Genomic DNA, 62,572 nt, shown 5'->3' with positions numbered 1-62,572 from the left:
AATCCTTGTATTGATTGTTTGGCTAGTAAACAACACAGAGTTTCATTTGCTAATCCTACTTTATCTAGAAAAATACATGTCTTAGACCGTGTTTATACAGATGTATGTGGTCTTTTGAGGACAAAATCTCCTGTTGGATCTGTTAATGTTCATAATATCAATAGTGTACTTTATTTTTTCACTTTTATAGATGTTTTTTCTAGAAAAGTTTGGGCCTATGGTATGAAGACCAAAGATAAGGTAATTAATATTTTCAAAGAATTTCATGTTAGAGTTGAAAGAGAGACAGAAACATAATTGAAATGCATAAGATCAGATAATGATGGTGAGTATACAAGATTATTTAATGATTATTACAGGTCACATAACATCCCACATAAAATGACAGTTCTTGGTACACCTCAACATAATGCTATTGCAGAGAGGATGAACTGCACCATCATGGAAAATATCATATGTACGCTTTCACAAGCCAAGCTACCCAAAAAATTTTGAGATGAGGCTTTGAGGACTGCAGTTGATGTGATCAACTTGTCACTATGTACAACCCTAGATGGTGATGTTGTAGAGCATGTATGGTCAACGAAAGATATTTACTATAAGCATTTGAGAGTATTTGGTTATTATGCATTTGCACATATTTCAAAAAATAAGAGGTCCAAGCTGGATGATAAGACAAAAGAATGTATTTTTCTTGGCTACTCACATGATCAGTTTGGTTATATGCTTTGGGATCCAGAAAAACGGAAGGTGTTAGAAGCAGAGATATGGTCTTCTTTGAAGATCAAACCTTTGAGGATTTGAAAAAGAAGGCACCAGCCAAGACTTTTATAGAAGGATTAGCAGATTGTAACCTAGTTAGTCCTCCAGTGTATTAGGGTGATAGGGGAGATGTGCAGGAAGATGGTGTAGAGTCCGATGTTGATATACTTGTAGGACATGTTGAGCAAGAAGAAGCTGGAGAGCAACTTCTCGTAGAACCTCAATTGAGAAGATCTTCTAGACAACGTAAACCTTCCAGAAGATACTCTACATATGAGTATATGATGCTTACTAATTGAGATGAACTAGAAAGTTACCATGAAGTAATCGAAAGTGAGTAGAAAAAAAAGTGATTAGTTGCTATGTAGGAAGAGATGGATGCTCTACAGAAGAATCACAAATATAATTTGGTACAACTACTAAAGAGAATGAAAGCCTCGAAGAACAAGTATATTTTCAGATTTATATTTTCAGATTGAAGACTCAAGAATATTGTTTTCAACCAAAGTACAAAGCTAGATTGGTTGTGAAGGCTTTGGTTAAAAGAAAGGTATTGACTTTGAAAAGATTTTTTCTCCTATTATTAAAATATCTTCTATTCGTGTTACTCTTGGTATTACTGCTAGCCAAGACTTGGAGGTAGAGTAGTTAGATATGAAGACAATTTTCCTTCATGACAATTTGGAGGAGGAAATTTATATGAAACAACTAGAAGGCTTCAAAGTCAAAGGTAAAGAGAACTTTGTCTACAAGTTGAGGAAGAGCTTGTATGGGCTGAAGCAAGCTCCAAAATAGTGGTACAGAAAGTTTGATTCATTTATGACTGAAAATGGATATAAAAGAATGGCTTCAGATCATTGTGTGTACATCAAATAGTTTGGTGAGGATTTTATTATTCTCTTACTTTATGTTGATAATATGCTTATTCTTGGGAAAGATATGTTTACAATTGATAAGTTGAAGAAGAAACTGAGTGAGTCTTTTGTAACGAAGGACATGGGGCCAGCAAAGCAAATATTAGGCATATAGATTTTCGGTGACAAAAAAACCAAGAAGATTTGGTTATCACAGGAGAAATACATTGAGAAGGTATCGGAAAGGTTTAGTACGAGCAATACAAAGTCAGTTTGTTCTCCTCTTGTAGGTCATTTCAAGTTGTTCTCAGAATAGACTCCGTTAAGTAATGAGTAGAAGGAGAAAATGTAAAAGATTCCTTATTTTTCAGTAATTGAAAGTTTAATGTATGCAATGGTATATACAAGGCCGGACATCACATATGCAGTGGGTGTTACTAACAAATTTCTTACAAATCCAGGTAAAGAGTACTAGGTAGCAGCGAAGTGGATCTTTAGATATCTCAGATGGAGCTTTAAGGTTTGTTTAAGCTTTAGAGGTGAACTACCTTGTTGATAGGTTACACAAATGTAGATATGATAAGAGATATTGATACAAGAAAGTCTACATCAGGTTTTGTACTTACTTTATATATTTATTATTTTTATATACAAGAAAGTCTACATTATATATTTATTATTTTTATAGTAGATTATCTCTAGTTTGTCATGTAGTTTTTACCCTTTACGTTGGAAGGATTTTCCATGTAAATCTTATTATTTTATTTTATTATAATTTTTATTTAATTTTACTATGTTATGACCTACTAATATTTATTCGTATACAAAAATTTATTATTATTTTTTAATATCATAAGATAAAAAAGACTTGTATTTTTCGATGAGTAAACCCATCTGAAACTATGCTTCGTTCTTTTTTTTTGTTCTACTCTAAACTGGGAGCCAACAAATACTCTAAACTGGGAGCCAACAAATAAGGAGGGGAGCAGTAGGTGGGAAGATAGTAGGGAATTGTATGCATACATTGGGTCTTGGAATCATTCCGGAAGCGGTCGCCACTGTTTGAAATGGAAATTGTAGTATTCGCCCTCGATCTTATGGGGTCAACAGCCCTCGTGAGACATAAGAAGAGATGCCTATGAAGATAAGGCTTGTGTCATTAGATTCATTAGAACAAACATGTGGCGAAGATTAGAGATTAAGATTCAAATATGAAGGTGACAACAAATCGAGTCTTTTCTTACACTATTACCAACTTTACTCGCTTAACCCAAATAAAAATAGATGTCTGAAATGAATACTCCATCGAATGTCTTATCATATAAGAATAAAATTTATGGATAAAATCTATTGTTATCTTTGGAACCCTTAACCTATCATATGTGAGCGAGATATATCATTACCAGACAAATAGTTTATTATGTGATCATGACATAATTCGGAATCAGCAAGGAGATCCTGATTCCCGTTCCTATCGTACATACTTACCATGAATACGTTAATCGTCCAACCTACCTGCTTTGTTATTGGAGTTAGAAAAGGGCCCCATCACAAGGTCTTGGGTCTTCCTTTCGTTCGTATCTGCTTTGGGCCAGTCGCAGGATGTCCTCCTCGCGTCACACGGAATCATTGAATCAGAAAGAGGACCCGCGTGGGTCCCTTTTTCCCAGCCATACGAAGGCCACGTGGGAATATACACGTCCCCTTGACGTGGCAGTTTTGACGGGCGAACGCCCGTAGCCGGGAAACGTGGACCGCGATACCGCCGACTCGGCCCGTACCTTATCATCGTCACCGTCGACTCGACCGGGCCCCAGCTGACAAGGAAATGACGGAGCACTACCGCTGACCAACCCCCCCACCCTCGTGTACGGTGATAACGTGGGTGTGATACGCAAGGGCCCTTTCCGGATCGTCCCTTGGACTAGCGAGGCTTTCCTGTTTCGAACCAGGCAAGAACCAGGTTCTCCTTTGCCTCCCACATGCTCGTACTGACGTCATGGAGCTAACACGACGTCATCAACCATTCAATATTGCTGGGGAAAATCGTGTCCTCTGCCTCGATCATGATAGCAGATCTGCAAAGCTTCTTCCAGTTGACGAACTATAATAGATTCGTTCGTTAATGATAGTTTTAGTTGACGAACTGCTAAATAAAGTGCTAATGTGGCCTAATTTCGTGCCGTGTGGTCAAATCTGGTGACCAAACACTTCAATCTTCCTCTTTTCTCCCTCAAATCGGCTACAAAGTCTAAACGCCGGTCTTATTTTGCTCGTGTTGAATTAGCTTGACGTGATATCGAATCTGAAAGGGGCAGATGAGATGTCTTCTGGCCGGCGTAAATGGCCAATTCTCACTTGTCTACGCTCGATAATGTAGCACGTAGCAAGAAACACTGTAAATTACTACTAAGAAACTTTCACTACAAGTAGCACATAGAATTGCATTTAGGTGCAATGCTTATTTGTTCCACGTAAACTGTGGTTGTAATAACGATAGCACACAGTTAACAGGTGGCCGTATGATGGATGTTGAAATCGTTGTCGTGATGAATGAAAAAACGCAGGAGCAGCGTGGTTCATAGATCGCTTGTCCTTGTCTCAACTCGACGGTGTTTTGCACAGGAGGATCTTTGGATCTGAACCCTTTCGGCGCTAATGGCGCCGAAATTGATACGTGATGCAGGTGTTGTTTGTTGCGATGCAGCATAACGTGTTTGGTGTTTAAGCCTTCGCTGGACTGCTGCTTTTTCCCGGCAGCTACAACCTTCCTGAGATGATGTAATCTGATCGTAAGCAGATAATTTAGTTTAACTCTTTTGACCAATACTTAAGACCAGCAGAGTACAATTGGAATCCAGGTGTGGCATGCTTGCGTAGATGGCGAAGGACATCCTCGAGCAAAGCGGATACGTCCTGATCGTGTAAGTCGGAGGACGACAAAGCTGGGTCGACGTAAAGCTCTCATTAAAATGGTAGAGAAGCAGAGCGAGCATGATGTTCTTTCGAGGACGGCATCGGTTGCGATGCGTTATTTTTTTGGATTTCTTTTTAGACGATTAATTTTTGGGTTTATGAGAGGGAAGGAAAAAGAATGTGGAAAAAAATGTCACATTTACATTTTAGTGGCAATGAAAAAAATGTAACTTTCAGCTAAAGTTTTTTGTTGAAAGTAGAAAGCTTGGAAGAAAGTATATATTGACCTTCTCTGCTTCTTCTCATCCCACACTTCTTCGCCGTAACGAGAGAGAGAGAGAGAGAGAGAGAGAGAGAGAGAGAGGAAATTGTTCTGCTTGCTAATTTTCGCTTTTCAATTCGAGTGAGCTTCTTTACTAGTCGTTTTCTTCATTGTGGGTGTGTGTATGTGAGAGAGATGAAGTACGTGTTGGTGACGGGGGGAGTGGTCAGTGGACTGGGGAAAGGGGTGACGGCGAGCAGCATTGGAGTCCTCCTCAAGGCATGCGGGCTCCGAGTGACGGCGATAAAGATTGGTACTTTTCTCCTCTCTTTGATGCCTGTGTTCCAAGTGATCGAGCTTTCCAGTATCTTGTTCACATACGAGAAGTTTCTTGTCTCGGGAATGAGGCTTGTTTGGGGCGTCAGCTTTCCCTTTTACCGATTAAAATTGCCGTTTGTTTTGTCTCTTTTCTTGCGGATGTTTCGCTCAGAGATGGTCGGTCTGGTCTCTCGTTGGAGAAGGAACAATCTTTTCATCACTGGTTTCCAGGGAGAGTAATCTGTTCTCACTTTGGCAAACCATCATCTCTAGCTTTTCATTTACAAGAGGAACAATCATGCCAACATGGTATCATTTTTAGCATGGTAATTGCGTTTTCTATCTTTAGGGCCGCTGGTTCACAATATGACTTGTGAAATAGAGCAGCTTGTTTATTTTTGTTTCGGCAACAGTTGTTCTTCAGTTCTTTGTCAACCTGGATTTTATTTTCCTTGCCGTTTGCTTTGGGATCTTTAAGTTTTTATCAACTCTGCTGTAGTTCTGTAGCCTTTTAATTTGGGAGATATCATGCAGATTTTCAGTCATTAAGATGAGAATAACAACAACCTTGAAACTTCAGGATATGATATATAGCATTTATCTCCAGTAACTAAAACTGGGAACACTTAATTCATATTGAAACAAGCATTTATTCATTTATTTCTAATTCTTGTTTAAGCAATCTAGAAGGCTGAGGATTCAGTCAAAACAGATTCATATGTGATGGCAAAAGGGAACAATTAGCAAAACAATCACCCTTCCCCTTCAATTTTTCTTTCACAGACAAATAAAATTGAATGGTGCTCTGAAGTTATTGTGTTTGAAGTCTGTGTTAATAGTAGAGTCTCAGTTGTGTGGTTCACAATGTCACTTTGTTGCTTTTGTTTTGCCAAGGATGACTTACCTTCCACTCGTGGTATTCTTTGCAGATCCTTATCTAAATACTGACGCTGGGACAATGTCCCCGTTTGAGCATGGCGAAGTGTTTGTCTTAGATGATGGCGGTGAGGTAACGAATAGTTCTTGCTACATTTTTGTGCCTGCTATCTTTGTCCCACATGCCTTCTATTTCAACTGTTATATCTTATTGATTTTTATTCTAGAAATAATTCTTTTTCTTCTTTGTTTCGCTTTGGCTGAAGATTTATTTTTGCAGGTGGACTTGGTTCTTGGAAACTATGAAAGGTTTCTTGATGTCAAGTTAACTTGTGACAATAGCATCACAACTGGAAAGATCTATCAGGTACCAAATATATCCATGCCTTCCCTACTAACAGGTCTAACTATACAGCATTTATGAACTACTTTGACATGTATGCTACAACTATAATTTGTACTTTTACATTCATCTTTGAATTTTCTTTTGCAAACATTGTCTATCTTTACTCTATGAACTTACCATTATTTTCTTATTGTTTTGTGATAGTTTGTCATTGACAAGGAGAGAAGGGGAGACTATCTGGGGAAGACAGTCCAGGTATGAGTCCTGCCTGCAGCTTTTCTCTTAAAAAATCATCTGATCTGTTTGGATCATAATTTGGTTATTATCCTAGTAGTCCTGAACCTCTCTCAATGTTTGTTGTACCAAGGTCATGCCGCACATGACAGATGCCATACAAGAGTGGATAGAACGTGCAGCTATGATACCCGTGGATGGGGAAGAAGGGCCTCCTGATGTTTGTGTAATAGAATTGGGTGGAACCATAGGTATATCATCTTGTTTGATTTTCCTCATACAAAGATGAGATATTATATATATATATATATATATATATATATATATATATATATATATATATATATATATATATATATATATATATATATATATATATATAATATTTATATATATCAGCCAGAAACTTGGCAATTTATTTATGGATAATTATGATTTTCATGATGTTACCCATAGTGGTGTAAGTATGCGGTGCAGGGACCACGATCTTTTCACGGCATAACGACAGTGGAATTCTTGATGCAGGAGATATAGAATCTATGCCATTTATAGAAGCTTTGGGTCAGTTCTCTTACCGTGTAGGTGAGGAGACCTGCGTAGAGTCAACTATCTCTTACAATCAACTTATCATCTCAGTCATTTTTACACGAGTGTTTCTCCAAATCAATCTTCTTACAGGTCCTGATAACTTTTGTGTGGTCCATGTCAGTCTTGTTCCTGTTCTAAATGAAGTCGGTGAGCAGGTTAGGGGTGTAGCATAGTATACATACTCCATACACAAAATTGTGCAACAGTTCATCTTGCAGTCTATATGTTCAGTGTGGTCTTTCAATTTGATAATAATTTGGTTTAAAAAACTTTGTAGAAAACTAAGCCAACACAACATAGTGTTTGGGGCCTAAGAGGACTTGGGTTGGCACCTGACATTCTAGCCTGCCAGAGCACTAAGGTTTCCACTCAATTTTTTTTCTCCATCCACCATCTCCTTTTAAGTTTCTTTAGTTATCATTTTACTTTAGCCTATGATAGTTCCGATTCTTATGCTTTTGTTAGGCACTGGATGAAAACATAAAAGAGAAACTTTCAAGATTTTGCCATGTCCCGGTATTCTTCTTAAGTTCTAATTATTTCTCCTTAACCTTTTTGCAATAAATGAATATATGTTTACCCCGAATGCTACTTGATCAATAAATTGTTTTTGCAGGTGGCAGATATCATTACTCTCAATGATGTTACAAATATTTGGCACATTCCTTTATTGTTGGGGGTAGAGTCTATTGTTTCTAATAAGATTGTGGATGTTATTATATTTTTGAAATATGTACTCCTGTACATTTAAACATTACTTTTGTCCCTGTAGGAGCAAAAGGCACATGAGACTATTATAAAGCTATTGAATCTTCAAGGGTTGGTCTGATTAACTTGTCCTTCTATTGCAATAATTTTGATAGTTCATCATCTTGATCTCTGCTTAATGATATCTAAATATAGATAGGCATGATATAAATATTCACTTTTTATTTGCATAGGATTGCTAAGGAACTTGCATTGGAAGAATGGACAAGTAGAGCCAGAAGTTATGACACCTTGCATGATCCTGTGAGCTCTCTCTCTCTCTCTCTCTCTCTCTTTCTCTCTCTCTCTCTCCCCTTTCTCTTTTACTCCTAAGTTAGGTCCCTTGGTTATTTTCTGGTTGCAGTTTGACCCATTTTGTTATTTTCAGGTTAGGATTGTGATGGTTGGAAAGTATACTGGCCAGTCTGATTCTTATCTCTCAGTATTGGAGGTGAATATATGTTTATTCAATGATATATATCCATGTTCCTAAATTCTGAACTCTGGTATTTGCTGGAAAGTTTTGCATTGATTATTTAATTTGAATTATTTAGTTGTTGCCATTAGCTGGACATGATAAATAGATAGTTCTTAATTTATCTCCACTTCTATGGTCCATCTATTGCAACTATTGGTTGCAATAATTGATTCAACAAAGAGATGATCATGCGATTAGTATATTTATGTACTTTAGATGCCTGGTGACAGTAAACTTTTCTAAATGTTGACATAACTCTTCATGGATTCTACATGTACATAGTTTCACATTAAAGCACATTGAGTTCAGATAAAATGCATATACCACTATCTCTAAAATATGTCTGTTGTCTTCGTCCTGTATTCAGAAACATTTCTACTTCGCAGTCTATCATAATGATAAGACCACAAACTTTTTTCTAGGACGAAATATCGGTTGAGGAATGCAAGTATGTTATTCGGGGAAACTGTAGCTAAGAAAGTACTTGACTAGGAAGTATTTGTTGCTTTTATTATGCATTATATGATGTAGCAAAAGAACAATTGATATTGGATTCACAAAACACATGGAAATAATATCTGGAAATTAATCAATCCCTGGCTGGTATTCAGCTTCGTCCATGTTGCCTGGAGATGATAGGATACTCATGTTGTATTAGGACCTATAATCAATCACAATCTAAGTCTAATGGATTTCCCCAATTTTGCATTGTATCACAAAATGAGGAAGAATATGGTAATTGTATAGCTTGACCTGGCATACAATGTATTTTCCACCTGATTGGGCTCCTTCTTGGCCTTTATCACACCATTAGGAAACATAAAATAAAAGGTTCTTTGTTAATACTTCAAATGGTTTAAAAGCATGACAGTTGTGTCTACTACTTTTCTTAGTGCTTAGAAGATCTAACACGGATTTGATTAATTATTAGTGATAATAAATTACAGTTGGGTCTCTGTAATTCATCTAGCAGGAAAGAGTCAAACATTATATACATGCTCTAAGACCTATCACATTTAGGTGGATGAAGGATTAATGGACTTGTAATGAGGATCCAAGTGAGATTAAAAGTCTCTGCACATTGATCCAGGGCAAGAGCAAAGGACAAATGGTGGAAAAGAGGGTGCCGGTCAATCAATGACATGCTCTTATACTGTGATAATAATGGTTGGGTTAACATTATTCCCAAAAGCTTTGGCATGTAGGAAGAGGCTCGGCATTAAGCATAAAATCTAACTATTAGCACAAACATGCTCAGGCTATTTAGTTCTTTTAGAGGATTTATCCATATTTCTGATGTGCAATCTATGATTTAATCAGACAAAAGTTCAGTCATTGTGAGTGCTTTAAACTCTTTTTACAAAATATGGTTTCATAAAGATGCAAAATTTGGTTGATATTTTGTCCCATGTTTTTCTTTGGAATTTAAAAAGGAAGATTCGATAAGTTCCTCCCATTAGTTGATCTCATTAAATATGTGCTTCTCCAACTTATAAATTGTACCTGATTGTATCATCAATATATTTGCAGGCTCTTCTGCATGCTTCTATTGCTTGTTATAAGAAACTTGTGGTGGATTGGGTTCGATCTTCTGACCTTGAAGACAGTGCAGCAATAGAAGTCTGTTTATTTTTCAAAATCCTTCAGTCTTTGTTGCTGGTTCACATTTGAAACTGATGACTATATGATTAATCTCATTTACAGACACCTGATCTTTTTAGAGGAGCATGGAAACGGTTGAAGGTGAGTGTAATTCTCATTTATATAGTTGGTCTTAGATTCTTGAGACAATCTGCATTTTCAAGGTTTTAGCTGTAGTTTTAACAACAGTAGTAGGTTATACATTTTTGCCTGTAGCTATCTAATTATCTTCAGCTCAGGGTGCAGATGGCATACTAGTCCCAGGAGGTTTTGGAGATAGAGGGGTGGAAGGAAAAATTCTAGCTGCCAAATATGCCCGTGAAAACAATGTTCCATTTCTTGGAATTTGTCTTGGCATGCAAGTTGCTGTCATTGAATTTGCCCGTTCTATTCTGAACTTGCAAGATGCAAATAGCACAGAGTTTGATCCTGACACAACAAATCCATGTATTGTTTTTATGCCAGAGGTAACTAGTTTGGCCATCATTTTTGTTATTTCTATCAGGAATCTTCTGCAGCTTTACATATCTTATTATGACAAATAAAGGGTTCTAAGACTCGTAAGGGAGCTACAATGCATCTTGGATCAAGGAGGACCTTTTTTGAGGTTCCTGACTGTATATCTGCTAAGTTGTAAGCAGACAAATATGCTTCTAAAATTTTATGCCCATTTCTGTTCTCATTTTTCTTCATTGCCCTTATTTAGCATAAATCTAAGTGAAGTTCACCTTCTCTTTAGGTATGGGAATGTCAGCTTTATCGATGAACGACATCGACACCGATATGAGGTCTGTTTATTTACACATAAATTGAGAACTTCAGTATAATGTTCTAATTTGAGATGCTTAAATAGATACATAAGTTTTGGGAAATTTGTTTATGCTGGATTATTATGTCCACAGGTAAACCCTGAAATGGTTGCAGAACTTGAAAAGGCTGGTCTCTCTTTTGTTGGTAAAGATGAAACCAAAAGACGAATGGAGGTATGCATACGATGGCATAGACCTGAATTTTGTGAAAATTTTGAATTCTTTTAAATATTTATAAGCTGGTGCAGATTGTTGAGTTCCATGCTCATCCTTATTTTATTGGTGTGCAATTTCATCCGGAGTTCAAGTCAAGACCTGGAAAACCCTCTGCCCTATTTTTAGGTAATGCTTCACTCAGAAACATGTCCATTTGTCTGTAGTAGCATATGCCGCACTTCCTCTAGTCTAAATTCACCCTAGAAATGGTCCTTGTTCTTTCACTATATCTCGGAATGTCTTTTTTAATTTTCATTTAACAAGTCTACACATAATTGACCTGCTCATCTTTTCAGATTAATGATTTCATAATCCATGGTTTCATCATTTTTCCTTTCCTTTTAGGAGAAAAAATTACCAACTCCTAAATAATTCTGTCCTATTGCCAACTTATTGCTTCTAACCCATCAATTCTCATTTACTTTCCTCTAAATACTGAATTTGGAACTCAGATGCTGTCTGTGTTAGCAAATACTTTTGGTTTCATGCACAATGCTGATGGGTCTATTAGTTGGACACTTCTACTCATATTGTAGAGATGATTTTGTTGCTGTAACCACTGTAGTTGAAGTGCAATAATTCTTAGGCAAAATTGCATATTAATATATATATTAATATGAAATCACAAAATATATATTCACATTTGTGTCTCTCTCTCTATATATAGAGATACAAAAATGAAAATCACTAACTTTGAAGGGAAATACATGTGTGTGTATATATATATTGAAGCTTTGAGTTATGAACCACAATAGCATATTTAAGTCTTTGAGTTATGCAGGAATGCACATCCTAAATCTAATTTTTGAGTGTGTTTATAACTTTATATACACACACACACACACACACACACTCTAAATTTAGATTTAGGATGTGCATTCCTGCATAACTCAAAGACTTAAATATGCCATTGCGGTTCATAGCTGTAATTCACTACTAATATTTATAATTACATCGAAGCTGGAATCGACATTAATATTCCGTTAGGTTGGTTGTTCTTTGGCATTCTGTGACCTTTCTGTCAGCTTCAAATCTTCAACTCTCTTTCAGTAATTAATGTAATTATTAAAATATCAATTTCGTATGGCTTGTTGTTGTATGCATTAAAAGATCTTTTTTTTTCAAAATTAAAATATCTATTTCTGATTTTAAGATTGTAGCATGCAGTGAAAAGAAGAGAAAAAGGAAAACCAAAGACTGTTGCAATGAACAGAAAAGAAAGAATGTGAGTAAATAAATGGTGAAATAATAATAAGGATATATTATACATTTATTTTTTAAATATAAATTAGCTACTAATAATCATGATTAAAGGGTGAGTAAGAAGGAATGCTAAAGGACCATTCAGTGGTTCTCGTGTGCCCCTTTGTGTCACCGACCACCTGTGGGTAAGGCAGAGAAATGAATAGAGAATGATAAGAGGGCAATTACACCGCTTGGGCTCTGCACTTCAGCCTTGTTGGTGTTAGATGCTATGATTAACTTCTAATGGGATAGGCAGGCTCATATATTCTCTCCATTGTATATTTGCAATTGCTTTTCAGTACAATTGAGGATTTTTCTCTGATCATCTTCTGCTATTGCTTCCAAGCATGATGATGACTCGATGATTATGGCTGTTTATTGTACGTCGAGCAGATGAGCATGTTTATCATGCGCCTTTTGTAGAAATATTATATGCTTTTTTGGTAATGAACTTTGGATGTCCTCCTTGTTTGTTTTTGTTGAAGTTCATTATACAAGGTTACAGTGGATGTTTATAGTCATATAGTTTACTCCATATGAGAAAGTGTTATATTGATATTGCTTTGTGGTACTGGCTTGGCTGTGTTATCACAATTCCATTTTTATATGAAGCTTTCTGAAGGGCTGAGTGCTAATGTATGCATCTCTTGTTCATTTAGGCTTTCTGATGGTTGTTTGAATTCAGACTACTATCCATGAATATCTCACTTGTATGACCTGTTATGTTATTTTCATGCCTTTCTTCTGATTCCACATTCATGTCAGGAGAATGAAGTTGAGTCTAGCATCTCTTGATCATAGCAATATTAATTATTTGGCAGGACTCATTGGAGCTGCATGTGGGCAACTCGATACTTTGCTGCAAAATCCCAGCCATTGTAGCAACCCAACAAAAAGACATATCTTTAGCAACAGCTTCTCACCTGTGAAATCCAACAGGAACACGAACTTGAAGAAGCCTGTAAAGAGCCTGCCAGAGAGGAACCTCTACTCCAACGGCAACGGTGTTCATGTCGAATTAACCATGGTTTCTGACGAATAAGCTGCAGGAATGGTTCTCGCTCCAGGGTTTTAGCAGGGGACAACCATACATTTCCTTCAGCCAGTTAGAACTCAAGTGATTTACTTAATCTCACTTTCTTTATAGGTTGGAAAATGTTGTGCATTTGTCTAAAAGACTTTGGTTTCATGATCTTTATATCGAGAACGCCTTTCTTAGCATTTTAAGTCTGCTGTAAGCCTACTAGCAGCATCGATGTACATATGTTTCAGGAAGATAAATATATAATTGTCTTTCATTGGTGCTTAACATCGGTTATCACTAATTATCGGTCCTTCACATGGTTTGTTTTCTTCTTATGCTGAAAACATTGGCTTTCCAGATTGTGCAGGGCCATAATTGAGTAGTCCTTGTTTGATTTCTTTCCAGATAGGGTGGTCTAAAAGTATGTTTTATGTTCTTATCATACTTGTAATATCTGATTAAAGTGTATATTTCAAGTCATTATTGGAGATTCATTTGCACTCCTGCAGGCTGTAGAATGCATCAAGTTTCAACTTAGCTTTTATTCAGCTTGTTAAATGTGTAATTCTGCAAACTGTAGATGGCAGGAAGTTCTGCAAACCAAATTGAAGTGCTCTACATGATCCAAGCAGTGGGCTTCTTATGTTGCCTGCTAGTTTTGCTGTTTCTCCAGCTAAACCGTTCGGTTTAAACTAACCACTCGAGAATTCAAATAGAAATCGCACTCAAGAATCAAAATCGAACCGGACCAATGGTTCAACGGTTCTAAGTCGAACTGGGATCGAATTCTAGCGGTTTAATTGCAGTTCCTGAAAATTGAAATCGAACCGAAATCGAAATCTTTGGTTTCAAACCGATTAAAATTAAGAAAAAAAATTAATATATATATATATATATATATATATATATATATATATATATATATATATATATATATATAAACTCTTTTTTTTTTGTATAAACCTACACTTCTAACCTTTGCTTTTGCCTCCCAATTTATAACAATAAGGATCCATCATTAATAGTTGGGGTGGTTTTTTTAATTATTGGATCCGGGTTCTAACGGGTCGGGTTCAGAAGTTGCCAGTATTTAAAACCCAACACATCTATATCTGCGGACCCTTACCCTCCCACACCCCACCTACGCTGCCTTTCTCTCCTCCTGGAATGGGAAGTCGGAAACCCTAGTCGAAAACTCGCTTACCTTCGGTCCTTCGTCCGCTATGTCTAGCAACATCTACAACTACCGCACCATCTACGGAGGAGGCGGACGTGACGCCTCCTCCCTCTACTCCTACCGTGACTCCCCGCGCCTGCCCAGCGTCGACCCCTTCGCCGACTCCGACACGGAATCCTTGTACGCCGACCGTGTGACCTCGGCCTACACGAAGCAGGTGATCGGGGCCTCGAGTAGGTACACGGCGGCCGCGGCGGCCATGTCGACGCCCTCGCTGTACGGGACCTCGGCCTTCGATCCTTCGTTGCTCGGTGGACCCAAGCGTTCCGTGGAAGGTTAGGGATTCCTTGATTTCACGTTTGATGAGGTTTCCAATGTCGCTGTATCCTGATACCAGCATAGCTTCCGTTAGAATAACTAATACGAAAACCAGCATTGATTTGATTTGCTTACTTAGAAAGTATTTTTTACATCATTTCATGATTGTATCTGCAACACAGACTGTCACTTTAACATGCTCTCCAAATAGATCAGGCTCATCGCAGGATGCTTGATGTCTATGGGTTCTGCTTTTTCATTCCCGAGATATGGCTATGGTGGATTCCAAGAGGTTGTGCTTGCATGAACATGAACCTAAATTGGTGAATGCTTTGGGCTGATAGCGTGTTGCTGTTTATGAGCTCAGAAAGAAAATCTATTAGAAAAGCTAATATAAAACTTAAAGCTCTGACCGTTGCATGTGTGCCCAAGGGGTTATAGAAAAAATTAAAATGGGTCAAAACAGAGTTTGTGGTGCATTAGACGAGTGACAAGTGGAAGTGATTGATCGTGACAGTTAGAATTATACATTATACAATGGTGTGAAAGGGTAGCACATTTTGGAAATTTAGGCATAAATGAAATTTAGAGGCTGACTGCCTGGTAATATCCTGTTTTTCCAATTATTGTGGAGAAAATTTAAGTAGATGTGAAACCAACAAATTTTCACTTAAGTATAAACCTTGATCTTATTAAAAAGAAAAGAAGATATTAACATCATAGTCTCGATGAAGTATGGTCAGGAATATCATATCTAGATGATATTTTCATATCAAAGTAGCCAATACATCCAGATGATTTCAGTACTATGGACATGTGAGAGAGTAACAGGTTTCAGATGGCTTGATAATCATATCTTCTGAACTGTGAATTTGGCTTGTTATGTCAAGATTCAAAGATACATGAAATTTTGGATAAACAATAAGCTCTAGATGTTTGGAGAAATATTTTTTTTCCATGGAACGGGAAGAATAGGCAGTTCTTGGAGCATCTTTGGGAGCATGATAGCAATTAGCCAATTAAGTTGTATAAAAATCCTGTTGTACAAAATCTTTGATTAGCCAAGTAAGTTGTATGGTGATCCTGCTGTACATTATCCATCTATTCCATTCTATGGCTTTTGATAGTCAGAAAGATTCAAGTAAAATTAAGTTTGCTAGTTTTAATTGTGAGTAGTTAGAAAAAAGACCAATGAGACAGTAATAATGTCCATCAACTAGGCCTTTGATGTTTAAGATGAACTACTTCTTAGGTACTTTTGAGGAACAAATTGCAACTTTTGTGTTGTTACTTCTCTAGAAGTTACATGCTACAAATATCTGAAATTTATTATACATGTATAATTTTCACATGTAAAAGCTGTGCAAGGACCACCATCCAAGTAACTAGAGGGTTTGCTATCTCAGAGTATTTTCCCTTACGTCAAGGATTTGATATCCAAGGAAAGCTCCTGGTTCACATGTCTCACCTTTGTCTCCTATATTATATATATATATATATGTATGTATGTATGTATGTATATATGTATGTGTGTGTGTGTGTGTGTGTGTGTGTGTGTAGAGCAGGAAAAATAAAAAAAAAACTATGCAAGGCATCTGCACATTTTGCAGCTGTGTGTGTGTGTCTGTGTGTGTGGAGCAGGAAAAATAAAAAAAAAACTATGCAAGGCATCTGCACATTTTGCAGCTTGGATCTTTTTATGGTATCTTGTTTGCTGTGCATCAGTTGACATACTTCAGTTTTAAGCAGCAAAATTTATGACCAATGATGATGCTCTGTTAATGGTGACCTTTCGGCTTTAGTTTTAATGTTTTATTAGTCAAACTAAATATTTAAAAATATCTGTCATTCCACATGTACTCAAATATGAATGATGCATTTTCAATTCCAAGTGAAATTTGTCCGTTTCCTTGTTGTTGAGACTATCTCAAGGTTTAAAACACTGCTTCTTCACTAAATTAGCTTAAACTCTGACAAATGCTCTAGATCTTTGTAACTGCCTGTTGGTTTGGTTATTTTCATTCTGAGCTCCTCTTTTTCCAAAGCCCTTTTTGAGGAACACAAACCATTCCTACAGTTTCCTGATTTTTTAAATTCTATTATGATCATCTAAGGAGTGCCTTTGGTTCAGTCTATTTTTGTATAGGTGGCACCTTATAAAAAAAGGTTAGATGTATGATAATTGCACCTTATAAAAAGTGAAGAGTAGAAGTCTATTTTTTTTGGTTAATTTTTTTTGGCACCTTATATTGTCTAATTTGACTTCTATGAGATCCTAGAAGATTTATGATATGATGTGTATCACACACTGCATGATAATTTAACAGGAAAATACTAAAGTTTGGTTTTTCAACTGACCCAGCTGCTGTCGATATTCCAACTTAGCTTATGGAAGGTTTGCTTTTGGCAGTAATATACATTAATGGCTGCTACTTTTTGATATATCTAAGCTTCTTGTTGCAAATCTTTGGTGAGTAAGGGTATGCTCAGATCAAATCTGTATAAAGCTCATGCTATCTCGAAGAAGAATAGTGACAATAAATATGCTGATGGTTACATCATGAATCTATAGATAATAAGCAATTGGACAGACTGTTAAGAGGCATTTATGCAGGCTTTAAAAAGATAGATACAAAAGGAATTAATTGGGAGAAAATAAATATGGTAAAAAAATTAGTGGAACCTTAGACCATCTAGTCAAGGAAACACCTACTTGGTTAGTCCAATAATTTGCATTACATTGTCCTTTCTCTTGGTCATTCACATCTCCTTTAAATGATGATAGCTGGACTATCCTTAATAATGTTTTTTTATATCTTGTTCTCTCTTATCTATTGTGTTTTTTTTTTTTTTTTTGCTTTGATAAATAACTTCAAGCAATCTCTATTTTTTTAATTTCATTGTTTCATTTTTCTAATGATTTTGTTTCTCTCTAGATTTTCTATATATATTTTTAATATGCTAATTCTTTTGCCAAGTAGTCCCCAATGCTTAATGCAAGATTGAAGTTATTAAATTCTAGAACTTAAAGAGGACTAAGTGCTACGAACCTTGATATATGATAATAGCCTAAATGCCTCGCCTCGTAATAGGAGGGTTGAGTGAGGCCTTTGAAAGGGGCGCTACTTGGGCGTGCGCTTGGGCCTAGGTGTTGGGCAACTCGGGCGCCCACTCAATCAAATTGAGTTCAGGTTCAACCAATTTCACATAGTTGGCTCAATATCGAACCAACTAAGTACAACACTTACCTCCCCGGCATGCCTGACCTAGTGCAAGGAATCATAAACCCTATCGCGAGTCGCTTAGACCCTATGTCGTCGGATTGTGAGAGTTCTTCACCTTGTGCTGCCAGACTACAAGCTACCTCCTCTCTACGTTGTTGGACAACAAGCCTCCTCCGCCCTACGTCGTTGAATCGTGAGCTTCCTTCACCCTACGTTGATAGATCGAAAGTTTCCTCTGCTTTTCACCATCCGGTTGCAAGCCTCCTTTGCCCAACACCGTTAGATCGCAAGCCTCTTCCTCCCTATGTCATTGGACCGCGAGCCTCCTTTGCCCTACGCTGTTAGACCATGAGCCTCCTTCGCCCTATGTCGTAGGATCGCGAACCTCCTCCCCATACATCGTCGTCTATAGCTTCCTTTCTTTGTTGTGTGAGCTTACGACATTGACCAGCTTTGTTTGACTATTAGTTGTGATTAACACAATGATTTAAAAAACGCTAGGCTCTAAACGACGCCAAGGTTCCAAAACGCCCAGGGTGCTCGCCCGAGCAAAGCGAGGTGCTAAAATATAAAAAATATATAATATAATTAATAAATATAATTATTTAAATAAAAATATGATATAAAATTAAGAAAATCTTAAGTATAAAGTCACAATATCACATTAACAAAAGTCTCAAAATTTAAAACAATAAATAAAGTTAGTAGTATTAAAATTAAAATAATATATTATTAATATGATAAATAAAAAATACTGTTAATAGTATACTGTTAGTGTTAACAGTATACTGAGTCGAGTGTGAGAAGAGAAGAGACCAAGGCTGCTGACTGAGAGCCAGCGATTTCAATAGGTGCTCGGGCGCTCGCTTAAGCGCTCGGGCGAGGCGAGGCGAGGCCCGAGCGCTTTGCTTCAAAGAGGCGCCGCTTAGGCGCTTGCCCGAGCCCAGGCGCCGGGCGCTTCGGGTGAGTGCCCAGGTTAAACCAGGCGACCGAACTAGTGTTTTACGTTTGGTTCGATCTCCGGTGATTGAACCAACTAAAGCACCGATATCAGCCTCCCAACATTCCCTCTCGCGACTTCTCCAACCCTAATCCTATTCGCGATTCTGCCGCTGACATTTCCTCTCTACTACCGCTGCCTCTCTTTGCTATTGTTGCCTGTCTTCGTTGTCGCTGCTCTCTGCTGCAACTGCCACTGCCACTGCTTGTCGTTGCTGTCGCTGCTCATTGTCATTGCTCGTCGTCGCTGTTGTTGTTGTCACTATCGTCGCTCCCGCTCCTGCTCCTACTACCGTTGCTGCTTCTCTCAGTCAGCAGCCTTAATCTTACTCTTACACCATTGCTGCTGCTCGCTGCTACCATTATCGTTGCCGTTGCCACTATCGCTGCTGTCGCTGCTTGCCACTATCGTTGCTCCCGCTCTCGCTCCCATTGCTGCTACTGTTACTCTTACTCCCTCTACTCACATCGACTCGATAGTATACTATTAACGGTATATTAACAGTATATTGTTAACGGTATATTAGTAACAATATTTTTTTATTTATTAGATTAATAATATATTATTTTGATTTTAATACTATTAATTTTTATTTATTTGAAATTATTTTTATTGTTTTGAAATTTGAGATTTTTTGTTAATGTGATATTATGATTCTATAAGATTTTTTTAAAATTTAATATCATATTTTATTTAAATAAATATATTAATTAATTAATTTATATATTTTTATATTTTAACGCCCTGTTTCGCTCGGGTGAGCGCCTAGGCGCCTTAGGCGTTTTTGCACCTTGGCGCCTTTTGGTGCCTAGTGTTTTTTAAATCACTGCTGAGAGCAACGGTGAGCAGCAACAGTGGCAACGACGAGTAGCGACATTGGCAATGGCAATGGTAGTGGAGAGCAGCGATAGCGGAGAGTAGCGACAATGGTAGTGGTAGCGGCAGTGGAGAGAGGCAGAGCGGAGAGCAGCGACAATGGAGAGTAGTGATAGCGATAGCGGCAGCGGTAGCAAAAAGAAAATGTCGGTGGCGAGAGTCGGGTTAGGGTCGGGGAAGTCGCGAGGGGCAGCGGAGAGAGGTTGATATCGGTGCTTTAGTTGGTTTGATTGAACCAATTAATGCAAATGCGACCGAACCAGAGCTAACATGCTGGTTCTGTTGCCTGATTTAACCCGGGCGCTCGCTTGAAATGCTTGGCGTTTGGGCTCGGGCAAGCGCCTAGGCGGCCCCTCTTTAAACAAGATGCTTTTGGAGCAGTTTAATTCTAGCATAGGTCTTCATAAATATGTTTATCATATTTCTATTTAGCTGCATATTATTTTAATTATAATATTTGGGAGCACCTCGTTTCGCTCGGGCAAGTGCTTGATGCCTTGGGCATTTTGGGACTTTGGCGCCTTTTGATGCCTAGTGCTTTTAAAATCACTGTTATGGACAATGACCTATTCAAATTGTGGAACAGTGCCATGTCATCATGACATATGTGAAGTGCTGTGGTTATTGGTCAACTAATAGATAGTTATTTGAAGTTTGTCCTAAACAAATAACAAATATTCTCTTCCACTTTTATTCTTTTGCACCAAGAAGTTAAAGAGAGATTAATGAGGTTGTAGTATCATTCTTAATTTTGCCTTATAGTATGTATTTGTGCTAGATATGGTATTTGTTCAAGTCCATCATTGCATTTTGAGTTGAAAAAAGAAGACAGGCCTCCCTTGGGAATTATAGTGAGAAATTGGAATCTATTTGGTGAATTATGTCATAGAATTCCCACTTTCCAGCTTGGTGCATTTGACTTGTATTTCTTACATCTATGATCTATCTAGTATGGTTGTTTGATATTTAACTGATACTTAAGTGTTAAAAGTTACTGATTATGTAGATGCATTTATATAAATTTATTATTTTGGTTTAAATGTAAGATTTTTATGTTACGATAAACTTTCTCCTATCATATAGTATACAATAAGTTCAGTGAATTTGTGTATGTTGGCCTATATATTTTTGCATGCACATTACCTTTGTAAAGCTTCTATATTTAATTGTTTGTATTATTTAGTTGTATGTAATATGAGTTTTTCCCATGTTTAATACTCTACAATAAGCATATATTTACAAAGTATGCCATATATAACGATGTTATCTTATCTACGTATAGCACTCTACCATCAGACAGTTCTTGGAAGTCATAACAGTATTGGGCAAACTGAGGCCTTATTTTCTACAAATTCTTTGATCAAACGCCCTAGACTTGAAACCGGAAGCAATCTTCCAATCTATCCTCAGCGACCAGGAGAAAAGGATTGTGCTTACTATATGATGACAAGAACCTGTAAATATGGTGATACCTGCAAGTTCGACCATCCTCTTTGGGTTCCTGAGGGTGGAATCCCGGATTGGAAAGAGGTGACTTTTGGTTAATCTTATTCGTACTTTTGCAGGCAATAACTACATATACGATCTTTTTGTATGTAGATATGTCCTACATCCTATTTAATCTATGTTCTTCTGTGGATATGTGTATAACAATTTGGTTACTTATACTATATTGTCCTTATGTGGATATGTGTAGTCGTGTTGAACAGTTTGGTTACTTATACTATATTGTCATTTATCTACTTATTTGATATTTTAAATATTTTAATACAAGATAAGTATAATTCTCTATTGTAATAAACTAGAACTCATGTAATTTGTACAAAAATTCTGCCTTCTGTACCAGGAAAGTATTAACTTCTTTGGATATTTATTGGTGCTATAAGGTGAGTATTTTCATACCCATTAATAAAGTCCTTTTGATAGGACAAATAGTTGACTCAGCTTCTTCAGAATGTATCTTTCCTCGGAAGTCTTGGTTCTCACCAAGAGATTTGTTTGATCTGGAAATTAGTTAATATATATTTATCACGAATTTCATCTAAATTTTGTTTCATTGATGATGAAAAGTAATGAGGAATGCATATTTTAAGGTGTTATGCCCTTTGTAAAACCAGCAGAACACAAAAACTAGATATATATGATTTTTATCTGTACTTGTGCTGATGTCAGATCATTTTTCTTTTAAAAACTCATTTTAAGGTGAAGCTTTCCTCTTTGTTAGCCATTTTTCTCACTGTGTGCATCAAAATTCAAATAGTAGCCGTGATATTAAGTCAAAGTTTGATGCTTGTTACTGGGGTTATTTCTGTGCTTCTTGTGAAGTCCACCACTTGATCCATGATACATGATTACTAACAAGTAAATCTAGATGATTTTTACCTTGTAGTGCTTATCTAAAGAGAAGTCTACTTAATTTTTGTTGTTTGTTTATGTGTGAAGGTAATTTTTTACGACAAAACATGTTCATCATATTGTGATTAAGAGTATGGTTAATGGGTATATCTTTTTGTGAACATTTATCTTGGTCATGTGCATATACAATTTGAACACTTTTTTTAACATTTATTTTTTCTCACAAAATGGTTGTTCCTATTTTTGGGAACTTATCATATCTGCACTGAGTTAGTCTTTCTTTGAACCACTGAGATCCATAGCTATTATATATTCACATTGTTTGCTTGAGGTTCACATCCTGTATTTTCTTCCCCTAAGAGTTGGACCTGTATCAGTGGATTAATTTCTTGTCATTGTTACATCATGACATGCCAAGGATTTAAAAAGCATGATGAGATATGCTGTTTTTGCTATACATCAGTTGGGGTTGCCTACAATAATTTACTATGAAATATATATTAAATGTTAATAGTTTTTGAAGTAGTTGATGGCAATATATATCTGGTCTCTGTTTCTTTGAAATGATGATGTTTCTATGGAAGTTTCAACCAATGGAACTGAGATATTGAATTGTGGATCAGAATGTTGTTTAATTTTGTATCATTGATGCACTGCTTTTGAAATAGACCATTATTAGTTACTAGTTAGCGTTAATTAAGTTGTTTTAACATCAAATGGATCTCTGTAATTGATCAAACAAAATTTCTACTCTTCTTCCCATCTTAACCAATACTGATGCCATATGATCTACCTCAAATTTTCTAATGGTTTTGGTTTTTCACAGTAAGCCAGTTCATCAATGTTGTTAGGTGCTTGGAAAATTAATTACTTTATAACTTTTTAATTATTTAATCATGAGCTTACAATTCCTGTAAAATGAATAGAAATTTCTTTGTGGGTATACCGTGGCATCTATTGACTGTGCAAGTGATATTACATTATTTATGAAATTCTTTTTTTATCTGATTATGCTTTTCTGCAGATTCCACTTATCCCCACTAGTGAATCTCTTCCAGAGAGACCAGGAGAACCTGATTGTCCTGTTAGTAGTTCCTGATGTATTCATGATATTTGTTTGCTACTGGAAGCCCTTTTGTCATGTATTTTCTTTTTCTTTAATTTGCAGTACTACATGAAGACACAGAAATGTAAGTTTGGAATTCGTTGTAAGTTCAACCATCCAAAGGAAAATGGAAATGCTTCTGCAGGTGAACTAGGTGCAGAGGTAAGTGATGCCATCCACTTTATTTACTTATATATTTGATCTGTGTTTATGTGTTGTATGAGCGGGCTTGTCACCCTCCTTTCCGTCAATGATTTCTGTGCGAAGCTGCAGGTTTCTGAAACTGCTGATATCTCAATCTTACCTGAGAGGCCATCTGAGCCAGTTTGCACTGTAATTTTTTCTTTGCACAGTGCATTATTTCCTTTGATTATTTATTGTCATATTTAATCTAAATTAATTTATGCCACAGTTCTACATGAAAACTGGAAAATGCAGTTTTGGCACAAGCTGCAAGTTTCATCATCCAAAGGATCTTCAAATACTATCAAACATACAAGATAGTGTGAGGCATGGACAGCAAGAACCACAAGGGCAGAATAGCAAGACATATGTTCCCTTCACCCCTGCATTAATGCATAATTCAAAAGGATTGCCCATTCGTCCGGTAAAATTGAAGTATCATATTTATTTAGTAATTTATGGTTATATTTAATAGTAACAGTTAGTGATTACAATAGGCACTCGGGCGAGGCGAGGCCCGAGCGTCTAGCGCCTCAAGCGTTTTTGGACCTTGGCGCCTTTTGACTGGTGCTTTTTAAATCACTGGTAACAGTGTAACTTGAAAAAGCAGAACTTTGAGTTTCTCCGTGGCATTGATTATTATATAGCTTTTTAGATCTTTGTCCTGTGCACTGGGACTGCCCATTTTTATGATAAGTAGCCATTTATTTTGAGTGCTTTTTTACTAGCAAGTGGAATTGGATTCTTAATCTATGCATTAATTTTAAATCCCTGTGCATTTAATTTTGCCTCATATTGTAGGGTGAACCAGATTGCCCATTTTACCTCAAAACTGGAAGGTACAGGACTTCTGTAGAACTATAATTATTCGTCTCACTTTCTGGTTTTCTTTTGAAGCCTGATTATGCCTTTATGATTTATTGGCCACTCAGCTGCAAATATGGTTCTACTTGTCGCTACACTCATCCTGAAAGAATCAGTATGCCATTTTCACACTTACCATATACATTTTGCATTGTAATTGACAATTATACTGATTTATTGAAGCCAAAAAAATACTATAGCAGCTTCTCTCTCTCTCTCTCTCTCCCCCTCTATCTCTCTCTCTCTCTCTCTCTCACACACACTCTCTCTCTCTCTCTCTCTCTCGTTTCCCTTTTCTTAAACAGTTAATCCATCATTGGTGGCTGGTCTGGGACAAAGTTTTCTGCCTTCTGCAGCAGCCAATCTTTCATTTGGTGGCCTAAATCCTGCTGCTAATTTTCTTCAGAATATTGATCTGCGGTCAGCCCAAGCATCGGTAAGATGAAAAATCCCAGTGTTTGATGATGCATCCATTGGTGTCTTACGAGGAACCTTATTTGTGTTAGATATGTTGATTCCTAATTTTTCTAATGCAGATCAGTGTCATCCCAACAATCTATCCTCAAAGGCCTGGGGAATTGGAATGTGATGTATGTTATTGCTTATATCCTTTGGGATCACATAATTACTCATTAATATGACATTCAAATTAGTTACTGCTTTGGCAATAATGCTGAATGTAGCTACTATTTCCATAGGTAGCATATTGTCAGTACTCAACTTTTTTGTCCCTAAGCTCTATGGTACTTTTTTTATTTGGATAATTTTTTCAGTGAAATAATGGCATTTCAATTGATTTGATTCTTTTTCCTAGATAATATGTTTGTTTGTCGTGTCTATATCATATTTAGCTTCAGACCCTAGGATTTATTGTAATTTAATCATACGTATATCCTATGTTTATGATGGCATAAGTAATCAATAATCAGATGTTGCTTAAGATTATCTAATTATGTCTTTCCTGGTTAGACATTATATTTTATAGTGAGGATCTCTAAGTGTTGCCATTTCCTATCCAATTCTCTCTTGCATGGTTATTTAATCATCTTTATGATTGTAGTCTTCTCATGGGATCTTTTCATGTGCTTTTGAGGATGCAGTTCTATATGAAGACTGGACAGTGCAAATTTGGAGAAAGATGCAAGTTTCACCACCCTATTGACCGGTCAGCACCAACTTCAGTATTGAAGCAGACTCCTCAGCAAACAGTAAAGCTTACTCTTGCTGGGTTGCCACGAAGAGAGGTATCATGTTGGAACCACTTATCTATGTTTGCTTTATTAAGTTGATTGGTTCATATCTGTTGCAGCAAAATTTAGTTTCCTCAGTGATTAGTCAAATACTTGTTCATTTAGAAAAATTAGTTACACATTTAATATGGAATTTCCATTGGTTTTTGCCGTTATCTAATATGCCATTCGGCTTTTGATTTATTAAGGTTATGGTTGATTTTTGGGTGAAAACTTGGTTGGCTTAATCCATGCAAAGTTACTTGGTCAATGCACTTGCTTACTTTTTGCAAGAACAATGTGTTGTAGATTAATTCTTTCCTACCTGATGTTGGGGATTGACATGGTCTTGGTACATTGGACATTCGACACATGGTCAGGCACATGGTATTCCAATATACTGGTTGGCATAGGTTCAGCTTGTCTGGACTAGTTGGACCAAACAAAACTCAAGTATTTTTTTTAATGATTTCTACCTGATCAAAGCCAAAAATTATAAAATATAGGTGAAATCGACTATAAAACAATAAATGATTAATCAAGTTATGTTTCAGATATGGAATACAAACTGTATTAAAGAAAACATGTATACGAAAGTTGTAAACATGAGTTTTTTGGTCTAAAATTTGATATCATTTTTTTATTTTACAACTATTACTACTACCAAATTAATCATCTTGAGTCAATGAGAGGTGGTTCAGAATCCTTGATGTGACTTCATTGTACATATGTATGTAGGTCTGATGGACCTATGCACAGAATTGTGCTCATGACATCAGATTCTGGTAGATAATGTGCACTGATGTAATAATATAGTGACAATTGAGTTATCATCATCATTAACATCTTATGTGGAAGGAGGTATCTTAAGCAAGGATGAATGTGGTAAATACAACTCTGCAAGATGCAGTATACCAGAGCTGCAACTGTCATCACTATACTGGAACTGCCATATGATGCATCCAACATCAAGAAAAACTATTGTGCATGAGATCTTATGCTAGTAAGAAGGTTGTGAATACGAGGAATTCCTATCGGACTTGACATCATTATGAAATTTGTTTCTCTTCTCCACATGGTCATCAACTGATTTTCCTTTTTCTTTATCCTTTTGTGTGGATTCACTTGTGTTATGATTCACATCTTGGATGACATGACTGAAACATTATTTCGTATAGATCTAAACTTGATTTTTGTGGATCTAGGTTCCAAATTCCTCAAAGAAAACAAGGCACCATGAACTCTTCCTTCAATTCATGAAATTACTTCACAGGTCTAGCCTAGATTCACAAAGTTCAAGGCTTGATCCTAGTAGATCTAGTCCCATGTTGGATGAGGAAAACACCCTATGCCCCAAACTAAATTCATGAAATTACTTCTTACAGTCAATCCTAAACTAATTGTGTAGGCCCTGGTCCATATGCCGGTTTAGCTCAATAAGTAGTGGGCAGTACATATTGGTCCACCTGATTTAATTCCTTGATTTTAACCTTCTCTTGTTAGGTTAGATCTTTGGTTAAATAATCTTGCTTAAGTTTACTTAGTTAAGTCAGTTTAGCCCCACATCATTTTTTGACCCAGCTTTGTGCTGAGCTAAGTGCAACTGAAAGTGTATGAATGAGAGCAGCGATGTTCTCAACACTGGAATTTCTATGTCGGTTGTCAGTTAATGTTGTATTTGAATACAAGAAAATTTGTGATTACACTTAAGATTCCAACAAAATAGTTGCATTCTTGCCTTACTTGCAAACATGTGTCAGTAAACTTCATGTTATTTTATTTGTTGGATTTGGTTACACTTGCATGTCTTTGTTGAAATTCCCACAAGATATACATCACATACTCGTACCAAAATTTCATGCTAATGTTCTTACATAGAGTGTTATTGCACTTCCATCTGTCTTGTTCTTACTCCTGGTACCATCATTTGGCTATACCTAGTGTCACTTCAGATTTTTGCTCGTCATTATTGGACAAGTATCCAATTCAATGCTCTTTATTAACAGAAGCATTAACCTCAAATATGTAAGTAAATCTTTGGTTTTCGTGGAGAATATTTTAGCAATTTTAATTTATCCATTATGCTGAGTTCTTAAGCATGGCAAATAATTGAAAGTTTGATTGTATTGGAAGGGTACTCAAATCTGCTGCAGTCAAGTATTCAGTTGCACTACCACGCTTCCAGGTAAAATTGCTGATGAGGCCAATGTCATTGCAGGGTGCAGTTATATGTTCCTTTTACATGAAGACAGGCACATGCAAGTTTGGCGCTGCATGCAAGTTTGATCACCCTCCTCCAGGGGAGGCTATAGCCATGGCAACCATTCAAGGAACTGCTGAGGGAGAGGAAACGAAAGATGCACCAGAGGTTCAGCAATAGAAGCTCATGGCACGGCGCCCTGCCTGGCAATCTGTCATTTAGGGACTGCATTTTGAATTCTGTAGACGTTGCTGCTCCCAGTCATCTGATGAACTCTGAACAACTGTACTGGTTATTTTGGTAATGCTAATGTGGTTGTGCGACGTAGTTTCAGCTATCTATTAAAAAAGGAAGACTGCCTTTCCAGCTAATGGAAAGGTCCGGTCTGTGGCGTGTGTTGCATGACCAGTCTTAACAAATCTGACATGGTTGTGTTTGAGATAGTAATTCTTCATGCGTTCAGTTTCAATTTTTGTGCTAGGTGGGCAAATTGAAATGCTCGAGTATTTTGGGGGCGCAGTCAAGCCAATCAAACCTCTTAAAGAAACACTTCGAGAAGCGAGCATGGACACTTCCAATATCCTGCTCAGGCTATTATTGATGTCCTGATCCCGACTACAAGCTTTTTGTGTAGCGCTTCGCTCATCGGTTTTCGCTTGCTTCTTTTAGGTTTCTGAGGCTTAGGTTATTTTGCATGCCCAGCCTAATAATTATATTAGGCTATTTTCGCTGATCGATGGAGTCGCAGGTATTTCCTCTGAAAAGCGCACATAAAACTAATAATTATATTATTATTATAATTTTTTTTAATATTAAAATTATAGATAATTATTTTTTTTATGTCATTAAAAAAAAAATTTATTTGAGCTATAAGCGCATAATTAAATTCGCTTTATATAAAGATTAATATAGATAAGATTCATAATCCTTTTTACCGATAGAACGGAAACTAAAAATAAGATCTAACATAAATAAGGGAGGAGAAAGCTCTTCACTTTTTTTCCAACAAGGGAAGAATAAGGGAGATGAGATGCACTTAGTGAATCCGATACAAGTTTTTAGCTCCTATCTATTTATAAACAGGTCGAACATAAATAATTAATATAATTTCTCGTATTAAGAGCATCTTTTATTTCTAAATAACCGTAATCCAATTCAACTTTCCTTCTATTGCTCGAGATCTTACGTTTAGGAGCGGTTGCCGCAGGATCATCGAGTCCCGGTCTCTCGACCGGCTCCGCCACATCGTCGCCAATGCTGTCTTCCGCGGCGAGCCCGGCGTCGTCGCCAACGTCCGGGCCATCGCCGACCGTGACCACAGCCAGCGAAAGCTCTTTTCTGTCCGTGGCCTTGAGACGGAGACCACCCCCGATTCCGTCCGCTCCCTCTTTTCTGCCTATGGCGAGTTCGAGGAGGCTGCCGTCATCGTCGACAGGGCTACTGGGAAGAGCAAGGGCTATGGGTTCATCACCTTCCGCCACGTCGATGGTGCCCTTCGTTCTCTGAAGGAGCCCTCCAAGAAGACTGACGGACGAATGACCGTCACCCAGCTTGCCGCCGCTGGAAATGCCGGAACCGGCGCCACTCCGTCTGCCGATGTCTCCCTGCTTAAGATCTATGTCGTGAACGTTCCTGCCGACAGCCGTCGGATCGCCTTCTCGCCCATTTCTCCTCTTATGGAGAGATCGAGGAGGGGCCGCTAGGGTTTGATAAGCAGACGGGGAAGTTCCGGGGGTTCCCTCTCTTTGCCTACAATACTGCAGAGGGGGCAAGGAACCCACTTGTTGACCCTAACAAGAACGTCGATGGCCACCACTTGGTCTGCAGTGTTTCAATCGAGGGAAAGAAAGGGAAGCCAGTCGCCTCAGGACCATGTGCTGTCCCTATGTGTAGTGTCTAGGGCCTGCCAATGGGCGGTGGTGCTAATATGGGTTCTAATGGGCTCAGACTCGGTGCACAGTCTTCGCTGCTGAGTTCTCTCTCGAGCCAGTATGGTGGCCCAGGCAGTGGTCTCAGCTCATATGGTGGTTTCTCTGGCAGTGCGCTGCCTGGTGCCATTGGAGTGAGACACCATCACAATCTGGGCTCTTCCTTGCCATCGTCAATGGGTCCTGGCAATCCAGGTCTGTTGGTAGTCAGGTTCCTTCATCGCTTGGTGGTTCTGCAGCTGGAGGATGTGGTGGAGGCTTGGGTGGTCCCGTTGAATCTTCTTCACAGTTTGGTGGCTCTGGCGTTGGTCATTTGTAAAATCCGAAATCATCCTCAAAGTCACATTCAATAAATTCATACAAGCATAGATTTATTGAAAAATCGATAAGATAGAGGATCGCATTTTGTTTTTATAAATTTCTATTCATGTGATTTGCTTCTTATAAGCATGCCTTTACCTTTAATAAAACAAGTGTCAACATTTAAGATGAAAAGATAAATTTTATAAAATAAATCATCAAGCATGATTCCATGATAACATCCTTTTAATATCTAATAGAAAACCATAAGGAGCGTTCTAGATCATATGTCTTGCCATTCGACGTTTGCCAAAGACTTAAAGTAGGAAGATAGTTTCTTCCAGGGACTTAAAGTAGGAGGATAGTGTTTGCCAGAGAATTAAAACAGGAAGATAGTCTCTGACAGTAACTTAAAGTCAGAAGATAGTGACATTTGAATATATCAATTTCAAAAAAATTAAAAATTATATTTGGATGAACCTAATGATATTCTACTATTGATTTTATTGGAAGTACTTTAGAATGTGGTGATACAGTTTTCTCTGCATAAATTATGGGGCATGCAAGTACTGTTAAGACGTTATATACTTTTTATGTGCGCCTTGGATAAGAATGAAATGAATGCAACGTCAAATATGATATTTGAGCTCCTGTTTCTTATTTGTTCTTTCGATATGCTCCGAAATATTTCACATGCCATTGATATGCTCTAAAATATTTTATACGCCATTGATATGCTCTGAAATATTTCATACGCCATTGATATGCTTTGAAATATTTCATATGTCATTGATATGCTCCGAAATATTTCATACGTCATTGATATGCTTCGAAATATTTCATACGCCATTGATATGTTCCAAATACTCTTTATTCTATTGTTATGAACAATGTATGTTTTAAATGAAATGACATTTGTGATTCTGTATCTAATGAGATGATATCTATGAATTCTTGTATCCCTGCCTTGCATTTTGATACCAAGTTTGTTTGAAATTATCATCTCTTGCCATGGATATATTAGTCGCTTACTGAGCTTTGTATACTCACTTTGCTGCTATATAAATTTTTCAGGATAGCTTGTCGCTTGTTAAAATGTTAGAATTGGACTGAGGTAGTGGAACACTATTCAGATTGTTTATCATTGTTTTTGTAATGGTTAATTGCTAATTTTTATTATAACATCATTTATTTATTGATTTTTATGTGTTAAGTGTTTGCATTCTCTTTTTTTGCCAGATAATTAAGTCATTGATTTTGTTAATGCTTGTGTAACTGCAAAAGATATTTTCATTTGCTGATTGCTTATTTGGTTTGGATTAAGTCTTAGGTTATGTGTTCCTGAGCAATTCAAGTATATGGCTAGATTCTTTATCAATGTGGCATATCGGAGGATGTAGGATTTCGTCATTCTTCTAACAAATTTGACTAGCATACCCTTTATCATGTATAGGGATGCCAAGTGTCTCAATGGCAGTCATTTTTGCTGGGGAAAACTTTGTATTGGACTATGTCGGTCCCTACTATTTTGGCTCTTGTCTTATTGTCCATGCATCATTTGATTGATAAAATAAAATTGGGTAATCTTTGGTTGCATTGTGGTACTGTCGAATGAAATATTTATGTCAGAAATTAATGGTTTATCTGTCTGGTATTATCTATCTTAATCTTTTTTTATGGCCAACGTGCTTGATTTTTTGTTTGTGCTTTGTGTTCACTACCTGCATTCTTTATTTGTTATGTATTCCATGATTCTTGGTGCATATGGTTTTCTTCCTCGCTGTGCATTAACTTTTGTGTAGTTGTTGAGGAGATGCTTGCTTCTCGAATCTCCAATGAAGCTTGCTTATTTTTATAGAGTTCAAAACTATTGTGGAATACAAAATAATGCAATGAGTTGCACATGGAGTCGAAAATAATGTTTTCCTTTTTTTCGATCAATTGGAAACCGACCTTCTTGAAATTGGCTTTATTGTCGGTGACTTTTTTGGACAATATACCGTGGTTCGATCTCCTCTAATATAGTATCCATTAGGTTTTCAATATAGTTTGCTTCTTGAATCTTGTCGGAAGCATTAACTAAAAACCACCTGTTTGTTGTAATAAACAAGAAAATTGATGATACTCATTCTTGTTGGCCTTGTCCAATTGTCACACATCACTGTCACCCCATATTCATCCCACTATCTTTTGAAGAATTTGATCTAATCCTTCAGTTCTGCCACCTCGTTATCTAAATATACGTCGTGCATCTCCTTTGGCATTGGAGGTTGAATCCCTTTGAATAGAGGAGATCATGCTATGATAATATGAATTTTTGGCTGTGTTTATTGGAATCCTATGGAAGTTGAACTATTTTACAATTGTCTTTCCAATATCCTATTTCTTTTCTTTTGTATATGCATTATCAATCCATGTTTGCTTCGCTGTTTGTGGAGGATAGGTTTGCGGATCAATATCAATAATATCTGGTGCTGAACTCTTACCAAGCCCTCTTATAATGATGATGGTTCTCATCTTCTTTCGAGCATGATCTTAACCGTTATAATGTGTCTATTCCTTTGGTGTTATGTTCCTACCAAAATTAAATCAAATAATAAGGTGCGATTATACGTAATGAACCCTACTTTATCACTATAAACATGTCAATCGACCTATTTGGCATTAAATACGTAGAATTAACTCAATATCATTAAATTTTTCATTAAGTACACTAATTACAACAATAAAAAAACTTAATTAACTCTATTACTACTATAAATATCTTAAACACCCTGAAAAGCATTAAATATATATATTTGATCTATAGGTCAAAGATGAAATCATCATTAAATAGACTAATCACACTATTAACATTGTTAATTACTCCATAATTGTTCCTTTTCATTATTGTTAATTACTCTAATAGACATTAAAGATATTTAATTAACCCAATATGGGTCAATTAAATACACTAATCACAGCATTAACATAGTTAATTAATCCCTAATTAGTTCTCTTTCACTGTTATAAACATGTCAAACATCTTAATAGATATTAAAGACATTGAATTGACCCAATATTGTTCAAATTTTGCTTAAATCATCATTAAAACCATTAATCACAGTATTCAAAATCTTAATTAAAACCTAATTATACCTATTATATTATCACAAACATATAAATCACCTTAATATTGAAATACAAAGATTTGACCCATTAGATGTCTAATTTAAAAAAAATTAGCATTAAACACCCTAATCATAACATTAAAGGTCTTAATCAAGGTATGTAATATCGTACCGTACTAGTATTTCGAGGTTGGCTCAGTATGGTACAGTACCGTGTACCGAGCGGTATACCTAATTTAGGTGTAAAACCCTTCGAAAATATCTGAAAAAAAAAAGTTAGGATAAAAAAATTAGGATAGGGTTTTTAAGTTAGAAATAAATATAGTAATAGCATAAGTTTAGCAAAATCAATATAAATTTGGTAAAATAGTATCACATATCTTTTTCGGACTTTGAAGAATATCTTGTGCAAGGTTCGTATTTCAGTCCATTACGAATTGTCCTTATGTAAACATACCTATTGATTAGAAAGTTCTTCCTCTTAATCTTCCCAAATTAGCCTTGATTCAATTCACAAATCGTTGTTTTATAGAGTTTAGGAGAACACAAATATGAGAAAAAAAGAGTATGAAAATGTAATGGAGAGAAATAGGAGAGAAGAAGGGGTTTAAATACTATGAGAAAGGGCTCGAATGGTCAATTTGACCGTTAGAGCATTGTATCACTTTTACCGAGCTGTTTTAAATATTTCTTCCTCTTTCTATAGCACTGTAGCACTGTAGCACGTTCCGTCCAGTAGCGGACGATCCGCGTACTGGTATGCCATCTGACCGGTACGTACTACCGCCCATATCGGGTGGTACCATTTGAAATTGCACACCATGGTCTTAATTATTCCTTAACTAACACTATTCAATCATCAAAAATATATCAAACAATATATTAGACATTAAGTCATTAACCACAGAGAATAGTCTTAGTCATCTCATAAATAAATAAAAATATAGAAAGAGAACACATACCTCTTAATTAGAGTGTTCTTTCTCTTAATCCTCTCAAATTAGCTTCCTAAATTTATTTCAATCCACAAATCATAGTTTTATTGAGTTTAAGAGAATGAAAATGTGAGAATGAGAGATAGATGTGAATGAGAAAGAGTTTAAGAGAGTTGAAATGATTGAGAGAGTGAAAGAGTCGAAAGAGGGGGGCGGTAGGAGGAAAGGGTTTAAAAACCCTTTCCAATGGTTCATATCGTTTGAACTAAGGCAATCTCAACCCTTGGTCGGTAATGGTCGAAATCTGATCGTTATTGACATGTACCGATCGGTGACGATCGGATTTCGACCGTTACTGATTAGTACAGACCTCATATCGAGCGATACGGGGTCATGTAACAGTACCTCCTAGAATAGGGTGGTCCGCATACCGGTCCTTTCTTAGACCGATATGTGCCCGTACCGGGCGGTACACATCGATACAGCAAACCCTGTTGTGGATTGTAGTGAATCGTGCTTATGAATTTAGACAGTTATGTTGTGCTGTTATTATTTATTTTGTTCTTGATCTTTCTTCAGAGTGAATAGGGTGCTATACAGCGAAAATGTTAGCTGTATGCTTTGCTCTTTTTCCCATGCTGCAAAGAATTATGTTTTTGGTTTTTTTTAATGACATAGTATAGGGATTATTTACAGTAGTTGATTTCTGGATTGTATTAGCTCTTCATGTTAGTTATTGCCATCTTTGTGAACTTGTTTCCACAGTTTAATATTTAGGTTGTCACAAATAGGGAATTTATAATTGTGGCCTAACCAATATTGCGCTTTTTTCTCCATGTTGGGGTTTTATATAACCAGTGTTATGAATTTCTGTTATGGCCTAACTCTTTTCTTTCTGTTGAATTACATTGATTTGTTGGGTACTTAATCTTTTCTTGCTGGGAAATGTTTAAGTTAAAAGTTCAATGGGTAACTAGAGATGTATATCTGTCTGTGTTGTCTTTCAGGCTTCTGATTTGTTTGCTTGTGAATGGATGTGATATAGCTTTTTTGTTGGGTTGTGAGTGTTAGATTGGAGTTGCTTAGTTGAGAATATTCATTGAGGTGATTGTCCTTTTTTTTCTGGTGTCATAAAAACACTTGTTTTGCATGTCTAAATCTCAAATTGGTCAGACCCAAGTCCCTTTGGGAGTTTGACATGAAATTTCTTTCAGGGTGCGTGGGTGTGTGTGTTTTAGAGCTTTATATTCTGACTTCATATATTAGACTGCCCAATAGGGAATGCTGAGTGCAGAGAATTGGACGCACTTATTTTCAAGACCATTCTCCTGGCATAGTTTCGTGATTCTAGATGACTCATGTATCCAATTTGGCTGAAGTATTAAATCTGAAGAGTATAGTTAGTTGCCTCATAGTTTTACACAATTTAGCTTGAGAGACTTTGCACCAATACGAAAGATTAAATAAGTGGCTTTGCAGATGGTTGATAATTAGGTGGTGTTCTTGAACATCCTTTGTTTCACCAAGTCTAATGATAACGAATGGTTGATGGTTGCATCTTTGTGCCTAAATTCAGAAATATTTCTAATAATGGTTGCATCAAAACTTTCACTCAGTTCCTGTTTCTGGGAAGTATTGGTAGGAAATCATATACTGTGCTTAGAGTGGCATGCATTTCATTTACTTGGGTCATTTGGTCAAAATTTCTCTGAATATTTAATCCTTGCTTAATATGAAGTTTCCAAGTATCCATCACTTGATTTGAGTGTTTTTCCTTAAATTTCTCATTATAGTTTTGATGTTATCAAGTGTAGTCATGGTTTTGATATTATCTGGTATGCCATTGGACATATATGGTAACTGCAATATGGTTAGTAACGTCAACATTTATACCCTCGCTACAAAGTACTTGTGAAGTATTAACTGAATTGACAGAGCATCCAGTGTTCTTCATCACACACACACACACACACACACACACACATATATATATATATATATATATATATATATATGTATATATATATATATATGTATATATATATATATATGTATGTATTGTATATGTGTGTGTGTATTTAAATCCCCCAAAATGAAAACTTTAAGAGATAGTGGTTTTGCATTTGAAAGTCACACACGGAGGTGTTGTATTTGTGAAACAACAGTTTCTAGTTACATGGTTTCTTCTTTATGGTTATATTTGCTTATGTTGGTGTTTGAATGTCACAAGTTGTCATCTCAAACAAGTTATTAGACACAATTGTTTACTATTTATACCTGTAACTTTGAAAGCCAATCTCAGTATCGTTGTTGTTGTTGTGACTCTGTTGTATGCCTAGCTTTTCATTGGATGATTTCTTTTTAAATGGTCAGTTGATTGATAAGTCAAGATGACAATGTATTTTAAGGTCTTAGACTTGCCTTTTTGTTGCCTTTTATTAATTAATTGTTGGAAGATGATAAATTGAATGTTCATTTGTTATGTAGCTATTAGGTGCTTGTGGGCAATGTTTCTCAATCCTGATATGACTGTGCTTGATAATTTTGTATATATGTAGTCTGTCATGTTTCATTGTTTGATAAACATATTGTGATGGATGTGTGACTCAGGTGCATGGCAAGTTTGGTGCAAATGCTTTGACTGGTTGTGCTGAATTCGGAATTCTTGTCTGCTTTGATGAATGACTTTCAAACTTCTGTGGCTACTTCTCTACTTCTAATGTTAACTGTTGAGATGTAGTGAATCTAGTTTAGGTTTTAACTGTTTCAGTAAGTAAGAAGCTCCATATCTGTTAGAGACAGATAAATGCTTTTGTATGACAATGATGTGCTCCTGTGGAACTAATTGCTAATCTTTGCTCGAATTGTTATCCTGTTTGAGAGCCTAGCCGTTTTGGCTTGCTTTGTTTGGTTTTGTGGCTCCATAGCCTTGCTGTTACATGATTTGACTTGGATTTACCGTGTCATTGTCATAAGAGATAGATGACTTTTTATCAATTTCTCCTGCATTTTGCATTATATTATGGTCATATTCCTTGTTGAGTGCTCTTCTTTACCACAAACCCGTTGTCCCGCAAATTCATCAATATTTAGCCTTATTTTTGCTTGATTGCACTGATTTTGTTTGGCTTCCTGTTAAACCACTAGCTTTTTAAATTAAATCATGGTTCACATTAAATTGGTAGAACGGTGAACTTCTAAATCAGTTTCTATATTTTGAAGTGTTTAAAATGCCTAAATTGGTAACACTGTAGTATAGTTGCTGCATTTTCCTGTTTAGTTACTCTGTGTTTGTATTTCTTCCTTTAATTGTTATAATATAGTTGGTTGCACTGATAGTGTAGCAGATTGTCAGTCTTTAATATTTTAATCATTTTGAATTTTTTGATTCATGTTTACTGGATGGTGAAGATAGATATTGTAAAGAAGAGTTTGATAGAAGATAAGATTTTTCCAATTATATGAGGAAATCTATCTACTCTGTTGAGAGAAATCCTTTATTCTGTTGAGGAAAATATTATTTCCTAATCTGTATAAATAGGAGAGGGACATGTTGATGTATTCAAGCTAAAGTACTTCAATAAAGTTTCTCCAATAATTGTTCTTCTATTTTTTTCATCATAGTCTTATTATGATGATTAAAACAATGCTAGTTGTACCGGGAAGATTTACTTTATGATGATGAACACATAAGAATCTATTGCCTGATAAGATTCTTCTCGATGGTGTTATTGCTAATATTTGTTCAGGAAGGTATGCATGCTTCTGTTAATATTTGTTAAATCCCCATACACACTTTGTTGGAGAAGTAATGTGTGAATCTAACTTCGATTAAAATGATAAACAGAATAAATATAAAAAAGATTAAAAGAAAAGTTTAAAGTGCAATTCAGAAAAGTTTTTAAGTTCAATTGTTTTTACTGGATTGGTCGAACGCACATTATCCATACATTTTGTTTAAATACATTTGGTTTTTTCTTTTAGACAAGAATGGACAGTTGACTGTGACTCAGAATTGTGAAAATAACAATCAAACTTTTGATTGCAGTAAGATTCATTTGACAAATGTACTAAACCAATTTGATCCTCCCCTAACCCCCAAACCAAACTTGTCCGGTGTTGGGTTTCACAGGGCGAAAAGCTCTCACCGCACGGTTGAGGATAGTGGAAGATGCAACGAATAAAATATCATCGTGCGTAACATAAATCCAATGATCATTAGACATAGAGATTTATTTCTATGAAATGGATTTTAATTAAAAAAAAGTATATTTTGATACAATTAAAAAAAAAGTATACTTGACTTAAAGTAAATATAATAAGAAATTAACTCAGAAAGCAATAGCAATTAAGAGCAGAATGAAAATGCACACTGAATTTATAGTGGTTCAGTCGTTACATCTTACATCCACTCCTGATTCCTCTTCCATTGAGGCCATCGAAGTTTTCTAATGATCTTCTTTCAATAGGCGAACACCAACTATCCTCTTTATAACTCTTTCTCCATTTCACATGTTTAAGAGAGAACTTTTACAAATCTCACATCTCTCGAGCTCTAATCTTTAAAGACGAGGGGAACACAACACTTTTCAAGAGTTTACAACTTAGAATCATAAGCCTTTTCATTCATTTTTCTTACTAACTCAAGCATGAATGAGTAGGGTATTTATAGACTTCAACTGGCTTCAAAAATAGAGCAAAAAAGTCTCATCCCCGAGTTTTCGAGGTCTTAACAGTACTATCGCTAGTGCTGGGCGATACTATCGCCCAGCCTGGGTGGTACTATCGCTTGGCAACATGGGAGAGCATGTACTAGTGGTACTACCACCAGTTTGGCCAGTACCACCGTCGGGTCTTCTGGAAAACATACACTTCATACATTCTAGCTCATAAGCAGTTCCACCGCTTGACCTAACTATGGGTCACTGAATGAGACTCCCAATATAACCAAATCAGTCCTAGATCAAGCCCAATAGGCTCCTAACTGAATTACTATGGTCACATCGAAAACTAACTCAATTAAGACCTTATCTACGATGATCAAGACATAAATGATTACAAGACAAGAATTTTATGTTGTCCAGCATGTTATTGGTTCATCCGAACTCCCGACGCATCGTGCTTTCCTTTGATATATTGCCCAATCCTTCAGCATGTTGAGTCCCACAATATCCGATCTTGGCGTAATGTTCAATTCTTCCGACCTAACGTCTGATTCTCCTATTTCAATCGTTTTGTCTTTTCATGATCGAAGATAGTCGTGCAACACTTTTCTCAAACACAAATTAGATCATAAACTCATCAATTTATTCTATCATTAAAATCCGGAATTCAACAATCTCCTTCTTTTTTACGATGACAACCAATTAATAACGGAGTTTAACTAAACTCTCCCTATCTATATGCAATATCAAAATAAACTTAAATTCATAAAATAATAACCTTCTAATTATAATATATTTGAATTCAAGTTGAAACAATTTTAATGAAGGTGACTTTCACACTTCATATGCATACATCATCATAATATCAAAATTATTATTACTTACTTTATATGCATATTATTGCATATATCATCCTCATAAATTAAAGAATTGCATGCATAATTTTAAATTATCATTCATAAAACATAAAATATCATCACTTTGGGCATAACATGCATGATACTAAAATATTAAAATTTTTAAATTATAATTACTTTTCCCCCATTGTCATCAACAAAAAGGAGAAAAGTACAACTAGTAATTTTTTGAAACATGAGTTAACAAGTTTTACTTCTATTTAGAACATGCAAATTTTTGAGATGTGTAAGTTAGCAATTTTGCTTAACTTGAGTTGTACAAGCTAGCACTTTTGCATTTGTTAAGATGTGTAAGCTAGCACTTTTTACTTTTCTTGAGATGTGCAAGTTAGAAAATGGCATGCTAGCAATTTTCTTTCTCCCCTTTGTTATTAAAAAAATGAAGGAGAAGGGAAGGAGTTAATGGTGTAAAAAATTTATATCAATATTTCAATTCAATCATCACAAAAAAAATGAAAGATTAAGTCATGAATACTGAAAGACCAAGAATCATTTTAACAAATCTTTTCTTTTATAAGTAGCAAGAAGAAGGAATAATAGGAAATGATATTGATTCAAAAAGAAAACTCAAGTTATGAAAATCGAGAAATAAAGATAATAATCCAAAAAATATATGAAAAAAATTCATGCATTTCGAAGATTTAACATGACTAATTCTCTTCTAATGAAATCAAATTGTTCCTTATTCAATGGTTTCGAAAAAATATATGCTAATTGATGTTTTGTCAATAAAATCTAAAAATATATCATTATTATTAACATGATATCTAATAAAATGATGTTTAATATCATTATGTTTAATTTTAGAGTGTTGAATGTGATTCTTTGTTAAACAAATAACACCAGTATTATCATATTTTATACAGATATTTTTTAAGTAAAGTTCATAGTCTTCTAAAGTATTTTTTATCCAAATAACTTGTGCATAATATGCACCTGCTACTACATATTTAGCCTCGACTATAGATAAAGCAACATAATTTTATTTTTTGGAAGATTAAGAAACAAGTGCATGACTTAGGAGTTGAAATATTTCAAATATGCTTTTTCTATCTATTCTACATTCAGCAAAGTCAGCATCGGCATCAGCAATCAATTCAAAAATTTTAAATTTTGGATACCATAATCCTAGATTAGGAGTTCCTTTTAAGTATCTAAAAATCATTTTAACTACTTTAAAGTAAGATTTTTTGGGATTAGATTGAAATCTAGTACAAAGTCCAACACTAAATATAATATCAGACCTAGTTGCTGTGAGGTATAGTAAACTATTTATATGCCCTTATAAGTTTTTTTATCAAAATATTCTCCTTCATTGTATATATCTAATTTTGTAGAAGTGCTCATTTGTATGTTAATAGCCTTAGCGCTATCCATATGAAATCGTTTTAATAGATCTAAAATATACTTAGTTTGACCGACAAAAGTTCTTTCACTTAGTTGTTTAATTTGCAATGATAAGAAAAATATCAATTCACCCATTAAACTCATTTCAAATTCTTGGCTCATACTTTTGACAAAATATTCATATAAAGACTCATTTATAGAACAAAAAATAATACCATCAACATAAATTTAAATAATAAAAAATTATTTTTAAAATATTTAATAAATAATATGGTATCGACCTTGCATTTCAAAAAGTCATTCTTAATAAGAAATGAACTAAGTCTCTCGTACCAAACCCTTTGGGCTTGTTTCAATCTATAGAGAACATTAGATAACTTAAAAACGTGGTTCGGAAAAAGAACATTCTCAAATCCGGATGGTTGTTCAACATAAACTTCTTCAGAAATAAAGTCACTAAGAAAAATACTTTTAACATCCATTGAAATAACTTAAAAATTATTACAACATGCATAGATAAGGAGTATCCTTATGTCTTCAAGTCTTACCATAGGAGCGAAGGTTTATTCATAGTCAATACCTTCTTCTTGGTTGAAACATTTGGCCACTAATCTGGTCTTATTTCAAATTACGATACCAAGTTCATCTTGCTTATTCCTAAAGACCCATTTAGTGCCAATTACAAGATGGTCACAAGGTCTAGGAACAAGCGTCCACACCTTATTTATCTCAAATTGATTTAATTCTTCATGCATTGCAAAAACTCATGAATAATCTTTTAGAGCATCGTCAATGTATTTAAGTTCAATTTAAGACAAAAAGGCAGCATTAGCATAAAAGTTTTTAAATGAAGAATGAGTTTGAACACCTTTTGATGTATCTCCAATGATTAGCTCCTTAACATGAGCATCTACATACTTTCATTCCTTGGGTAAGAATTCTTTGGAAGTATATGCATCCTAATTGCTTGGGAGAGGAGAATTTTCATTTAAATTTAAAGTATCAAAATCAAAATCATCATCAAGATCATTTTTCTTAAATTCAGAAAACTCATTAAAAATAACATGGATAGATTCCTCGATAACCAAGGTTTTTATATTAAAAACTTGAAAAGCTTTAGAAATAGAAGAATATCCAAGAAAAATACCTTCATCGTGTTTTGCATCAAATTTTTCTAAGGCATCCTTTTCATTTAAAATAAAATATTTACAACAAAAAATTTTAAAATATAAAATGTTAGGTCTTTTATTGTTCCATAATTCATAAGGAGTTTTAGACATTAGTGATTTTACGAGAACCCTATTCATGATATAGGATGTTGTGTAAACAACTTCGACCCAAAAATATCAGGGTAGGCTATATTCATTAAGTATGATTCTTGTCATTTCTTATAAACTCCTATTTTTTCTCTTAACAACTCCATTTTGTTGTAGATTTCTTGGAGTAGAGAAATTATAGTCATACCCATTTAAATCGCAAAAATCTTAAAAATCATAGTTTTTAAATTCACCACCATGATCACTTCAAATAGAAGAAATCATAAAACCCTTTTTATTTTGAACTTGTTTATAAAATTTTAAAAAATATTTAAAGCAATCACTTTTATATGCCAAGAAGTATGTCCAAGTATATCTACTATAATCATCAACAATCACAAAAGCATATTACTAACTCCTAGACTTGTGATATTAATTGGTCCAATTAAATCCATATGAATTAATTATAGTGGTCTAGAGGTACTTACTTGAATTTTAGACTTAAAGCTACTCTTTATTTGTTTACCTAGTTGGCATGCATCATAAATTTTATCTTTGACAAATGTAATTCTAGGCATATCTCTTACAAGTTCTTTAGTTATAATTTATGAAATTAATTTCATACTTACATGACCTAATCTTCTATGCCAAAGCTATGCATCATCATTTAAAACCAAAAAGTAAGTTTCATCACAAAAATTATCAAGATTAATAATATACATATTATTAGTCCTTAAGGCAATCATAGATCTATTTTTGTGTGGTATCTCTATAAGACAAGCATTAGATTCAAATTTGATGTTATAACCCTTATCACACAATTGACTAATACTTAGTAATTTATGTTTTAAACCATCTACTAATAAAATATTTTTAATTAAGAGGTTTGATTTGTTACCTATATTTCCTTTGCCAATAATTTTTCCTTTGTTTTTGCCTCCGAAGGTAACATATCCTTCGTCTTAACTAGTGAACTTAGAAAAATGTGTTAGATCTCTGGTCATGTGCCTTGAGCATCCACTATCAAGATACTATCTCTTGCTCCTAGCTTTTTATTATAGATATATCTACAAAAAAGGGGGGTTTACTTTAGGTACTCATTTAACTTTGGGTCCCTTATGAATGGATCTACGTATCTTGACAATTAGCATTAAGTTATTTATGGTTTCTTTAGGAACCCCAACTAATTTATGTGAGCTATATTTTTTAAATGAACATTTATAGGTATAATGACAATATCTACCACAAAAATTATATTTACTTTTAGGGGTAACATGCAGTGTAGGTCCTTTAACAAATAGAGTCAATTTTTGTTAAGTGTTACTACTCACAAAGTCGATTTCTTCTTTTCTATGTATATGTCCTTTGTTAGCAAGGATCATGTTTAATGATTTATTTCCAATTTTAATTTTTTTCTAATGTTTGTTGTAATACTATATATATTTTTTTACTAAGTCTAACTCTTCACATTGAGTACAAGAGGTTAACATGCAATTATCATGCTCATTTTTTAATTTTTCAAATTTAATAGAGAGAGAAGCATGATTTTTTCTTAGCAATTTATATTTCTTACCAACTAATTTAAAATCATCATATAAATCATAAAAAGCATTAAGTAATTCATCATAAGATAAATGAGTTTCAATTGAGTCACTTATCTCATCATTGAGAGCTATTAAAATGTAGTTTGCCACCTCATCTTCGTTGGTTTGCTCCTTGTCTTCTAATGCACTTGATTCGTCCCAAATCGCCTACGGTACTTTCTTCTTCTTTTGTGTTAGCATCTTCTTCTTCAATCGTAGACATTCACTTTTGAAGTACCTCAGTTTCTTGCATTCATAGTAGATGATTATGTCCTTTTTTAGTTTGTTTTTGTTCTTGTATCTTGTTTTACAATATTTGTTTTGTTTCTTTTTATAATTTTTTAAAATTTTCTTGTATGGAGTGCCAAGTCATCATCATCACTTGAACTTTCGCTCGAATAGTCTTCTTTGGTTCTAAGTATCATATCCTTCTTGTTTTTTAAAATATTGTTCTCATATTCATCATGTGCCTTACAAGTCATTTCATAGGTCATTAATGACCCTATGAGTTCTTCAAAAGGAAAATAGTTGAAGTCCTTTGCTTCTTGAATAACAATTACTTTTGGATCCCAATTTTTTGGAAAAGATAGTAAAATTTTATTAACAAGTTCAAGATTAGTAAAACATTTATCACGGGCTTTCAAATCATTGACAACATCCATAAAATGTGTGTACATATCAACAATGGTTTTCACTTAGCTTTATTCGAAACAATTCATAACTATACACCCAAAGATTAATCTTAAAGAGGAGGGCGTTTGACCTCCTTAAAACTTTGAGGAGCATCGTCGCAGCCCTGCTGTGTGGATCACCGCTAGAGAGGAGAGCATTTGACCTCCTTCACCCTCTCATAGAGATCTGTAGGGATTCAGGGATATACAATTTCCCTAGGTAACATAATCTTTAATATACGTAGTTTTTAAGTTCCGCGGATTTTGCGCACCAATCTTCGCATGACGACGAACATAACTTTGGAAAATTAGGGATTTTGTTTTTATATTCTTCCGCTGCGCATGTGATGTCGTCCCTCAGATTTTCCAACAGTGGTATCAGAGCCAGGTTATTCGTGCGAAAGATTAGTTTTGAACTGCATATATTGTCTTTTGGAAAAGCTTTTGACGTCAAAATCATTGATGCAAAAGGCGATAGAGGGTAGCAACTGTTGCTACCCTTGCAGGTTTGCCAAAGGTTGCTTGCAGCTTTGGCCACATGCGTGTAGGTCTCGGCCACCTACGTGCAGGTGTTGCAAGCGGCTGACGGTCGTCCGCCCACAAGTAAGTCGCCTATAGCATAAGTCGCTTGCGCGCGGGCACTACGCCCGCGCGCAAGGGCGATGCCTGTGGTCGCTACACCCGCAGGGTCACCTACCTACAGGGGCGGCGCCACCCCCACCCCCCACATCTTGTAACGATGGTGTTGACTTAACCGAACATCATAGTTGGTCAAGTCCCTCGAGACCATGGTGGTTCGGAGGTTGAACAGGACGAGAATCACAAGGAGTTGTGATCGATAAAAGTTGCCTATCTTTTGGACTTAGTGTGATTCATCGAGTCCCTTGAGGTTACATTAAAACGTTAATTGGATCCCGATCCCCACTGGAAGTCTGCCGGAGACTTTCATTTCACATTCTGAGGGTGTCGCATGACTCGCCAGTAAAATAGTGGGAGTAGATTAAGATAGAAGTTCATATCTTGATTGTTTATTTTTTATAAAATCTGCATGTTATTTATTTCTACTACATCTTTATTTTCAGAAAATATCGTTTTCAAATCCCTTACGTGGCATACTTGATTTCAAGCGCCTCACTAGTTCGAATTATATGGATTGGCTCCGCAACTTGAGAATTGTTCTCACAGTGGAGAAAATCGCATACGTCCTTGATATATTGATGCCTACGCCCGAGGAAGGGGTAAGCGAGGATGAGATCACTCGCTACGTGAAGTACATAGATGACTCCACTCTTGCTCAGTGTTACATGTTGGGCTCCATGACTCCTGAGTTACAAAGATAGCATGAAAAGATGGATGCCAAATCCATTCTCCTATATGTCCATAAACTATTTGAGGAACAGGGAAGGATTCAGCGATATGAGATATCCAAGAGCCTCTTCCTGCTAGGATGACTAAGGGGACACCAGTTCAGAACCATGTCCTAAAGATGATTGAGTGGATAGAGAAACTCACATGTCTAGGAATGAGCCTAGAGGAAAACCTATATGTGGAAATCCTTTATAAATAGGAGGGAACCAATGGTTCATAAGCTAGAGCCTCTTTGGGTTGTTATCTCCTATTCTCCTTTCTCCTTCTCCTCCTCAAATAACAGGCCTGGAGATTTAAGGAGCATCGTTGTAGCCCTACTGTATGGATCATTGCTAGAGAGGAGGGCGTTTGACTTTCTTCATCCTCTCCTATAGATCTGTAGGTATTCAAGGATATACGATCTCCCTAAGTAACACAATATTTAACATATGCAGTTTTAAGTTTCACGGATTTTGCACAAATCTTCGTACGACAATGAACACATATTTGAAAAATTTAGGGATTTTATTTTCTGTTCTTTCATTGTGCATGTGATGTCGCCCTCGATATTTCCCCACACTAGTCTGGGAGGATAGGCCGCCATGCCCGTGGGATGTCCCAACGTGATCCCTCCAATGCTTAAGTTAGAGGGATATGGGAGAAGAGAGTTAATAGTATTCATAAAAGTGTAGTGTTCACCCGCTTGCCCTTGTTTAGCCTAGACTTGGTTTTTATACCTGGGCACCTGATAGCAGGGACAAGGATTGGTGAGGGTGCCCCCTACCCTGCTTGTTAGGGGACATTAATGGAGATGGCTTACCGACATGTTATCTCGAGGTCGACATTAACATTGGGCGATCGGGATGGTGTTCACTATTTAGCCTTTTAGTTGTATTGAGTCAGACAAGGAGTGATCCCTCCTTTAGTCGTTTGAAAAGGAGGTGTCAGGGAGGCGAACCATGCCATCAATCATTAATGCGAGGGCATGGCCCTTTCTTCAACTATGGTGTCAGAGTGGGTCTTGCAGGCTTTCTTTGGGAAGTCGGGACAAATAAGGATCATGGGTTGATCCCTAGTCAACGACTGCAAAGAGTTGATGGGGACTCCCATACTTTTACTTAGGTGACCTCTTCAGTTTGGATGGTGGAATGAGTTGGTGGTGCTAATACTTTCTCTCTCACTTAGTATGCTTATATAATCAATTCAAGTGTATATTAGTAGTATCCTTCATATGCTACTACTTCATATGCTATGCTATTTGAAACTATAAATTTAAATCTTGATAAAAAACTAGTATCAATAATATACTAGTCTAATATGATCATATATTGAGCAGTACACAGACTAATATTATATATAAATAATACAGACTAATATTAGACCATGTTTGGAACCATATATTTAGGTAGACGTAAGGCCCTACAAAATAATATATGTAAAGATAGGGACTCATATAAAATAATAAAACAAACAATGCTTTAGCTCAAAATTTGTGTCCAGAACTAACTCATCATATTTGGCTCTTTCAGAAAATCTAACTTGTGAGCCCACTAGTGTGTACTAGAAAGACCAACTTATGTAAGATAGTGGAATTAACTAGCGAAAAAACTAATTGGGTCTAAAATCTAGTTAAGGCCTTTTCACTATGTGCTCAAACCAAGTAAATCATCTATATGGGTGGATAATACCCTACCTTCATAAAAAAAAAATAAGAAAAAAATAATCTATCATAGTACCTAACTTAAAGAATTTTCTCCTAAATAGTTTGGAATTTAGGATCACTTGGCTTCCCATAAAGCTGGATGATAGCATTTCTTTTATAACCTTCCATAAAAAAAATAATAATAAAGAAGATATGTAACAAACATATCATAAAGCCATGAAAAAATAGATTAAAAATTAAAATAATTTATTTCATATAATAAGATGTCAAAATCAACCATTAAAGAGATATGGCAAATATATCGGTTTTGCACCATCAAATTCATTTCTAAGTTTACACAAATATATGCACAAATTTTTCTCCAAGTCATTAAGCACACCTGAAATTAAAAAAAAATTAAATAGCCTAATGGTTTAAAATTTTTTCATCTAACAAATTTCTAACACAAGAAATATAAAGTATATAATTGATTGTTCAACATTATATGTTTCAATATGTGATAATAATGATGCTCTTAAGTAGTTACACTACAATATATATTTGGAAACAAACATCAGGAAATATGTAAAGAAATATATGCAAGTACTTGTCTGTGATATTCCCATCTGCTCCAGGTTCCTTCAAACACTTTCAGGTATCAAAGTAATATCCTCAGCAGGAGAACAAAGACAAGCACTTGTCAGAATATGGAATGAAAGTCTTGTTAAATGACCCACTTCTATTGAATTGGCAACTTTGCCCATTTCTCGAAGGATGGTATAAGTGGCTACAAGAAAGGATTATAGTTGAGCTCTTTCTATATACAGGACAAAGGCTAGTAACAACACTAATACATATGTTCGCTACAGTATTGAAGGGTCAAATGATGCTACTACCATCATTCTATCCCATGTCTTTGTAACTAAAATGGAATCTACTTATTCAGGAAGAGCCCCTATTGACCGAGAGCAAACCAAATTTTGTTTAACCGTGTCAGATAGTTCATTCACACCATTGTAGCTGCCTAGGTCAACAATTCTCCCAAGATGATGCAATGCAACAGATGACCATTCTGGTTCTGAATGACCCAACATTATGCAGAATAAGCCCATCAATAAAATCTCATTATCAGTTTACCGCTAAGGTTATCAATACTCCTTTCACATAATGATGATAACCATTTATCAGTCTACAGATACTATAAAATTTTTGGTGCATTACAATAGAAAATCAAGATTATAGAATATAGAGAAGAAACCATAAGAGAAAGTAATATTCTCAAGCAACTTGAAAATCAAGTAGATGCTACTTGCCAATAAAGAGATATCAAGATGTGAGCTATTCTGGGCATTTTATTAACCAATGCTTGCATGTGCTCAACAGTATTCGATTTAAGCACGTAAAAAATAATAACCATTTAAGCACGCAAAAAATAATAACCTTGGCATTTCTAACGATATGACATCTCAAAGGAATAGTATTTTTTTGTAACATGAAGATGGTTCCTTATTGTTTCTAGATAATAACCACTAACAAAAGTCAGCAAACCAAAAGAGGATATCTGGAACAACAATATTGCATGGAAGAGAGTTTAGTTGCATACCAACAACTTCCAAAATTATTTCTCCAAACTGACCAAACTGGAATAACATATGCCATCTGACTGATGGATATGAATATGCAAATTAAAAATTCTTTTACTAAATTATCGGTAAGTGCTAACTCATCCGTAAAAATTAATAAAAAAAAAATGATGAAATTTGTAAAAGATCAGAGGCAATAAACAAGTGTCCCTTCAAGTATTGCTTTGCATTTCAAGATACTGACATCCATCCTAAAAATCTAGAAAATGGACATATGCAACTTGAAAATCTGCATATTTTCTGCATCAACGATAAATGTGGAACTAAAGTTCTGTAGATGAAACCAGCACTTTTGATGCCAATGGGATATGTCCGTTCATCATTTCCCGAAGATGGGCACTTCGCAGCCCATGAAGCTTTTCCATTTCAAGCTGCATGTTGCCTGCTTTCAGTTGGGTGTACAAAGTTATAAGTTGTCCACTAAGATTTGCAGCTGACTGCAGTATAATGTCATTAACATTCTCTACAGAACAGGATAACTCAGTTGCAGAATGCAGTAGAAAGAGGGGAGACTCTGTAGGAGGATTACAAAGTGGCAAAGCAATGGTTGATTCTGCCTAATCAATGTTGCCACATCAGATTCAATGTTGACTTGTGATATTTCCAAAGCCTGCTGATTACCTTCAAAATAATATGTACAAGGTTTCCCAAGAGCCAAAATTCTCTCAGATTCGAGGTCTAGTTTAGCGGAAGCAGAATTTGTAGAACAGTTATATATCTTTTACTTTCAAGATAAGCTACTGTCTCCAGATTGACATTACATCTCTTAAGGTCTTCATAAAACACCACTAATCCATTTTTATTCTTGAATTTGGATCCAATGATTTTCATCTGATTCATAAGCTCTGAATTGCATCCATATGAAATCGATTATAAAGAATGAGTTGACATAACATTCTGCAGCCAAGAGTATGGCTTCTTTTGCAGCTTCATGGCTTTCTGGGGTTATGTCATGCTGGGAACACAAATCAGCTGCCAAACGTTCAAATTAGGAAGCCCTATATACCGACAACCGGAATTCAATCTGACCTAGTCCCCAGAAAAATAATTGGAAACACTTGTCAGAACAATTTTTGACAGATCTCTAGGAGCAAACTCCAGATTAGCATCTTGGAGTGCATCTTTTCTTGTGGCAGCTTTAGATGCATCAATCTTTCTCTTTGCTTCATGTGGACTACTGGATGTGCTAGAAGCCCCATGAGAACATATCACAAAGTCAGAAGAAACAGCTAAAGACTCTTGATCAGCATCTTTAGGAAATGAACATTTGCAAAGGTCAATATCTGAAGGAAATGGCATATGTGGCTCCAAAACAAAAAGGAGTACACTGCAATATAGAAAGACAATGAAGACAGTATATTGTCAGCTAAATGAAAACCAAGTAATGTAACAACCAACAAGGTGCATTTGATAAGATTCCTTTTATTGCAGGAAAAAAAAACAAAAAATAATTTCTTTTTTTTTTTACTCTCACATCATTTTAAACTGCAGTCTTCACCGATCACTTCATTCTCTCTCTTTGCATCTCCAAAAATAAGCACTATAAAGTATAAACTATAAAGATGTTCAAGTTTTTATTATTTTCCCTATGATATATCATATGCTGTTACAGTAGACCTTGGTGCAATAAATCCACGTTTCCATTCAGATTCCACAAAAGGAAGAATGGTAGGCCTTCGTAATGCAGTACATATAACATTGAATGCAATACAACAGCTCTTCTATTTCTTCAAGTGTATATCATAAGCATCTTCAGAAGTTATATTCTTTGTTCCAGTAATCACAGGATCAAGGAAGGGTTCTAGCATCTCCAAAAGAAATAGAAGCCTATGTTTAAATTCCTACACGGATGGTAAAAGCATCATCTATCTGACTGGAAAGAGTAAGCAAAATTATGCTTGATACTTCAATAGAAGGTCAAACCTTATATTTTGACAATACATCATCCATATGCCCAGACAAGGCCAGCAAGATATATTTCAAGGCAAGGATTGAAATACCATACCGTGCCAATGTTTCGAGGTTGCTCGGTATGGTACGGTACGGCGTACCGAGCGGTACACCTAATTTAGGTATAATGGAGTTTAAGATAACACAAATATGAGAAAAAAAGATTTTGAGATAGTTTAAGAGAGTATAAGAATGAAATGGAGTGAAATAGGAGAGAAGAAGGGTTTAAAAACATGAGAAAGGGTCAAAATCGACCGTTACCAAGCTATGCTGGGCGGTAATGGGCGATCCGCGTACCGGTAACCTGTCGGACTAGTACGTACTGTCCGGTACTAATTGTATACCTTGCTTCAAAGCAACATAAGCACGACTACCAGATTATGGAAACACCTGGTAAGGGCATTATGAACAAAGTCAACCAAACATGAAGCATGAAAATAAATGCATAATCTATCATACGGAAGTGTATCAAAATTTTTTTTCTTTTTCTTGAATTTTTATTCAGGAGGAAGTGGATAGAATTTGGATAATAACTGGGGCATTGTGACGAAATTCACAATTTCTTGAGCACACACAGATGAAAGATGGATGTCACATATAGGGTTTATCAACTAAAAAGTACTAAATGACAATAACTAGAACAAACGGACTTACATTCATAGGATTTGAATAAACCAACCATAGTTAATTCCAAATTCACAGGTAGGATCCTTATTGTTTCATGCATAAAAGCTGCATGAAAAAAATCTTATCCTACATAAGAAACATGATCCACCATAAGTAAACAACAGGAAATGCTCTTTTCCTCAAATGTGCCTGCAGAAAATATGGCATTAGAAATATTCCATTGTAGGTTCTTAGAAGTTAGAATATATGGTTCCATAAAGAAAATATTTTATTGTACCTTAAAAACAATCAGGAGCTAAAACTTCATTAGTCTTAGAAACAACATAGTGAAAGCGTGCAAGAGAGCTATCACATGCATGTTGCTAGCTGCAATGTGTGGAACTCACAAAGAGACATTTTCATACTAAAACCTGTTGCTAGATCTATGCCATAGAAACAAGGTATTGCATCAGGACCCAACTGATTTTTTGACCAATTGTGCATATCCAAAAAAAGCTTGATGAAATCAGTAAAAAATTAAGATCATAATGCAATAAGTATCAGTAAGATCTCAGTACCTAATCAAATGCAAGGTCCTTGGCCAGTCTATAAATTATAATATGTGATACGAACTTATTATCCTATTTTGTATTCTTGGTAAAATCAGTTCTGCGAAATCATAGAGTCGAGATGTATCCTGGACATAACTGTTAGTGAACCAAGCTCCCATGTTCAAGAAAAGAGGGAGGTGATCGACGAAATAGAGTAAAGTGTAAGAAAAATTAATATGACCAAACTTCACGAAAATATAGAAAAATATACTAGCATGACATAGTTCGACAATCATCAACCACTACAGCAAACTTGAAATATTATCATACATCAAATGGTGAAACTACATAATGATGCCAACTCTTCTTTTTTACTCTATGATCCAATTCAACAGCCAATTTGGCATTAATTCTATTTTTTAGCTTCGAAAAATATTTATTTCACTTTTAGTTTTTCTTGGTTTTATAGAAGGACATTAATAATCATAACTTTAACAATTGATAAATTATAGAAAAAAATTGAGGGTGGGAACAATTATAGGACCATCAAGGGATACACTAGTAAGGACCATCATATGACAACAAAATTGACTGAAAAGTAATTTTCAAATTCAATGGAAGTAAAAAACTTTTTCATTTCTTAACACAATAGAAAAAGTGTTAGTACTTTAAAAGAACAAAAAGTGAAAATGCCATACCAAACAATATTTATACATAATACAAAGAAGATATGATCCTCAACAAAATGTTTATATTTTATTTTTTTAAAGACTATTCAATTATACCACAGTAGAACAAATTGTCTTTGAACTTCAAAGTTTTTGTTATGCTAGGACTATGATGTTCAAATCAAATAACATTTTTCTCAGAATGAGAAGATTATTTCACGAGAAAATTAGTGATTGATAATTTGACCATCCACAATAAATCACAATGTATTGACCACAAAAAAGATCAGATCTGCACCAAGAAATGACCAAGTACTCATCAAACATAGATAGTTTTAATTGCTTATGTTAGATAATTCACCAAACATTATTTATATATTTTCATGATGAATAGGTTAATTATGATGAATCATGATTTATATACATCTACCTATTCTAACATTAAATAAATATCAAATTTTGTCACATTAAATAGTGAACATTATACATTGATACATGCCTATATCCATCATATCAATATCTTGCACTTGTATCCATGATTTCATAACCAACCAACCAACCAAACGAGCATTCATTATAATAAAGAATTAAGCCTTCATAACAGTAATAAAAACAAGAAGAATGATGGAAATATGGAATTACTTGAATAACACCAAGAGGTCCTCCGGAAGTTCAATTGCAAGATCAAACTGAAAAAGGGTCGATGCAGTTACAAAAATACAAGTTGTTGACTAAATATATAGACTTATTATGGGAAAAGATGAAACCTTTACAGTAATTGTATATATCCATGGTGATAATGGTCCAAAGCATAAATCGCTGCTTTTGCCTGAAGATTGAAAAATAAATGCTTACTTAGAAAGCCAAAAAGTAAGTTGTCTATTTATAATTAAATTTGGTATGAAACCAATAAACACGAGATGATAAGAATGAAGACAGATAGCCCGCACAAGCATGAAGAAGATGACGATGACATTGTAATTATCTGCAACAACAGATTAATATGAATTGTTAAGACTTTTGATAAAAATACAAATGCATATAACGTATATCACCCAGATGCATCACCGCTGAACCTGAGAGAGAGCATGCTGGACAGAAGGATGTTTCCACTGTGAAAAACTATCATCAACTTGATTTAGGAGGCTAATTGGAGGAAGAAGTGCCATAAAATGAAAGGAAATCAGAATCCATCCAAATTAATTAATATACAAAGTAGTAAAAGGTGTTTAAAGTTTTAACTTAAAACAGAGACCTTTCACCTGGAAACAGTGCTTGTATAAGTGGTTATAGGGACCAAAATTTTGAATTACTGTCAGCCAATTTCCAGAACAGGAAAGGCTATTTATTCATTATGATCTATACCAAATAAAAGTTTTCACAGGTTCTAGAATGGTCCTAAAAGAATATAAAAAAATCTGAAGGCTAATGGATATTTTCGAGAACCTTTAGTCACCCAAAAAATAAAGACATAAGATGTTACATCTTAGATCAAAATTATGCATAGATCTCTTAGTTGTTGAATATGATTATAGTTGTGCAATACCATAAGTTTCCATATTTTCACCCTCTAAGCAAATCCAAAGATGCTTTAATATCCTTATATCTGTGAATAAAGATTTAGCAAAGACACTATAGCAAGATTTTAAATTCATCATGTGAAAGTACTTTGGTCTGGCAATAAAGCAACACAGTTCAATCTTCAAAGTTTCTTAATGGTCCTAAAAGAATATAAAATTCTGAAGTTCAACTTATATCATAGGAAACCTATAGTTAGAAAAGAAAAAAGAAGCATAGGGCCATAAGCAATTACCTCTTATAATGCATAGATCTCACGATTGTCAAACACACTTCTAGATATGCAATGTGATGTCTTCATGTGATAACAAGGCCATATTGAATGTTATAAGAAATCTCAACTCAAAAAAAAATGAAAAAGGAAATCTGAAGTTTGTTATGCGGTTCAATCTTCAAAGTTTGTTTTGGCAATATGATATCTTCGTGTGATACTCAAGGCCATATTGCAATCTTCAAAGTTTCTTTATAGTCCTAAAAGAATATAAAATTCTTAAGTTTAACTTATATCATAGGAAACCTATAGTCGGAAAGAAAAATAGAAACATAAGACCATAGGCAATTACCTCTTATAATGCATAGATCTCTCGATTGTCAAACACTCTTCTAGGTGTGCAATGTGATGTCTTCATGTGATACCAAGGCCATATTGAATATCATAAGAAATCTCAACTCAAAAAAGAAAAAAAAATAAGCATCTATCAGTTTGATCTAATTATGCATGATTAGCATACACAACAAAATATATAGTCTACACAAAAATTCTCAAACAAAGACAAAGATAGTAACTTACAAAAAAGAAACACAAGAGAAGCAAATTGAAATCACTTTAAATCACATAATTAGATTATAACAATTGGGCAATAATTATAGACCACATGTTTCATCAATTGGGCAATAATCATATCGATAACTATGAAATAATAAACAATAAATAGGAAACAAAAATCAGCCTCGTAGCTGCAATGACAGTCATGTTGTAAATAAGCCTACTAAAATGCTGTAAAAGGCTGTAAGGCTTCTAACTTACCTTAGGCAGTGGCGCTTGTATTTGAAGATCTCAAATTTATACGCTTGTATGAAAATGTGCTGCCTCTTTGACACCACGAAACTTCCCATTGCAATGCTACCAACAACAAATCTTCATGTCAAGCACTAGAGAAGTCTTCCATTTGGAATCTTAAATCATTTCCACCTATCCGCCTTTTCATCTTATGACATTAAATTGGGCAAAGGGCAGTTCAGGTTTTATTATTTTAGGAGTCTCAAAGATATTCCAAAATCTGACTGTCTCATCTGCTGCTGCAGAAGCTACTACACCTCCCAGTGGGCTCCCAGCCAAGGAAAGAACCCGGGATGAATGACCGGAAACCTCAGCCACTCTCGTCATGGATGGGTAATTCCACAAGGTGAGTTGATTGTTCGGCGAACCATGGGAGGTCAGTAATTCAGATTTGTTTTTGTCCCATAGCAATGCACAAACTTCAGAGCCAGCATCAATTGAGTTCAAGCAAACACCATTAACGGTGTTCCAAAACTTAACGCAATGATCATTGCAACCTCCACTAGAAGCCAGCAAGTTGCTCCGAGTTGGGCACTAGTCAACGGCCTTCACAATGGAAGTGTGGCTGCTGATCCTGTGAAGCCATTGATGTTGACTTGAGACAGGCATGCAGGCATCCCATATGTGCACTAGTTTGTCCTACCCTCCACTCGCCAAATACCGCCCTGACAACACGGACCATTTAAGACTACAAACTCCACGCCGATGCCCATTATAGAAACAGATGAACATGTCATCCTTTCTAAAGTCATAATCAACAACAGTGCCATCAAATCTTCCGACCGTCAAAATTGAATTACTTCTCCACGCAAGTGACAACACAGGGGCCTGGTTCTCATCTTCCATCCCATCCACGACATGTCCTGTTGCTGGATCAATCAGGGCTAAATCTGAATTGCCAAATGCGACAGCAAGAACTGCACAGTCTGGCGACCATCGGACGCAAGTGATAGGTCCTCTGTCTTCTACGGGTTGTAGAACCTTAGTCGACTCGTTTGCAGCGTCCCAGAGATACACTGCGTCCTCAAGGCCAATCGCCAACACATTATTGCTTCCCCAGTCGAGGAGATTCAAAACATTATCATCCAACAAGCCGTGGATTACCAAAACCCTCTCTGGTTCTTTAGGGATTCGCCTCTGTTGCTTCTTCTGCGGCCGAATGGGCTCGTCAAACTGGGGCAGCTTGCTGGCCGGCGCTTCAGGTGCAGTCTTGAAAGCGAGGATACGAGACCTGTTCTTCAAAATGCAGTCATCAAGAAGCTTTTGGTACGCCACGCTCGATGGGGATTCCCTCGAACCATCACGCTGCGGTCTCGAAGGCCCGGTTAGGGCAAAGCGTGCGTAGTCCATGTCCATCGCCGACCGGAACGGGATGAAGCGGTCGTACTCCACACGCCTAGAACGCGAAGAAGACATATTTTCCAATCGAAACCAGAACGAGACTGGCGTGGTGACGAAAAACGATCGTGAAAACCAGAAAGATCGATCTTCCCACAAGAAAGCCGACAACCAAGAATCGATTAAAAGAACCCCAAGACCAACAAAAATTCTGAACCCGAATCAAAATTTCGACGGATGAAGAACCAAGCGAAACGAAACGAAACGAAACAAGAGAAAAAAGAAAGGAATGAGATCACCGCAATAAAAATCGAAGGGAAGGACCCTCGTAGCTGTGCCCGTTCGTGTTCGTCGGAGAGCAGTTCCGACCTTCGCAGAACGACGAGATCGCCGAGAGCCGAGAGCCGAGAGCCGAGAGGAGGAGAGCGCGCGAGGGCAGAGAAGTTGTTGTGATTGCAACAGAGTGGCCCTCGGGTTATATAGATGCCACTCGGCCCAAGCGTTACATTCTAAAATCGTTCCGTTATATTTACCCAATCTACGTAGCGGTTAGTTTGACATCACACCGTTATATACAGCTATATGTTAAAGAAACAAGACATGACATTTTTTTTGTACGAAGCAATGTTTTTAAACTATTAAAATTATTATTAATATAATGAGATTTGATATTCTTTTATTTGTCTCTAAAAAAGAATTTTTTATTTTAAGATTTTTTTAATTTATAAATAATATCTATAAACTAATAATATTTTTATTAATACACTAGGTTTTGAGTCTCAAATTATAATATATCTTAATTTTAATGTTAAATTTAGTACAATCTTCATTCACATAAATTATGTATCTAATTAATCCAACAAAGATCAAATAGTGAATAATTAGATAAAACTAGAAGTAAATGCTGGCCATTCTCAATTTAGACGATAAATAAGTAAATACTTGAATTATTAAGAAAACATGACAATTAATTAGTTTTAATCATATTAATTTATTATTGTAATTCTAACCAAAATTCATTGAGATTTTATCTTAAATTGTTGGAGCAAAATAATGATATACAAATTTTGATGAAGAAAAAAAAAATATATTAAAATAATAAAAATAAAAAGATAAAGTTTAGAAAAAACTTAAAGGCATGTAATCAATGTCTTAATATGAAAAACTCATCCTTACATGTGGGATTGATTGAAATTCTAATCTCAATATTCAATCCATCTTATCCTTGCGAACACGAATCGATATTATCTTTCTTATGAGCATAATCATACAGTTAGTTAACTAACCTCTCTTAGCAAACCAAGTAGTAGCAAAAGAAAATAATAATAATATTTTTAAAAATAAAAAGAAGGAATTGTATTGAAATATGAATTAATAAATTATAGCTATTTATAGTTTTATTTATAGAGCCTAAAAAGCATCCCAAATGTCACATTTAAATGATATTGTTGTAAGAGACATGTCCTTTCATTAAAATATCTTTTATGCATATCAAAATTATCTTTAGATAATTTTAATTTTTAAAATATAATACTAATAAAATTATATTTATTTATAAGATAGATCATTAAAAAAACTCTTTATTTTTTTCTTTTTACCTAGAAAAGGATGACTTCACTAGATTGTGTAAAAGACTAAGATACTTTTCTCTCACTTTATCAAAAGAAAATGTAAAAATATCAATAAACCAAATGCGACTATAATGATATATTAAATAATAAAATAATACTTTTAATTAATATCTTAATAAATATAGTATGACTTATTAAAAATATAATAGTACTGTCAAGAAACAATCATAGTTGTTATTAGATATCAATTTAATTTATCCTTAAGTCATTTTTGCTATTTTTGACATAATTTTGATTAAAATGTGTTATAATTGATAAAAGAGCAAAAAAATTAAATTAAATTTATAAGTTATGAAATCCATCATAGATTAGAAAATATTTATAAAGATTATAAAAGAGTTTATAAAAGGTAAAACCAAAATATATGAGATACATTGTTCTTAAAATAGATTCCACCACTTCATAAATTTATAAAATTATTATAATTTTATTTAGCTAAGATGATTGAACTCCAAATCAAAAACATTCTACATGAAACCTTTATAAATATTTTGTAGATCGTTTTAGTTTTTAAAACTTTGATCAAAATTTATTATTTTTTTTATTTTTCAACACATTTTAACTTTGATCAAATTGTTTAGAATTTGGATCACTTAAAAAAATTTCTATTATTATCCACTTTGAATACTCTTTAAAAGATCCATAATGTTTTGGCTTACAATAAGGAAAAGAACATGCAGATTTATTTTGTGATCAGCAAATACCGCCCACAACGAAACTATTAAGATTTTGTTCAATGAACGCCAGTCTCTTAAGCTTCCCAGTTAACATTTTTGTATTACGAAAAGAAAACATGTATAACTCAATCAAGAAAATCAACACTCCCCTCTCGAAAAAAAATATATAAAGGTTTTACTTTTTAACGATCAACTAATTAGTCACCACATTTTTCTTTCTAAATATATAAGAAAAATTATATTTCAAAATTATCCAATAGAATCCAGATACTATGTATAATGTTTTGCACCACTAGGTAGGTAATAGGAGCAAATTCTGTTGGGTTTAACCCAGGCTTGAACAATTAGGTTTATTGAACCCAAATCACTAATTGAAGATAGAAATTAAAAAGAGAGAGAGAGATAGGTTTTGGGGTAGCGTGCGTGTGTGAGCATGCAGCGTGCGACGACGTGCAGAAGAAAAAGGAGAGAAATAGAGAGAGATTAGGTTTATGAGTTTTTCTGCTTTGACCCAACATTATCAGTTTTGATCCAAATTTTATGTGAAGAATTCTTGTAGTAAACTCTACAATCCTAACGGTGTTGATATGTAGTTTACCCTCTCTAAGATATTTTCCTGCTATATCTACTTTGTGAAACCTAGAATTCTCTTTTGAGGAGATCCATCCTATATTATGCTATTCTTGAACCAAGATATATGATCTTCATGTTATTCATCCTCTAGTTATTCTAGAGAAGATCTACTGTAAACCTGTTATCTTTATTATTGATAGTGGAAGTTTGAGGTGGACTACGGTCCCGTGATTTTTTCCACATTAAATTTTTCACGTTAAAAGATTTAATCTGTGTTATTGATTTTTGCTCTATTGTTTATGCTGGTTGATATTTATGTTTGGATATCAAGTTGATATTTTGATGCGGAACCCGAAAAAAATATTTCGCTTTAATAGATTTTTTTTCCAACAAACTCGGATGAGAATTAAAATTTTTTTCCAACAAACTCGGATGAGAATTAAAATATGAACGTTGCGGACCTTTCAAGGAATTAATTAAGTATAAAAAATTTCGACAATCGCCGGCCAAAAGCGGAATCAGAATAAAGAAGACACGCATCACTTACCTGTTTGAACGCTTGAAAAAAAAGGACAAGACATCGTTTTATATAACTTCTTATTAGCTTCCGATGTATTAAACGCTAAAGATCTTAGCTTCACTTACTGATGTTAGGTTCAAAATTAAAATTAATTAATTACTGTTAAAAGATTTTACTTAACGTCGCTTCATGCGCGCATTAGAGAGGCAGTAAAGCCTGCATGTTTTCTTTCTTTTTATGCACGCAGAAAGCCTACACGTTTAAATACGCAATCTGCAACACTGAGTTGTCTGCCTGCGGGCGTACCTGATTGGCACGTGCTGTTCCCTGCTTTCTGAGTGCATAGCTCCCAGCTGAACAGATTACGCACTTCTTCCTCCACCGCGTTTGCTCTTTCCATGTTTGGAGCAGGCAAGCAGACTGCAAATGCTCTTGCTGCCCCCTTTCACCATTCTGATCACGAGAAAATTCCTATTCTGCTCTACCAACATCAGGACCCGATTATATTGTTCTCAAAAAAGTATTATTCTTTTTTTCCTGGGAAAAATTTTCTTCTGATGATATAAAATGCACAGATCCAGAGTCAACAAAAGGTGCTTGACAGTGACGAATGCATCGGCATTTGTATCCGTGATAGAGGCACTATTTCTGATTAATAAGGCCCCAAAAGCGTATGTGGAGATGCATGTTAGAAATCACAGAAGCTACATCCGCCCTTGGGACTTTCTATTTGAGTATGCTCAGAATGGGGTAACGCAACGAAGCATGCTGGTATGATCCCTAAGGTTTTGGACGTGTACGTACTACATGTAGCCCTAAGAGCAGTATTGTAGTAGTAGTAGTTGTAGTAAAAGAACCAAGTATCTAGAAGAGATGCACTAGTTCATCGGTAGGTGGTGGAGGGCGTGGCGAGGGAGAGATCAGTGGCGATGTCGCTTCTCCCTCCCTTGTGTGACTCCCAGGAAGCCGCCTCCTCGGATCTTTTGTTCCCCTCCGGCCCACCCCCAACTCTAGGCAGTATTGTTGGTGAAGTTGTCTGCGCCCAAACCTACAACAGAATGTTAGAAAGAGAGAGAGAGAGAGAGAGAGAGAGAGAGAGAGAGAGAGAGAGAGTACGCGTGCCACCATGTGACGGTACACCACGGAAGGGCAGATGTCGCAGGAGCCGCCCGTTTGTTGCAGCATCTGCAAATGGTGGTTGTGATGATGAGGTGGAGGAGGAGGCGGGGGGACCGCCATGACCTCTGGAGGATGTGTGTGGGCTGGGGACGCCGGAGAAGGCAGTAGCAGGAGCCTGCGCGCCGAGGTGGCGGTAGAGGCCGACGAAGGAGTGGGGACCCCACCCAGCAGCATCAGATGCTCCTCTATGGTCGCTGTCGTCATGGTGGTCATCATGGGGTTGGGGACCACCTGCGAACCCGGCGGACGCCACACCCCGGCTCCACCATCAGCGGCGCTGCTGCTGGTACTGCTCCACATGTCCGGCCACAGGAACGTACCCTGAGGCTTGCAGATCCTGAACCCACTCCGGCGTGCCGCCACCCTCTTGCTGTTTGTGGTGGCGCTCCTACTCTTAGTTATATCGACGGCTGTAATGGATAGGCTGCTTATGTTGCTATTGCTGTTGTTGTTTGTGTCTTTCATGATACTGTCAGTGATATTGGAATTGCTGTTGCCGTCGTTGGCGTCCCCATCTCCTTTGTTCTCATTTCCATCATGTTGCATGGTGTCATCTCCTTCGTACTGCACGCCTTTGTCTTCTTTCATTGCCTCCATCTCCATGTTCTTTTTTTCCTTCTCTTCCTTCAGAAGTCTTATCTCTTCCTGCATTACCCGGCACACAACCGAAATGAACTATGGTAAATACACTGTAGAGCATTAATCAAAATAAAAAAAAAGGAGAGAAAGAATCATCTGGAGAAGTGTTGAATGAAATCAAAGCAATAAACCACGTGTAAATGTACCTTCAAACCCTGCAAACAAATAAAAATGACACTTATTTCTTCTTCAAGTTTGGTATTCCTTTCCATCAAGCTCCTGCAGTTCTCCTGGAACCCGTCAAGGAGATTGGTAAAGGAAAACAATAAATAAGCCGCCGAAGCAAATGCATGAATGTGGTAATCCTGGATTGATACAATCTCACCTGTTCTTGATGTATATTATTCTTAGCTAAGTTTTAATAAAGAACTCGAAATTAAAGACAAGTATTGTGAACTTGCGTGCAACTTGG

At 35.7% G+C, this 62,572-nt stretch overlaps 3 protein-coding genes and 1 pseudogene across 43 annotated transcripts; 3 read left to right on the top strand and 1 right to left on the bottom strand.

Annotated features, from left to right (window-relative positions):
- The first annotated feature begins 4,543 nt into the window (after positions 1-4,543).
- LOC104000373 (uncharacterized) lies at positions 4,544-13,592 on the top strand. 3 transcript variants are annotated; one of them, XM_009422402.3, is made up of 21 exons: positions 4,544-5,107; positions 6,042-6,121; positions 6,269-6,355; positions 6,539-6,589; positions 6,702-6,819; positions 7,094-7,150; positions 7,247-7,311; positions 7,434-7,517; positions 7,622-7,672; positions 7,773-7,835; positions 7,929-7,975; positions 8,098-8,167; positions 8,292-8,354; positions 9,912-10,001; positions 10,086-10,124; positions 10,262-10,489; positions 10,570-10,655; positions 10,762-10,810; positions 10,925-11,005; positions 11,080-11,173; positions 13,114-13,592. In XM_009422402.3, exons 1-21 carry the CDS (start codon positions 4,990-4,992, stop codon positions 13,332-13,334), a joined length of 1,842 nt encoding a protein of 613 aa, XP_009420677.2. In that variant the 5' UTR covers positions 4,544-4,989; the 3' UTR covers positions 13,335-13,592. The 3 variants fall into 3 exon arrangements, with proteins under 3 accessions (XP_009420677.2, XP_009420685.2, XP_018678933.2); XM_009422410.3 differs by having other exon boundaries at positions 4,549-5,107; positions 7,046-7,150; XM_018823388.2 differs by lacking the exon at positions 4,544-5,107 and adding an exon at positions 5,220-5,438 and having other exon boundaries at positions 7,046-7,150.
- Positions 13,593-14,446: 854 nt separating this feature from the next.
- LOC135629630 (zinc finger CCCH domain-containing protein 37-like) lies at positions 14,447-28,249 on the top strand. 4 transcript variants are annotated; one of them, XM_065137299.1, is made up of 12 exons: positions 14,447-14,828; positions 21,194-21,441; positions 23,291-23,350; positions 23,435-23,533; positions 23,645-23,704; positions 23,784-23,978; positions 24,356-24,393; positions 24,487-24,533; positions 24,724-24,854; positions 24,955-25,008; positions 25,519-25,662; positions 27,866-28,249. In XM_065137299.1, the coding sequence occupies exons 1-12, from the start codon at positions 14,540-14,542 to the stop codon at positions 28,025-28,027; spliced, it is 1,527 nt and encodes a 508-aa protein (XP_064993371.1). In that variant the 5' UTR covers positions 14,447-14,539; the 3' UTR covers positions 28,028-28,249. The 4 variants fall into 4 exon arrangements, with proteins under 4 accessions (XP_064993371.1, XP_064993370.1, XP_064993374.1 ...); XM_065137298.1 differs by having other exon boundaries at positions 23,639-23,704; XM_065137302.1 differs by lacking the exon at positions 23,784-23,978.
- A 767-nt stretch (positions 28,250-29,016) lies between these two features.
- LOC104000547 (UBP1-associated protein 2C-like) lies at positions 29,017-31,183 on the top strand (annotated as a pseudogene).
- Positions 31,184-49,220: 18,037 nt separating this feature from the next.
- LOC135628155 (cell division cycle 20.1, cofactor of APC complex-like) lies at positions 49,221-57,374 on the bottom strand. Of its 36 annotated transcripts, none has more exons than XM_065134665.1 (9): positions 55,571-57,374; positions 55,107-55,207; positions 54,034-54,111; positions 53,916-53,950; positions 53,733-53,794; positions 53,608-53,654; positions 51,795-51,956; positions 51,402-51,530; positions 49,221-50,517 (listed from the first exon to the last, which is right to left on the bottom strand). In XM_065134665.1, exon 1 carries the CDS (start codon positions 57,017-57,019, stop codon positions 56,243-56,245), a length of 777 nt encoding a protein of 258 aa, XP_064990737.1. In that variant the 5' UTR covers positions 57,020-57,374; the 3' UTR covers positions 49,221-50,517; positions 51,402-51,530; positions 51,795-51,956; positions 53,608-53,654; positions 53,733-53,794; positions 53,916-53,950; positions 54,034-54,111; positions 55,107-55,207; positions 55,571-56,242. The 36 variants fall into 36 exon arrangements, with proteins under 36 accessions (XP_064990737.1, XP_064990747.1, XP_064990736.1 ...); XM_065134675.1 differs by having other exon boundaries at positions 53,739-53,794; XM_065134664.1 differs by having other exon boundaries at positions 54,042-54,111.
- Between the last annotated feature and the right edge of the window lie 5,198 nt (positions 57,375-62,572).

This window comes from Musa acuminata, chromosome BXJ3-1 (assembly GCF_036884655.1).
Source record: "Musa acuminata AAA Group cultivar baxijiao chromosome BXJ3-1, Cavendish_Baxijiao_AAA, whole genome shotgun sequence".
Taxonomy (NCBI): Eukaryota; Viridiplantae; Streptophyta; class Magnoliopsida; order Zingiberales; family Musaceae; genus Musa; species Musa acuminata.
This window is presented reverse-complemented; position numbering and strand designations above follow the sequence as displayed.

Excerpts from the sequence above, each read along its gene's own strand:
- LOC104000373 (XM_009422410.3), top strand. The coding sequence starts at position 4,990 with ATGAAGTACGTGTTGGTGACGGGGGGAGTGGTCAGTGGACTGGGGAAA. Across the intron at positions 6,590-6,701 it reads ATCTGGGGAAGACAGTCCAG|GTCATGCCGCACATGACAGA; the intron begins GTATGAGTCCTG and ends TGTTGTACCAAG. Across the intron at positions 7,151-7,246 it reads TCAGTTCTCTTACCGTGTAG|GTCCTGATAACTTTTGTGTG; the intron begins GTGAGGAGACCT and ends ATCTTCTTACAG.
- LOC135629630 (XM_065137298.1), top strand. The coding sequence starts at position 14,540 with ATGTCTAGCAACATCTACAACTACCGCACCATCTACGGAGGAGGCGGA. Across the intron at positions 21,442-23,290 it reads GAATCCCGGATTGGAAAGAG|ATTCCACTTATCCCCACTAG; the intron begins GTGACTTTTGGT and ends GCTTTTCTGCAG. Across the intron at positions 23,705-23,783 it reads CATCTGAGCCAGTTTGCACT|TTCTACATGAAAACTGGAAA; the intron begins GTAATTTTTTCT and ends TTTATGCCACAG.
- LOC135628155 (XM_065134652.1), bottom strand. The coding sequence starts at position 57,019 with ATGTCTTCTTCGCGTTCTAGGCGTGTGGAGTACGACCGCTTCATCCCG.